Source organism: Schistocerca americana, chromosome 8 (assembly GCF_021461395.2).
Source record: "Schistocerca americana isolate TAMUIC-IGC-003095 chromosome 8, iqSchAmer2.1, whole genome shotgun sequence".
Taxonomy (NCBI): Eukaryota; Metazoa; Arthropoda; class Insecta; order Orthoptera; family Acrididae; genus Schistocerca; species Schistocerca americana.
In genome coordinates this window covers 467581239-467653327 of record NC_060126.1, presented here as the reverse complement: position 1 = coordinate 467653327, position 72089 = coordinate 467581239, and the positions used below count along the sequence as shown (strand labels likewise).

The window sequence follows — 72089 nt, the reverse complement described above, 5'->3', positions numbered from 1 at the left end:
TTGTTCTTCTTGACAAGAAGAAGGGACCGGTTGGTAGGACATGTTCTGAGGCATCAAGGGATCACAAATTTAGCATTGGAGGGCAGCGTGGAGGGTAAAAATCGTAGAGGGAGACCAAGAGATGAATACACCAAGCAGATTCAGAAGGATGTAGGTCGCAGTAAGAAGCATGCACATGATAGAGTAGCGTGGAGAGCTGCATCAAACCAGTCTCAGGACTGAAGACCACAACAACATAAGGCCTGTGTCTACTAGCAAGTAACCTCCGCAAAAAACTTCTGCAAGTACTTGCTGAGATGTTTATATTAGAACAAAAACTTGCACAAGTTGGTTCTTGCAATTTGCTTGGTCTTGCAGAAGTGTTTCCACTAGGATCGCATCGTGAGATAAGCAAGAGAAAGAATTTTACGGTGTCATGTCGTGACTGAAAACAGAACGGCCGCGACAGTTGTTGCAATATTGTTATTGAATAGAAACCATTAAGAAAAACGAAGTTAAGAAGACAAGAAACGTTAAGAAGAAAAGAAATGGATGCGGAGATACGTATTTACGTAATCAAGAAACACTACTGAATGAAATAAAATCAGAGGACTTCGCTCGGATAAACACGTGTCTGACAGTGTCGTATGCTGGTTCCGAAAATCTGTCGTCTGTTCTACAACCAAAGGTTCGAAAACAGGTAACAAAAATGCAGCAAGCTATGTCACCAAAAGATGGCCTTGTAATAACCCTTCGATTTTTTGCGTACAGTATTTTTCAATACAAATGTAATACACTTACGTTTATGCTACCACTAAAAAAAAATCAGCTAGCATTTAAAGTAGTCTGTACTGCCATTCTACTTTCCCTTCTGGTAAAACAGAAAAATCGGTAAATTCATTTCGCACTTCCTTGCCTGCAGTGTTTAGGGGTTGCAATGGCATGTTTGTTTCGACCCATTTGTCTTTGCACCATTCTTCTTTCCGACACTGACATCCTCGTACCGATAATGAACTCACAGAACTTCTGGAAGATATAGAAAAACTTGCAACAACTGGCAAGTTCGGTAAGTAGCTGCAGCAAGGTGCAAGAAACTGTTTTCATTAACTTGAGGAAGCCACTTCTGGACGCTGGCGTAACATGGAGAAGTTGACTTGCTATCAAAGAACTTGCAGAAGTAGCTTCTGCAAGCGACTTCCTAAGTTTACTTGCTGGTGGACACATCACACGCCTTTACATTGATTTTTAGTAACGCTAACATTAAGTATTATTGGTGGATGTCATACTTCTGGGCGCCAGTTTGATAAGGGGTTTCTCTGATCTGCCCGCATCCAACGACAGAGCAACCTGGCGCCAGAGCTTCTCCACACTCCAGGCACACGTGGGGTTGCCATACCTAGCTGGGACCTCGTCGGGACGATCTAAAATGGGAGTGTATAAGTGAAGTAAAAAATTTATTAAATACAATTACTTTTTATTTAGAGCGCAATTACATTGAACTTGTTGCGGCAGAAGTAGTTGGTACACCATATTTTTCGGAAGATTTCACCGTTTTCAGCAAGTATTTTTCGCTTTTATAAAACTCCATGCAAATCAGCTTGTGGTTAAACTGGCACTGTAACATTGTTACCATGGTTCCTGGCAGCAGACGAATTTCATCAGTCCACTGGGCCGACATCAACAAAAATACTCTTTCCACAGAGGCGTTGTGTATGGGAATAGAAAATAAATACTCGCACAATTTTAGCAGTTGGCATTTGCGTACAGGATTTTCGTTTTCCTTGAGAAAGTAAATCCTCATATCTTCCACGGAGTGTTCAGACTTCCATTCTTCCGAGTCACGCTTAATTCCTAAAAAGATCTTCAGATACATATATTCCTGAAAGCAAATGTCATCTGAAATCTTCACACGCCTTTTAGTCAGGTATGTTGTCAATCATCCCCCAATCTGGAATTTCAGATAACGTCAACCAATCAAATACGTGATATTTGTTAAAAGAAATAGCCCATTTCCCTAAGTAATCAAATGCTACGACGTGGGAAAACCATTGTCTCTTCCTCATATTTCGGAATGAAATTAATTATTTCTTGGCTAGGGTTCTCATTCTTTAATATGTTCAAATTCATATCAGTTTTCATGGCAATAAAATTGGCAGTCTTCCTTTCATTCACACATCTTTGAGTGCCGATTAATGTCTTCCTTATTTTAATTATCGAGACTTTATTCTTCTTCCCACTTTTTATATATTTTTTTCAAACAGAGCCAAGTTTGACTGCAGAAACATGAAGTAAATTTCACTAATCGCACTACTGAAAAAATCGGAAATTATTTTTGGTGGCCCGTATTCGGCCTAAAAATACAGGGTGTCCGAAAAGTCTTTCCCTGATTACATAAATTGATAACTCAGGCTAGAAGTAAGATACAAATATGAAACTGGTGTCTAATTGTTTACAAACTATCAAAGTTTTTCTTCACACATCAGTAAACTTCCGCATGAGGACCCTTGGTAGCACGTAGCACATCTAGGCGATATTCAATTTCCGTCCACACATTAGCCAACATCACTGGAGGGATCGATTCAACGACTGTGGTTATCCGTTGCCACAGGGTTTCAAGATCTGGTACACGTGTTCGGTAGACCTCGTCCTTGACATAACCCCATAAAAAGAAGTGTAATGGGGTTATGTCAGGAGCGCGCGGAGGCCAAACCGTTGGCCCATCACGACCAATCCATCGCCCAGGAAAGGTCATGTCGAGATAGGCACGGACGTCCAATCCCCAATGAGGCGGTGCACCGTCTTGTTGAAACAAGACTTCGGGGTGATACTGAAGCAGCTGAGGAACAGCATTCAGTTGCAACATGTCCAGATACACTGCAGATGTGATGGTAGCCTCAGCGAAGAAGAATGGCCCGATAATTCGATCGTGCAATAGCGCGCACCAAACATTCACCTTTGGACTGCCTCTGGTGCACTCCATGACCTCGCCAGGGGGTTGTGAAGCCCAAATGCGCACATTATGGCGATTCACTACTCCACGGACAAAAAAGGTCGCTTCGTCGGAAAAAGCAATTCGTCTGAGATAACCATCACCGTCCTCAATACGTGATTGCATTTTGACCGCAAAGTCATATCGACGTGTACTGTCATTGAGCAACAAGGCCTGAACGATTTGCACTCTGTATGCACGAAACAATAAACGTTTGTGTAAAATGTCATGGAGAGAGCTTTTTGGCATCTGTAATTCACGTGAGGCCCTGCGCACCGATTTCTTCGGACTTCGCAGAAAAGACTGCCTTACAGCTTCCACCCTGTCTGCTGAGGTTCTTGGTCGACCAGACCTCGGAAGGTCAGCAACCGAGCCTGTGTTCTTGAACTTCTCATACCAGGCTTTAATGCTCTTGACATCAGGTGGATTCCTTCCACATGTTGTTTGGAAATGTCTGTGCACTGTGGTTGATGATCGTGTCACATGGTACCACAGAACACACTGTGCCTTCTCCTGATTGGTTAACATGGCTTCTTGGGCACTGCACCTCATACACTACTTACGTACTACGAACCTAAAACAGAACAAAAACTTTGATAGTTGTAAACAATTCGACACAAGTTTCATATTTGTATCTTACTTCTAGCCTGAGTTATCAATTTATGTAATCAGGGAAAGTCTTTTCGGACACCCTGTATTGTTTTAATGGAATCTAAAGCTTAAGAATTCTTTCAACTGCGGGCATTAACGGTAGCTATCTTGTTTTTAAGTGAGACAGAAGAGTCTGATGATTGACATCACGAATAAGAGGAAATCTTTCAGCTTCTCTGCCTTTACCGTGTATTATGGAGAATGTGGGCAGGGCGTCCAATTCCTCCTACTTTTTTTCCTAGTTTGTCTTTAATTTGGTGAAACTCATTCCGCTGGCCGCGTCGATGAACCTTGGTATTGGTATTGTCTCTACAAAAAGCGATTAATTTGCTAATGGAATTTGCAGCTGTCTTAAAGTTCGTAGACAGAAATGTGCAATTATCTCCTGTTTTTCGTTAGTCAGCGAATCAAACCTCAACAGCGTCTGTTGGATTCCTTCAGGTGCACTGAAGTATTGAACAACTAATCTTGTCGGCCTTGTGATTCGAGGCGTCAGTGCCTGTGCCGAGAAATGAAACTTCTAGCAATTGTTTTATGTATTCGGACACGGAGTGTGGTGCGAGAATATTTTTAACAATCTCTGTAGCTTTGGTGCTGACTGTGGATTGCTTCGCGGCGACTTTGGAGTCAGGAAAAATTGCAGCGGAATTCAATTTTGCGGTGCAGTCAAGAGAACTGTAGGATGACGGATGCTTGACAACTTTGTAAGCTGTTGTTAGTTCTGCAGCAGCAACGAACAATTCTTCCTGGATATCTTCTTTAACTGTGAATGTAGAAATAGGCTTCGATGTCGAATCTCAGGGTGACGATTACTGTACTATATGAAGAAAAAAACCTAAATTAGTTACAAAGTGTGGCGTGCACACACTTTATTTAACATGTAAACGCCACTACAGACATTTGGATTTAGATTATGGGATGTTCGATATGTCGCCGACATTGCCGATGATGTGGCGCAGACGAATAGTGAAATTCTGGATGACCTGCTAAAGTGTCCGAACATCGATGCTGTCAATGTCCACCTGAATGGCTGTTTTCAGCTCAGCAATGGTTTTGGGGTTTTTGCTATACACGTTGTCTTTGATACAGCCCCACGAAAAGAAATCGCATGTGTTGAGATTCGGAGAATATGGCGGCCAATCGAGGCCCATGCCAGTGGCCTCTGGATACCCCAGAGCCAGAATGTGGTCCCCAAAGTGCTCCTCCAGGACATCACCCCCCTGCTTGGATGGGGCCGACCTCCGTCTTGCATGAACCACATCTTGTCGAAATCAGGGCCACTTTAGATAATCGGGATGAAATCATCTACCAAAACCTTCACGTACCGTTCGGTAGTCACCGTGTCACCAAGGCATATCGCACCGATCATCCTGTGACTGGACATTCCACACCAGAGTTACCCGGGAAATGCGGATTCTCAGTCCCCAAAATGCGCCAGTTTTGCTTATTCACGAACCCATCCCAAAGAAAGTGGGCTTCGTCGCTAAACCAAACCAAAGAGCGCATACTAATTCCCATCATGCCCCGCGGCCAACCGTGAACTTTGAACGTCCAAACGCAAACCGTTCAGAAGTTATAACGCTTTTATTTCATATAGTTAATTAGTGTCACCATGTATTCTTATGATTCTTCGTAGATATGTGATGCCTCACACCTGCCATACCTCCGTGAATTTCGCATACTAATTCCCATCATGCCCCGCGGCCAACCGTGAACTTTGAACGTCCAAACGCAAACCGTTCAGAAGTTATGACGCTTTTATTTCATATAGTTAATTAGTGTCACCCTGTATTCTTATGATTCTTCGTAGATATGTGATGCCTCACACCTGCCATACCTCCGTGAATTACTGAGATGAAACTGCTACCTCACACAACGCTTCCTGATCTATACATCACCCCAAAACGCAACATTTTCTCTTTCCATCGTGATGCATTTTTGTAAGCTATGATAAGTTTTTAGACGGTAAACAGTCGACAACAACACTTTAGTCAATGAAGTAGCGTCACTAACACTTCACGCCCCATGTACCCGCAGTACACACTCCAAACATTGCTAACGTGCACTCGTTGTTCGTATATTACGTTTAGAAAGAAACGTCTTATCAGATCGCTATTCAAATGGGAACCACCCGATTCTTCTCCGTGGCACTACTTAAATACACTACTGGCCTTTAAAATTGTTAGACCACGAAGATGTGCTACAGATGCGAAATTTAACCGACAGGAAGAAGATGCTTTGATATGAAAATGATTAGCTTTTCAGAGCATTCACACAAAGTTGGCGCCGGTGGCGACACCTACAAAGTGCTGACATGAGGAAAGTTTCCAACCGATTTCTCGTACACAAACAGTAGTTGACCGGCGTTGCCTGGTGAAACGTTGTTGCGATGCCTTGTGTAAGGGGGAGAAATGCGTACCATCACGTTTCCGACTTTGATAAAGGTCGGATTGTAGCCTATCGCGATTGCGGTTTGTCGTATCGCGACATTGCTGCTCGCGTTGGTCGAGATCCAATGACTGTTAGCAGAATATGGAATCGGTGGGTTCAGGAGGGTAATACGGAACGCTATGCTCGATCCCAACAGCCTCGTACCACTAGCAGTCGAGATGACAGGCATCTTATACGCATGGCACAAACGGATCGTGCAGCCATATCTCGATCCCTGAGTCAACAGATGGGGACGTTTGCAAGACAACAACCATCTGCACGAATGGTTCGACAACGTTTGCAGCAGCATTGACTATCAGCTCGGAGACCATGGCTGCGGTTACCCTTGACGCTGCATCACAGACAGGAGCGCCTGCGATGGTGTACTCAACGACGAACCTGGGTGCACGAATGGCAAAACGTAATTTTTTCGGACGAATCCAGGTTCTGTTTACAGTATCATGATGGTCGCATCCGTGTTTGGTGGCATCGCGATGAACGCACATTGGAAGCGTGTATTCGTCGTCGCCATACTGGCGTGTCACCCGGCGTGATGGTATGGGGTGCCATTGATTACACGTCTCTGTCACCTCTTGTTCGCACTGATGGCACTTTGAACATTGGACGTTACATTTCAGATGTGTTACGACCCGTGGCTCTTCCCTTCATTCTATCCCTGCGAAACCCGACATTTCAGCAGGATAATGCACGACCGCATGTTGCAGGTCTTGTATGGGCCTTTCTGGAGACAGAAAATGTTCGACTGCTGCCCTCTCACCAATTGAAAACGTCTGGTCAATGGTGGCCGAGCAACTGGCTCGTTACCATACGCCATTCACTACTCTTGATGAACTGTGGTATCGTGTTGAAGCTGCATGGGCAGCTGTACCTGTAGACGCAATCCAAGCTCTGTTTGACTGAATGTCCAGGCGTATCAAGGCCGTTATTACGGCCATAGGTGGTTGTTCTGGGTACTGATTTCTCAGGATCTGTGCACCCAAATTGCGTGACAATGCAATCAAATGTCAGTTCTAGTATAATATATCTGTCCAATGAATACCCGTTTATCATCTGCATTTCTTCATTGTGTAGCAATTTTAATGGCCAGTAGTGTAGTTCCAGCCCCGTACTACTGGAGAAAACTGGTATTTTCTCGGTTGACGGCGCACTTTGTGACACAAATAAAACTAACTGAGACTGCGTTTACACATTGCGCTAACAGGTGGCGTTAATTCAGTACTTGAGCCAAGTTCGTAACAGTATTTTTGCAAAATCGGGACAAAATTGGATCTTGTGGGGATGTCGGGAAAGAAGGCCCATAACGGGGACGGTTTGATATATCGGAACAGATGGCAACCCTAGGCCCACGTGCCGTGACCATCCGTCGTTTGTAGAGTGGGTGACCACTAACCAGTGTCTCTACCGGCTCACACAGCTACAGAAGCGAAAACATTTCTATACAGTACGAAGCAACATATCCCGCAATGTGGCACGAACGACACAACTTCCCATCAATATAAAAAAAAAACCATAATTTTAAATTTTTTCACTAAAGTAACCTTTGTCATCACAGTAATCCACGAATACAAGAAGAAATTGGCAAAAAGTAAACAGTAAATTGTTTCGAGGAGGCGGTTTAACTTTGTAACTACTGGGATATACCGTTTTCAACACCCAGCCCTCACGCGCTCCCATTATGTCATGAGATGTATTTGAAAGCACCACATCTTGAAACTTCCATGAACTTATAACCCTTAAAACAAATTACAGTCCTAAATAACATGCAAAAATGGGGCGAAAATTTAACTAATTCTGTACCAAAACCACATACTGCCCCAGTGGTTTCGTTTCGAAACCATTAATCAAAACAATACTACTACCTCAAATTTATGTTGCAGTAACTTTAGATGTACTTACTTTAATTGTCAACAATCTTCTCAATACGACCACTATAAAAAGAGCGACGAATGAAAATTTGTACAAAGGCCGGGATTCGAACACCGGTCCCTGCTCACTAGTCAGATGCGCTAACCGCTTCGCCATTCTGGAGTGGCGGCTTTGTATAACTGCGGGCTACCCTAGCACTCGTCCTTCCTCAATCCAAATTCCCATTCACACCTCAGTCTACTTGGTATTCCTCCTAAACTCGAACCGTTTGCAGAGGCTCAGCAACTGTATTGGAATAGCACCTCAACTTCGAACACAAAGGAGTGTCCTAACTGAAACCCAGACATAATTGCTTTAACCAAATGAAGCTATATGTTTCCAGAGACCTTTTCAAGTCCAAACATCTTTGATGTACACAGGATGATTCAAAAGTAACTGTGCACTCTTTGTGGGTGTAATGTACGGATCAAGATAAAAGTAATTTGTTAAATAAAGTTTTGTCTGAAACTGCTTTATCTCCGAGATATGCAGGAGAGTAGGGTTCACAAGTGCAGCACAAACAACATCACATTAGTCCTTCTCAGAAAGCAACGACACGAACGAACCCGAAATTCAACACAACTACGTACTGTACATTTATCTCGCAACATTTTCAAAAAGATGTCCGTGTAGACGAAGACAGTGACGTGTTCGACGTCTTACCACTCTCGGACTGTTTCAGGTTCTAGACATGTCATGCTGCACAGCTGCGCAGCCATTTTCAGCTTGCCGCTGTAATTGTGCTGCATTCTAAATTGCAGCACAGTACACGAGCTCCTTGAGATGGTCCCAAGGAAGAAGTCCAGGGGGTTAAGATCCGTTGATCTGGTGGACCAAGTAACTGGCCCAGGACGACCAGTCCGCTATTCGGGGTAAGTAACATTGAGATACTCTTTTGCCTCCCGACCGTCGTGAATAAACCATAAGCCGGTTCGAGTAGCGAGCGGGACACCACGAAGCAGACTACCAAATACATGTTCCAAGAACTGTCGATAAACACTTCCAGTCAGTGGAATAACTCGCGCTGCGAACAACTGATTGTCCACTATACCACATCAAATGTTCAAAACGATTGTGATATCCTCTTACCGAAGTTACGCGAGGATTCTTATACGTCCACAAGTGCATGTTATGAGCGTTCACAATACCCACGTGAGTAAAGAGGCTCTCACCGTAAACAGTATCCAACGGCCGAATAGTGGATCAGCAGCATGGCTCACGAGTAACCAGTGACAGAAATTCTGACGTCTAGGATAGTCTATAAGTGTTAGCTCCTGTATCTTCTGTAGGTGAAAAGGGTGGAATTGGTTTCTTCGTAGCAAAAATGGTTCGAATGGCTCTGAGCACTATGGGACTTAACTTCTGAGGTCATCAGTCCCCTAGAACTTAGAACTACTTAAACCTAATTAACCTAAGGACATCACACACACCCACGCCCGAGGCAGGATTCGAGCCTGCGACAGTAGCGGTCGCGCGGTTCCAGACTGTAGCGCCTAGAACCGCTCGGCCACCTCTGCCGGCTCTCTTCGTAGCAGGCGTCATACAGTTGATCGCGGAAGCCCTATAGTGGCACTTGTAAGAGGTGGAGGAGGGGCGTACCTAAGGTGGAATATTCGTCTACCATTTACAGAATGCTCTCATCGCCAAAGATGTAATGCCTACCACAAATGGCATATGCTTCATAACTCGAAAATAAAGCAACTTCAGACGAAACTTTATTTAACGTTTTAGTCTTAGTTCGATGCTTACATTACACCCTCGACGTGTGTACAGTTACTTTTGAATCACGCTGCATATGCAGACTGAAGTGAAAAATGAAAATCTGTAAGAAGACCAGGATTCTAATCCGGGTCTCCTGCTCAGTAGGCAGATGTGCTAACCACGACGCCACCCTGGCGCAGTGGCTTCATTCGTTGAGACTCGAAAAGGTCTTTGGAACCACACAGTTTCATTTGATTAAAGCAACTGTGGCTGGGTTTCAGGCAGGATCTCGCGTTCCATTCGATGCCGATTTTTTTTCCTTTATTGAATTTCGGCTCCCCCCGAAGGGGATGGACTGGCAGTAGCTTAGTACGCTGCTCTTCAGCCTACATAATTTTTAAAACATAAGAAGATAGGAAGCAATAAAAGCAGGCGATAAAACGGTGACGTAAATTGTAAAACGGCGGAATATTGTGGAAAGTTAGAACATAAAACAAAGGGTGGGCGAGGCTGATAAAATACACAGGAAGCAGACAGGTAAAACAGTAGACATACAATTGAAAAACACAGCGACAGTCTGGTTTCTGTTCGCAAGAGATATACACTCCTGGAAATTGAAATAAGAACACCGTGAATTCATTGTCCCAGGAAGGGGAAACTTTATTGACACATTCCTGGGGTCAGATACATCACATGATCACACTGACAGAACCACAGGCACATAGACACAGGCAACAGAGCATGCACAATGTCGGCACTAGTACAGTGTATATCCACCTTTCGCAGCAATGCAGGCTGCTATTCTCCCATGGAGACGATCGTAGAGATGCTGGATGTAGTCCTGTGGAACGGCTTGCCATGCCATTTCCACCTGGCGCCTCAGTTGGACCAGCGTTCGTGCTGGACGTGCAGACCGCGTGAGACGACGCTTCATCCAGTCCCAAACATGCTCAATGGGGGACAGATCCGGAGATCTTGCTGGCCAGGGTAGTTGACTTACACCTTCTAGAGCACGTTGGGTGGCACGGGATACATGCGGACGTGCATTGTCCTGTTGGAACAGCAAGTTCCCTTGCCGGTCTAGGAATGGTAGAACGATGGGTTCGATGACGGTTTGGATGTACCGTGCACTATTCAGTGTCCCCTCGACGATCACCAGTGGTGTACGGCCAGTGTAGGAGATCGCTCCCCACACCATGATGCCGGGTGTTGGCCCTGTGTGCCTCGGTCGTATGCAGTCCTGATTGTGGCGCTCACCTGCACGGCGCCAAACACGCATACGACCATCATTGGCACCAAGGCAGAAGCGACTCTCATCGCTGAAGACGACACATCTCCATTCGTCCCTCCATTCACGCCTGTCGCGACACCACTGGAGGCGGGCTGCACGATGTTGGGGCGTGAGCGGAAGACGGCCTAACGGTGTGCGGGACCGTAGCCCAGCTTCATGGAGACGGTTGCGAATGGTCCTCGCCGATACCCCAGGAGCAACAGTGTCCCTAATTTGCTGGGAAGTGGCGGTGCGGTCCCCTACGGCACTGCGTAGGATCCTACGGTCTTGGCGTGCATCCGTGCGTCGCTGCGGTCCGGTCCCAGGTCGACGGGCACGTGCACCTTCCGCCGACCACTGGCGACAACATCGATGTACTGTGGAGACCTCACGCCCCACGTGTTGAGCAATTCGGCGGTACGTCCACCCGGCCTCCCGCATGCCCACTATACGCCCTGGCTCAAAGTCCGTCAACTGCACATACGGTTCACGTCCACGCTGTCGCGGCATGCTACCAGTGTTAAAGACTGCGATGGAGCTCCGTATGCCACGGCAAACTGGCTGACACTGACGGCGGCGGTGCACAAATGCTGCGCAGCTAGCGCCATTCGACGGCCAACACCGCGGTTCCAGGTGTGTCCGCTGTGCCGTGCGTGTGATCATTGCTTGTACAGCCCTCTCGCAGTGTCCGGAGCAAGTATGGTGGGTCTGACACACCGGTGTCAATGTGTTCTTTTTTCCATTTCCAGGAGTGTAAAAATCACAGCCAGTGACAGTATGATGTCCGTTCGCAACACTTCGGAAAAGACGCAAAACACTTAACAATCACTGGAAACACTGCTCTAAAAGGTCGGCACGAAGATGACGCACCACAGCATGGGCAGACGGAGGGGGGGGAAGGGTTCGATGGTGACATGCTACTATTCCAATAGAGTTGGAGAGCCTCTGCAATTATGCTCGAGTTTAGGGGGAATAGCAAATGGGCTGAGGCCGGAATGGGAATTTGGATCGAGTGGGGAGACGTGCTATGGTAGTCCGTGCAGTTGTGCGAAGCCACTGTGCAACGGTGACGTGGCGATTGGCGCAACTACCAGTGAGCGGGAGACAGGTTCAGATCCCGGCCTTGGTGGCTGCTACAAAGCGCTACGTTCGTACAAGTACCTCAGCATCTAAAGCTCAACAGCATCAGCATTTTCATTGTAAAGGCACTCGAAGTTCAAATGAAAATTAATAAAGTGAATAAAATGGTGATTTGAGGCACAAACCACTGGTATTCAAAGAGTTAAAAGAGATCATTGCGGACTTTGGACTGCTACAGAAGGCGTTGAACTGACACCAGGCGGTCATGTAACGCTCCGCTGCTGACGTACGTCGTGGCAACGACATGATGTGGTGTTGCGTGCGTGTGTGTGTGTGTGTGCCATCAGCGCACTAGGATGGGTCGACGTGAAGACGCGACAGAATGACAGAAAGGAACTATCGTGTTCGTACGTGCCCATAACCACACCGTGAATGAAGCTCCCCTATTTGTTCGTCTGTCAACGCGGATTGTACAACGTTTACACGAGAAATGGTGCACCATTTGCAGCCACGTAAAACGGCATAAGAACGGTAGTCGTAAAAAGAGCCTAACCAACAAGGACGGAAGACGAGTATCATGCCTTGTCAATGGCAATCTCTTGCAAATACGACAGGAATTACTGCAATCAGTGAGCGAAGATCCTTCTGAACCAGGTTCCAAGCGACCGTTGCAAAGAGAAAACAGGCATTGAAGATCTGGAGTCGTGTACCTTGCAAAAGGCCGTTGTTCACTATACGTCATCAGTGGGCCACATAACACAGAAACCGTGCGGTCTGAGGCGTCTTGCCAGGATTCGCGCGGCCACCCCCGTCTGAGGTTCGAGTCCTCCCCCGGGCAGGGGTGTAAGTGTTGTACTTGGACTAAGTTAGTTTAAGTTAGATTAAGTAGTGTGTAAGCCTAGGGACCGATTACCGTAGCAGTTTGGTCTTACCACCACCACCACCTCTGACAGTTGTTGACTGGAAGGCGTGTAGTGCGGTGCCACAAGTTGCGATATGGATCTCTTAAAATGACGCAAGGCGTCGAGTCTAGCAATGGCCAAATGACGATGTACGAGCCGCAGTGAGCGGAGGGTGCAGTTCGGACTGGAAGTGGTTTTGAGTTGCTTTGATTGTGTCTTTCGTACCGTGATTTGGGTCCAAGGGCGACCATACGATAGCTTGTAGTTTGAAGGTGCGGGGGGGGGGGGGGGGGGGGGGGGGAGGGCGGGCAAGGGCAGGGGAGTGCGAGGCCTCAGGTTCAAAAATGGTTCAAAAGGCTCTGAGCACTATGGGACTTAACATCTGTGGTCATTAGTCCCCTAGAACTTAGAACTACTTAAACCTAACTAACCTAAGGACATCACACACATCCATGCCCGAGGCAGGATTCGAACCTGCGACCGTAGCAGTCGCGCAGTTCCGGACTGAGCGCCTAGTAGGCCTCAGGGTATGGACGTGTACCAAAGGGTATTTTGGAAGACGAATGGCGACTTGTAAGTAGGCATAAAAAGTTCCGGTTTCGACCCTGTTAAAAACCTGCTTAATACCGACATTTAAATCATTTTCTTGAAAGAAAAATATCTGACTTCAGTATATTTTTTCCTTTCCCTGCGAGCTAAAGAGCTAGGTTGGGGGGGGGGGGGGGGATAAATCCTGCCCTCCCCCCTCCCAACTGCTCCCAGACGTGGGCCCCAACACTTGGTCCACTCTTCAAAATCACCATGAACATGAACCAGGCTGTTTGTTTTAAAATTCTTGGTGACCAAGTGTAGCCCTGTCCTCTATATCTCAGTAGTGAATAAGCTGTGGATACTCCTTATCTTCCAAGATGACTATAAATGTGTTCAGTGGATGCATGCATAGTTTCGTGGTTTGATGAACACTCGGGCACACGAATGCTCATCGACTGGCCAGCTAAATCACACGATCTTAATCCCATAGAAATGTCAGAACTACTTGGAACATCGGGTGTTTGGTATCCCCACCAGACTCGCTTACATTAGACAAGGAGTTGTTTGCGATCAAGAGTCGGAGAGATCCTCGACTCCATCTTATGTGGCGTGACTGTCCCATACACTGAGACTCCAAACTCAGGCACATGCTAGCAAGAGCCGGCCGTTGTGACCGAGCGGTTCTAGGCGCTTCAGTCAGGAACCGCGCGACTGCTACGGTTGCAGGTTCGAATCCTGCCTTGGGCAAAGATGTGTGTGATGTCCTTAGGTTAGTTAGGTTTCAGTTCTAAGTTCTAGGGGACTGATGACCTTAGATGTTAAGTCCCATAGCGTTCAGAGCCATCTGAACCATTTTTGCTGGCAAGGACACAGATCTTGTTTAGTTGCCCATGCTAGCTTTGCATAAGTGTTAAATTCTTCGTGCTGTCGCACTCCTACAGTTTCCGTGTTTGTCCCTGACCATGCCTTCAGACACAGGCACTCTGCTAGCCGGATAGGTTGACAAATGGTGTTCTTTGTGGGTGACAGCACAGTGGCATTCCGTCCTGCTCCTGAGGGTTTTTCGTGGATGATACCATCTCGCTGCATGAGATATACAAGTTGAAACGTAGCAATCAACATCCCAACAATTTAATAGTTCTATGGGATCTAATCATCAGTTAGGGTCTTCAACTAGACTTGGCATAGAGTGGATCGGGGAAGACGATAACCAGGGTATGATGCCGTATTGCTCGAGTTACTTCACTTCAATGAAGCTCGCATGTTAGTGGTGCTTAACTTGGGTGTAGACTGTCTGGCTGCTGGTGGTGGAAGAATATTTCATCACTATTATTTGGCCAACAAGGGCAGGAGAGATGGTGGCGTATATTTCGTCATCATCAGACATTGTGGCTATATCTTAGGTTAAATTCCAAACCTCTCTGCACCTTTTCATGGAATGTTGATGGTCATCTGTCTGTCGCATGTTCCGCTGGTGCTGGATTCACCCACTCCCATCAGATCTTCCATAACAACACAAAGCGCTACACTGTATGAGCACTCCTCAGAGGCAACCACACATCACACATACACAAGTGACAGTTCATTACAGGGGGGAGAAAACCACCTCCACTAGGACCTTGTTCAGAACAGTAATGCGGGATTCTCTGATCTGCCCCAAATGCTTATAACCTGAGTATTAGATTGCACTGATTTATTGTCTAAATGGGATCACGTTGCAACTACACATCATCCATTATTGTTTCTGATTCTCCTAATATTGTCTCATATTCCCTAGATGGCACTTTTTTCTTCTTTCCATATTGTTATTGTTATAGTTTTCAGTCTGAAGATTGGTATGATGCAGCTCTCCGCACCATTGTATTCTTTCCAACTCTCTTCACCTCCGTATAGGTATTGCACTACATCCGTTTGGGTCTGCTTACTCGCTATTATCAAACTGACAGTTCTTTGATCCTTCAGGCTGTTCCCTGGAATATCCAGATTTAATCCAAATACATTATATTATCCTTGCTTGTCCTTTTGTCTTTTCAAAACAGTGCCCAATCTGGTCAGCTGCTCTTTCAAGTCCTTTGCCAACTCTGAGAGAATTACAATGTCATCGGCAAATGTCAGAGTTTTTATTTCCTCTCTTGAAATACAATTGCTTTTCCCAATTTCTACTTGGTTTCCTTTATTGCCTGCTGAATAACTTCGGGGATAGGCTACAACCCTGCCTCGCTTCCTTCTCAATCACTACTTCACTTTCATATCCTTTGACTCGGCTCTGTAGTACGATTTCTCAAGGAGTTGTGAATAGTCTTTCGCAGTCTCATTTCAGCCATGCTACCACAAGAATCTTAAAGTGTGTAGTCCAATCAACATTGTCAAAAGCTTACTCTAAATCTACAAATGTAGGTCTGCCTTTCCTTAACATTTCTCTGAAGTCATGTAGTTGTTACTGCCTTGAGTACCCATACTGCTTCTTGGTTTCTCTACCTCCATCTACATCAACATCTATACTCTGCAAACCACTGTGCAGTGGATGGTCGGGGGTACAGCCCAATGTACCAGTCATAAGGATTTTTCTTCGGTACCATTCACTATGGAACACGGGGAGAATGACTGTTTAAATGTCTCTGTGCATGCTGCAATTAATCTTATTTTGTCCTCACAACCCCTATGGGAACGATGTGTTGGGGGTTGTAGGATAGTCCTACAGTCGCCATCTAAAGACAATTTGTAGAACTTTGATAGTAGGCTTTCTCGGAATAGTTTATGTCTGTCTTCAAGTGTGTGCCAGTTCAGCTTCTTCAACATCTGTGTGACACTTTCCCAAAGGTCAAGAAAACCTGTGACAATTCGTGATGCCCTTCTCCATCTACATTCCATATACCCTGTTAGTCCAATTTTGTAGGGGTCCTACATACTTGGGACGAACGAAGGATTTGTACGCCGTCTCCTTTGTATGATTGCATTTCCTCGGTTTCTAGCAATAAACCAAAGTCAGTTGCCTGCTTTGCACACGACCGAGCCTATGTGATTGTTCCATTTCATGTCCCTTCTAAGTGTAACACTCAGGTATTTGTATGAGTTTACCGATTCAAACTGTAGCTCACTGATATTACATTGATAGGATACTATGCTTTTTTCAATTTGTGAAGTGCACAGCTTTATACTTCCGAACTTTTAAAGGAAGTTGCTAATCTCTGTACCATTTTGATAGCTTATCAAGGTCTGACTGAAGACTGGTGTAGCTTCGTTCAGACTGTACTTCATTGTGGGTAACTGCATCATCTGCAAAAAGTCTGAGGTCGATAATACACAACATGAACAGCAGAGCCCCGACACAGTTCCATGCGGTATACACGAAGCTAGCCAACTTCTACACCTGTCCACAACTCTCCATCCAAGACAAAATGCTGTATCCTCCCTACCAAGAAATCCTCAATCCTGTCACGAATTTCGCCTGATACCCCATACGATCGTTCCTTTGATAATATCTTAGATGAACTGAATCAAGTGCTTATGGTATGTGAAGTCCAGTCAATACTGGCAAAAGTTTTCTCTAAATCTACAAATGTTGCAAATGTAGGTCTGCCTTTCTTTAAAGTATCTTCTAAGTCATACAGTCAGCATTGCATCGCGTGTCCATATTGCTTCTGTTTTCTTGATTTCTCTACCTCGGAATCGTTCCGTCTTAAGAACACTATTATTATTGCTATCCATTGCAGCTATCTGTTAACTTGCCAATCTGAAGTTTTATGTTTTTAATACACTACTGGCCATTAAAATTGCTACACCACGAAGATGACGTGCTAAAGACGCGAAATTTAACCGACAGGAAGAAGATGCTGTGATTTGCAAATTATTAGCTTTTCAGAACATTCAACCAAGGTTGGTGACGGTGGCGACACCTACAACGTGCTGACATGAGGAAAGTTTCCAACGGATTTGTCATACACAAACAACATTTGATCGGCGTTGCCTGGTGAAACGTTGTTGTGATGCCTCGTGTAAGGAGGAGAAATGGGTTCCATCACATTTCCGACTTTGATAAAGGTCGGATTGTAGCCAATGGCGATTGCGGTTTATCGTATCGCGACATCGCTGCTCGCGTTGGTCGAGATCCAATGACTGTTAGCAGAATATGGAATCGGTGTATTCAGAAGGGTAATACGGAACGCCGTGCTGGATCCCAACGGCCTCGTATCACTAGCAGTCGAGATGACAGGCATCTTATCCGCATGGCTGTAACGGATCGTGCAGCCGCGTCTCGATCCCTGAGTCAACAGCTGGGGACGTTTGCAAGACAACAACCATCTGCAGGAACAGCTCGACGACGTTTGCACCAGCATGGACTATCAGCTCGGAGACCATGGTTGCGGTTACCGTTGACGCTGCATCACAGACAGGAGCGCCTGCGATGGTGAACTCACCGACGTACCTGGGTGCACGAATGGCAAAACGTCATTTTTTCGCATGAATCTAGGTTCTGTTTACAGCATCATAATGGTCGCATCCGTGTTTGGCGACATCGCGGTGAACGCACATTGGAAGCGCGTATTGGTCATCGCCATACTGGCGTATCACCCGGCGTGATGGTATGGGGTGCCATTGGTTACACGTCTCGGTCACCTCTTGTTCGCATTGGCGGCACTTTGAACAGTGAACGTTACATTTCAGATGTGGTGATGATACTGGCGTATCACTCGGCGTGATGGCATGGGGTGCCATTGGTTACACGTCTCAGTCACCTCTTGTTCTCATTGGCGGCATTTTGAACAGTAGGCATTACATTTCAGATGTGTTAGGACCCGTGGCTCTACCCTTCATTCGATCCCTGCGAAACCCTACATCTCAGCAGGATAATGAACGACCGCATGTTGCAGGTCCTGTACGGGCCTTTCTGGATACGGAAAATGTTCGACTGCTGCCCTGGCCAGCACATTCTCCAGATCTCTCACCAATTTAAAATGTCTGGTCAATGGTGGCCGAGCAACTGGCTCGTCACAATACGCCAGTCACTACTCTTGATGAACTGTGGTATCGTGTTGAAGCTGCATGGGCAGCTGTACCTGTACACGCTATCCAAGCTCAGTTTGACTCAATGCCCAGGCGTATCAAGGCCGTTATTACGGCCATAGGTGGTTGTTCTGGGTACTGATTTCTCAGGATCTATGCACCCAAATTGTGTGAAAATGTAATCACTTGTCAGTTCTAGTATAATATATCTGTCCAATGAATACCCGTTTATCATCTGCATTTCTTTTGGTGCAGCAATTTTAATGGCCAGTAGTGTAGTAAAAGACTTAATAGTAAAATATTTTCCGTAATTTTTTGCAGCAACTAAATGCGAAGTATCAATATCGTTCTTATATGCTCTTTGACGAGAAAATTCTAACAGCATGTAGGATTCAGCGCTGAATAGGCCTGCAATGGATGTGAGTGGACGTTTATTTTTCTGACTACTCGCTACAGTGTGTCAGTGCCCGCCGGCCCTGTGTTCACTTCTGGTATCCTCGTCCGTGCGGCCGTCGCATACGCCGTGAGGTGTGACGGCGCTTCGTGCTGCATGTCCTCTCGACGGACGTGTGGCGAAGTGTTAAGGTCACGGGGCCTTTTTCACCACTGTTTATTTTGCTTGTCCCGGTGGTTATGTGTTGATTTAATGGGCAGTTAACTGACGCAGGCCCAGAAACGGACGCACCCTGTTGTCACGCATCCGCTCTCGAGAACGTTCCGGACCGGCGTCATGGCTCAGCTAACAGTCTGGAATTTTTTTGGAACTGGCAAGCTGGGAACCTTCTGCCGTCGGTGATTTACTTCTCGTGGATCCCTCTCTCTTAGTATCCAAAGACTGCTTCGGAACAAAATCTCTTTGGTTTTCTAGCATAAATGTACATAAATTGAAATTTATCTCAGGTGTATAAATAAACGTGCACTTTCGACAGCGACACAACTTAGCCTGAAATTTGATGTCTCTTTTCATACCAAACATTTCACACGTACACAGCGTACCGTAAATTAAAATCGAAAACTAGTTCGGGTGGAAGTACACGACAAGAGAAGCAAAATTTTTCCCGTAATCATGGATTCGAAAAACGAGCCATTTAGGAGATAACTGCTTTTGACTTCGGGGTGAGATGTTGTCCTATTTAGTACAAATACATTCCAAATATGTTCAAATGTGTGTGAAATCTTATGGGACTTAACTGCTAAGGTCATCAGTCCCTAAGCTAACACACTACTTAACCTAAATTATCCTGAGGACAAACATACACAACCATGCCCGAGGGAGGACTCGAACCTCCGCCGGGACCAGCCGCACAGTCCATGACTGCAGCGCCTTAGACCAAATACATTCCACATACTGTGGTATGTAAGTAGTGTGTAAGCTTAGGGACTGATGACCTTAGCAGTTAAGTCCCATAAGATTTCACACACATTTTGAACAACATTCCATATATAAACATTTTGGTTCAGTCCCCGTCTAATTAGGCACAAATTTCAGTATGGGCTGCCTCAACAACAAGACGAAGGTACTTCGACATGTTGCCAGTTACGAATTGGTGTCCTGCCTTTGACGCCCCTTTTAAAGGCGTTCCATGAGTCGTCCTCGCATCTGGAAGCAATACTCCACTCGTCTCTGTAGTGAGTTACGAATTCTTCCAAACACACTCGGACCATCTCGTAAAGTTTGACAAGAAAGTACAATGCGCTGCTGAAGTTCTTCAGTCGAATCCGTGCGAATGCTCTACACTTCGTTTTTCATGTGACCCCATAGAAAAATCCAGTGGGCTCAGACCAGCTGATCTTGCTGGCTTGGTCGACAAACCTTGTTGCTTCATATTGACTAGTTAGATGTCGTCTGCATCAGCAGCACAATGTGACGGTGCGATATAATACATTTATGAGGAGGCTCGATAAGGAATGCAACACTTCTTTTCTGAAATCAGATTGGGTTTATTCAATAATCCGATGCATCATATTATTTTCCACTCTTTTGGCTGCAAAACCCTATTTTTCAACATAATCTCCGTTCAATGCGATGGCCTTATGCCACCTTATTGCTAGGACTTGTACGCATGGTACCACTCTACTGGTCGATGTCGGAGCCAATGTCTTCCTGCATCAGTAACCTCCCCAGCATCCGCGTACTGTTTCCCGCAGAGTGCACACTTCATTGGTCCAAACAGAAGGAAGTCGGAAGGTGCGAGACCTGGGCTATAGGGTGGATGAGGAAGAGCAGTCCTATGAAGTTTTGCGAGTCCCTCACGAGGGCGCAGACTTGTGCAAGGCCTTGCGTTGTCATGGAGAAAGAGAGGGTTGTTCGCATTTTGTGGTGACGAACACGCTGAAGTCGTTTCTTCAGTTTCTTAAGGGTAGCACAATACACTTCAGAAATGCTCGTTGCACCTTGAAGGAAGATGTCAAAAAAAAAAAAAAAAAAAAGAACCCTTCAGAGTCCCAGAAGACTGTCACTATGACTTTACCTCACAACTTTTTCTTCGGAGGAGAGGCGATGTGGTGCCTCTCCACAGATTGCCATTTGTTTCCAGTTCGAAGTGATGAACCCATGTTTCATCGCCTGTGACGATGTTTAACAAAAAATTGTCACCATCAGCCTTGTAATGCACAACAAATTCTGCAAAGATGGGCTTTCATTGCTCTTTGTGGTCTTTTGGTTGGCATTGAAGAACCCAGTGGGAACACACCTTTGAGTACCGCATCGGGTGGCCGGATGTGTCGGCACTACCGACAGAGATGTCCAGTTGTGCAGTCAGGTGTTTGGTTGTGATCCGTCGATCACCTCAAATGAATTTCATTCCAGGAGTCACGGCTGTGTGCAGCCAGCAAGCACGCAGGAGATGGGACAGGTTTGGGCGACCTCGTTGCAATGATGAAAGACTCACCGTGGTTTTGATCACTGCCAGGTCTCCGTAGACATTCTGCAAGCGCCTATAAATATCTACGATCCTGTGGTTTTCCGCCAAAAGAAACGCAATGACAGCTCTCTGCTTGGAACGCACCTTTGTTAAAGATGCCATTTTGAAGGCTATGTATAGAGCTGCCACCTATCGGAACTTCAGGAAACCATGGAGGCTGAAGCAAGAATGTTCCACAATGTCCCACAGCAAATTCCGCGTTTTTTCTTTCAGTCAAAACTGGCCGTGTATTGCGTTGCATACAACATTAAACGCTCCTTGTACCATATCCCGCAATGTTATGCAGAGGATTATTTGGAAGCAATCTTTGTCCATCAAGTTTCCTTGGTAGAAAACCAAATGCTCATAGTACCCTTAACCACACGTTCAACGAGGAAAGTTACTGACGCGATGACCATGAACAGCGTGCGGATTATGTCAAATTTAAGCCTAATGCGATGCGGAATTAACCGAAAAGTTTACTCTTTAATTACCTTTGTACTAACTAGAATCGTATTTCGTACTGAAGTAAGAAGCGGCTAATCATACATTTGCAATTATTTCGCAAACGGCTCTTTTGTGGAACCTCTTCATTACAGTGACTTCGGAGGCTCAGCGAGGCTTTTCCCGGATGGTGCTGCAGTACATAGAGAAGTCGCAAGCCTAGAAAATTGTACAGAAATGCAGCAAGGCCTGTGGAGGATAGGCGCGTGGTGTAGGAAGTGGCAGCTGACCCTCACCGTAAACAAATGTAACGTAGTACGAACCCTAGACAGAAAGACCCTTACTGAATGACTACACTATTGCAGAACAGCCATAAGATACACTATGTGAACAAAAAGTATCAGGACACACCCAAAAACATACGTTTTTCATATTGGGAGCATTGTGCTGTCACCTACTGCCAGGTACTCCACATCAGAGACCTCAGTAGTCATTAGACATCGTGAGAGGACAGAATGGGGCGCTCTGAGGAACTCACGGTCTTCGAATGTGGTCAGGTGATTGGGTGTCACTTGTGTTATACGTCTGTACGCGAGATTACCACACTCATAAACATCCCTAGGTCCACTGTTCCCGATGTGATAATGAGTGGAAACGTGAAGGGACACGTACAGCATAAAAGCGTACAGGCCGACCTCGTCTGTTGACTGACAGATACCGCCGACATGTGAAGAGGGTCGTAATGTGTAATAGGCAGACATCTACCCAGACCATCACACAGGAATTCAGGAATTCCAAACTCCATCAGGATCCACTGCAGTTACTATGACAATTAGGCGGGAGGTGAGAAAATTTGGATTTCATGGTCGAGAGGCTGCTCATAAGCCATACATCACGCCAGTAAATGCCAAACAACGCCTCGCTTGGTGTAAAGAGCATAAACCTTGGACAATTGAACAGTGTAAAAACGTTGTGTGGAGTGACGAATCACGGTACACAATGTGGTGATCCGATGGCAGGGTGTGGGAATGGAGAATGCCGGGTGAATATCGTCTGCCAGCATGTGTAGTGCCATCAGTAAAATTCGGAGGCGATGGTCTTATGGTGTGGTTCAAAAATGGTTCAAATGGCTCTGAGCACTATGGGACTTAACAGCTGTGGTCATCAGTCCCCTAGAACTTAGAACTACGTAAACCTAACTAACCTAAGGACATCACACACATCCATGCCTGAGGCAGGATTCGAACCTGCGACCGTAGCAGTCGCACGGTTCCGGACTGCGCGCCTAGAACCGCGAGAACACCGAGGCCGGCTGTTATGGTGTGGTCATGTTTTTCATGGAGGGGGCTTGCACTCCTTGTTGTTTTACGTGGCACTATCACAACACAGGCCTACATTGATGTTTTAAACACCTTCTTATTTCCCACTGTTGTAGAGCAATTCGGGGATAGCGATTGCATCTTTCAACACGATCGAGCACCTGTTCATAATGCACGGCGTGTGGCGGAGTGATTACACGACAATAACATCCCTGTAATGGACTGGCCTGCACAGAGTCCTGACCTGAATCTTATGGAGCACCTTTGGGATGTTTTGGAACACCGACTTCGTGCTAAGCCTCACCGACCGACATCGATACCTCTCCTCAGTGCAGCACTCCATGAAGAATGGGCTGCCATTCCCCAAGAAACCTTCCAGCACCTGATTGACCGTATGCCTGCGAGAGTGGAAGCTGTCATTGAGGCTAAGGGTGGGCCAACACCATACTGAATTCCAGCATTACCCATGGAGGTCGCCATGAACTTGTAAGTCATTTTTAGCCAGGTGTCAGGATACTTTTGATCACATAGTGTATCTAGGAGCGATTTGAAGTGGAGCGGCCGGCCGGAGTGGCCGTGCGGTTCTAGGCGCTACAGTCTGGAGCCGAGCGACCGCTACGGTCGCAGGTTCGAATCCTGCCTCGGACATGGATGTGTGTGATGTCCTTAGGTTAGTTAGGTTTAATTAGTTCTAAGTTCTAGGCGACTGATGACCTCAGAAGTTAAGTCGCATAGTGCTCAGAGCCATTTTGAAGTGGAGCAATGACACAAAATTAATCGCGGGTAAGGCAGATACCAGAGTGAGATTCATTGGAAAGCTCCCCAGGAAATGTAATCCATCAATAAAGCAAGCAGCTTGCAAAACACTCCTTCGACCAATGATCGTCAGTCTGGGATCCATTCCTGACAGGATTGATGGAAGAAATAGAGTAATTCCAAAGAAGAGCAGCACCTTACGTTACAGGTTCATTTGATAAGTGCGAAAGTCTCACGCAGATGCTTAGTCAACTTCAGTGGCACATGCTGCAAGTGAGGCATTCTGCATCGCGGTGTGGTTTACTGTTAAAGTTCCGAGAGTGTTCGTTCCCAGAAAAGTCAACCAATATATTGCTTCCTCCTACGTATATCTCGCGAAAAAACCGTGAAAATAAACTTCCGCCACACACCATAAAGTGGCTTGCAGATTAAAGATGTAGATGTAAATGTATTCTTGCTTCTACTGAGCGGGGTGGTGCAGTGGTTAGCACACTGGACTCGCATTCGGAAGGCAACAGTTCAAGCCCGCGTCCGGCCATCTTGATTTAGGTTTTTCGTGATTTCTCTAAATCGTTTCAAGTATATGCCAGGGTGGTTCCTTTGAAAGGGTGCGACCAATTTCCTTCTGCGTCCATCCCTAATCTGAACTCGTGCTTAGCCTCTAATGGCCTCGTTGTCGACGGCACGTTAAACTCCCCTCCTTCTCCCATTATTGCGTCTATTATCGTATACTTTCATCCATGTCAGTTTTTGCTATTGATTATGGTTCACTCTCAATTTACTCAATCGGACTTCCATATAAATGTAATGTTCTCAAGTTTGATTTCCTAATTAGAAATTGTGCCATGCATTTCTAACATTTACTGGCAGTCGGTACCATCTACCTCCGTAGCTGAGTTCTCAGCCGTGCAGCGGGTCCGTGTTCGATTCCTGGCCAGGTCGGAGGTTTTCTCCGCTCGGGGACTTAGTGTTGTGTTGTTCTCATCATCAATACGCCACTATCGACATGCAAGTCGCCCAATGTGGTATCAACTGAAAAGACTTGCAACTCGGAGACCGAACTGTCCCATATGGGGATTCCTGGCCATCAATGACGCAGTACTTGGTTTTATACCGTTTTTAAAAACATTTTTTTAAATAATTAATCAATTTCAAAATACAGCTCGATTCATACTCCTAGTTCCCCACATAAGACAATGTTTTAATTATTGTGAATGGAAAAATCAAGTGGAGGAGGATATGCAACGAAGAAATTTGAAAGGAGGGTAATGTAAGGATCAGGAGGCTTGGATACAATGTTACGTGAAACGGCATCAAACAAGTAGCATAATACATATTCACCGTCCGGTCAAATTAATGTGACCACCGCCTATGTTCGACGTCAACGAGTAATAACCATTCACAGATGGCATGTGGCAGCATTGGCAGTGGAGGGTATGTAAGTCATTGCCGTAATGCAGAAACAAAGATTTATGTTCGCGTGCCAACATGGCTAAAGTATACCGTGCACGGTAAAATGGTGCTATCCGGGGCTGGCTCCGAGGCAACTGCGGCGCACCGTGGGCCAGCGATGGCAGGGGTGAATGATGGCTGCGGAGATGTGTATGGGCAAATGGCTGTGCAACTATTGTGCAGCTGACTGCCCAGACGAACCAAGGGACTACCAACAGTCTCCCCAATGACTGTTCAGCAAACGTTGCTGCATATGGGCCTCCATAGTGGGCACCTGGTTAATGCACCCATGCTGACTGCTGTTCATCAACGACAAAGGCTAGAATTTATACAGTGCCGCTACAGGACGTCCGCCAAGAGGTGAGAGGTGGCCTTTTCTGACGAATCACGTTTCGTGCTCCGAGAGACAGAGGGCCATTGCCGTGCAAGCGTGAAAAATCTGGAAGCAAACACTCTGCAACAATAGTCGAGAGGGTCCAGGCCGGAGAAGGGAGCATTATGATTCGGGGATTGTTTTCGTGGCATTGCCCAGACGATCTCGTCATTCTGGATCAACACAAGTATGCATCTGTTGTTGGGGACCATGTCCACACCTATATGCAATTTGTTTTACCTCGGCACGATGGCATCTACTAACAGGACAATGCAGCGTATCACAAAGCTCGCAGTGTACGTGCGTGGTTCGAAGAGCAACAGGATGAGTATACCGTAGACCCCTGACCAATAAACTTTCCAGATTTAAGGGGAATTGGAATGCCGTATTCCAACAATGTTAAATTTAGTGACTTGGCTTCCCTGTATTTCAGGAACCACTGTAGCCATTGACATGAAACTTTTACAGGACATTAAACTGAATGTTCTGAGTCTAATGAACGACAATAGCAGCATTTCAGCTACTGCTTTCGGAAATACAATTTTTTAATTACACGGTTAAAATTTTGTGTACTTTTTTGTGCATTATCCCAAACAATTTTAATTATAGATAACATTATGTTCTTCTTTTAGTCCAGTAGACTCAGGATATGTGAGTTATTACTCCCTGAAAATTTGAATACTCTACTTGAAGTGGTGTCCAGTAGACTCAGGATATGTAAGTTATTACTCCCTGAAAATTTGAATACTCTACTTGAAATGGTGTCTGAGATTTAGGGAAAAATGCAACAGAAAATGTAAATTTTCAGGAACAGTTTCTAGAGTTTCAGAAGACTGTAACTCACTTAATATATGCTTAATTTTTTATTTTTAGTAGCTCAGAAGCACCCTGAGCTGTACTCTATATCATCCTCTTGATCTTTTTTCAAGTTTTTTCTTCTTTCTGGACTCCTTAGTGGTCAACTGTGCTCCATACTCTGCTTTATCAATGTGAATCTTGTCCATTCGTTCAAATTTCTCTGATGCAGTTTGCTCCAGGATTAATTTCCATATGCTTTAGCACTTTCACCCTACCAATGTTGCTATCATTAAAAGCAATAACTGCACCACTGACCCCACACTTTAATGTCTTCATTCCAGCAAAAACATTTTTTGGTACGCGAGTCCATATAAGATTATTGAACGACTCATTGGGATTTTGAGTCTGACTGTGCAGACACTTCTTCAGTAATTCAGGATTTTCCAGGTCTCTGTAAATAGGTTTTATAATATCCGTGACTACTGCTGGGATGGAATGTTTCTGGCTGTGTGAACTGTTTGAGTACTGGGCATTGCGGTAACTGCACCATGAATCAGGTAAATGCACGTTCAGAATTTAAAAGGATGCATAGTGAACTATACTACATTGTAGGATTTTCACATAATCTACCTGCAGAGAGAGAGAGAAAAAAGAATTTACTAACAACCCTCTAATGATACAGTAGAGCCCCTTCTGAGCAGTCAAGGATAACAAAAAACTCTGAATGCTACCTGACAATCAAGCCTCACCTGAAATTCTTTGTTAACCAATATAAATCCTTTTCTCAAAGAAGGATACTGTGAAAAAGGCAATATGAAAAATGATATTGGTTGTAGTCAGAAACTGGTCCAAGATGCCAGGAGTTAAATTAACAATACAGAGAGAAAATGACAGCCACAGTAACACTGATGAATTACTGCAAAGGTCTCATATAGCCAGGTCCCTGTTGTCACCCGATGTGACGGGTGGAAATTGGAACATGAAGTTAGCTCCCAAGTATATGGTCGTGTTGTATGCTAGTGTGTAGTCCCTTTTGAGTTAAATCCTTTTGGTTGCACCTTTTTCTGAGCATGGAGCAAGTTTTTTAGGACATGAGTTTATGTTGATAATGCATTAATAACTACTACCATCTGATATGATCACTGTATATATCGAATAATGTCCTGATTGTCATGCAAAGTGTTAAGAGAAAACGGTATGACAAGAAGGCAAATAACACAATCTTAAAAGCCATTTATCCAGCATTCATTAAACCTACAGATAATAAAACTATTACAGTAGAGAACAAGAGAAATTTTTCCATGTCAATCATGGTCCAGTCTGGCAGAAAGCTCTCACAATCCTAGTGCATATAAACTGGTGTATCCCAAGCCCCAAAACCCTTCTGGGTTGAGAAGTATAGTAAACTTGAGACCATATTTACATGAAACACATCACTAATCCAACAATATATATACTGGCAAAGCAATTGGCTGCTGAAGCAACTGTCAGGAGAAAACAAACTGGGCTACCAGTAGCATCCAATGTAAATGAGTGTATTGTTACAAGAGAGAGATTTAGCCCATTGTACAATATAAGAGGAGGAGGAAATTAAGTGTTTAATGTCTCGTCAACAATGAGGTCATTAGAGACGGAGCACAAGCCTGAATTAGGGAAGGATGGAGGAGGAGAGAAGCATTTACCTTAAGCGATTTAGGGAAATTATGGAAAACCCAAATCAGGATGGCCAAACGTGGGTTTGAACCGTTGTCCTCCAGAATGTGAGTCCAGTGTGCTAACCACTGCGCTACACTCGGTACATTATAAGAAATGAGCTATAGTGAGCACCAGTAGAAATAAAATGATAAACTGTGTTTTTAAGGCTTTTTCAGTACAAAGAGTAAAAACTTAGATTTCTCAGTAGTTGGCCGCTTGGGGATAATTTAAGAGCTTTAATTGAAGATATCAGTATTACGGAAGCAACAAATAATTACCTTGTAAAGCTACTTTTGGCGAGAGATTATTAAATTTACTACTGTGTCAAAAAGTAAAGTCTATGGTGCTCAACCTGTGAATGGGCTTCTAGCCTGATTGCAGGTGGAGTGCAGCCTTTTGTTCATCATAGCTCTATCCCTGGTATTCAGTTTGAGAGGAGGCTGACAGGTTGTAGTAACATCCTGGAGGGACTGTAATGAGGACAGATCCCCACCTCTGCCCCAGGACTGAACCTAGGACCTCCACAGCAGAAGTCTACTGCTCTAACCACTTGATCACCACGACTGCTACTACCATGTTAGAGGATTGTATTTATTAAGTACAACCATAAGAGTGGAACTAAAATTTCAAGCATGTGTAATATGGTAGTAGGTATACGAGGATGTCAGTAAAAATTAATAAACTCATGAAAGTTATGTTGATTTTTGTACAGTGCACCTAAGCCAAAATCAAACAAAAGGAAAACTGTTTTTCTTCAAAAGCTTTGCATTCTAAGAATAAAAAATGAATCAAATATTACTAAAAAAATAACTCATAAAGTCTCCACATCTTCTGTGATTTGCCATCCTTCCTTCCATTTCCTAGAAATTTCTGTTAAAATCAGGAATACTTAGCACAAATCTGAATCCCAGATGTTTATAGAGAAATATTATCTTGTCAAGTAAATCAAGAGGAAAAAGTTAAGAGACTGTTGCCTGTAATTCCTGCCAGCAGCTTGTAGACAAAATGTGGCACTAGCAATGGGAAGCATAGCCCTGCCTATCTGTTTTTGCTCAATTATTGTCCTTACGGTCTGGCACCCACATCCTCTCCCCCCCTGCCCTCCACTTATAAAAGTTGGGGACCACCTGATGTCGGGTCATTAACCTCAAACTTCCCTGTGCAATACTGACACCACTTCCATTATCAATGGAGAGCTACTGTCATTTGTGATGAAATCCTACAGAGTTGGGACTATATTTTCATTGTATTCCCTTTCAACGCATAATCAAAAAAGTATTTAAATTTTCTTTATTCTACAATGCAACAGCAAGTAGTATAATAGCGGGTTCTTTAGTATAAGATAAAAATACCAGGAACCAACATTTAGAGCTACTGCACTTTAAACTTCTGAAGATACTGTTTTTAAAATGTTCATTAGTTTTGAAAATTGATAACACTGAAGAAACTAAGGGGATGTAACATGGCTATGTAAATAGTACCCACATTCTTCAAAGAAGTGATCTGTGTAGCTGATAACTCTCACTATGTTTCAGTTTAATACTGAATGCCAGTTATTGAATGATAATATAAGTCAGTTCCTCCAACTGACATTAATTAATTTAACCATTGTCAAATTCACTAAAACACCAGTAGATGATGGTGGTAGATTTTATATGTTGTTTGTTTCACTATAAGTACTGAAGAAACATAATGCAACGTTTCTTACCACAAATTGCAGTGCAGAGCTGTTTGGAGTGACAAGAGAACTGTGGTGTGGCAGCTTCTAGAATGCTCTAATGGAGGGTACATCTGCCAAGATGAAGGCACTACATAGAAAATGTGAGGAACACCCCTCTTGAAAAACAGATTTGACCAAAACAGCAGTCCAGGGGTGGATAAGAAAATAGTGGGTTCCTGCAAAATGTATCTTAAAAAGCTTGTTTTCACAAGAGCCTTGGCTACATATATTCTATCAATTTTGCTCTCCATAGAATCAATAGGCAGCCACGTAAAATGTTCATAAGAAAAATTACAGTGTTAAAGGACAAGATGATCTTGCAGTAGGAGTGCCATTGTGGCCTCCTGACTTCTTGTTGGGCAGTGACTTTATAGTGCTATTCATCATTCCACTAACTTCCTGTGGAAGTATGGGCATCATCTGTCCAGATACAGTAAGCACCTCTGGAGCATGGTGCAAACATTCTTAGTTTCAATGTCATCTCTGCTATGCACTTGTGTAATCCACAGTGACACAATATTTGCATCTAGTAACTCACAACAGCTGAAAAAGATCCTGAGACCAACTAGCTATGATCAGTTAATCCTATGCTGGTAAATTATAAATGAGAAACTGCATTTATCTAAGTCCCATGTGGTAACAGCAGCAGCATCAACACAAAATCAGGTATATTTTACCACGAGTGGTTAGTCTGACGATGCAAACCTAATTCTTGTACATTTTGTGGCTATAAGGATGATGTGTAGGGGTGTGTAAGAAAGAAGACAGCATTCTGATGTCATTGTTGATTATAACTACCTTGTAATGATGCCAGCCACAATGTACGAGAATTATTGTCAATACATTAATAGTAAGAAAACAAGAAATAAATAAGCTCTGCTATAATTGTCAAAGTAATTCCAAGGGTAAACATCACCATCCCTTTCGAACAAATGCATTTCTTTTGAATATATTATGCTCGAAGGAAACTCACTTCAAGGTTTTATGTGCATTGACAGTAGAACAGATAAGTAAACAGGAGCAACAGTCAATTGATCTTAGGTAACCTATAAATCAAGTTAACTGCTCCTGTACGTATGAGGTGGTGGTGATGCTTGATGTGTTGGGCTTAACAGCACAGTTCATCAGCATCCTTATGATGTGTCACCATGCCATTCTTGCAGAGAGGGGGAGGGGGAAAGGCTGTCCTCCAACATCCAACCATCAATTATTACGCACTGTTGTCATGATACACTAAACTATGACACTGAAAATTGATTAATAAAAATGCTTAATTGCCTGGAAAAGCAATCTATTCCAAGGACAATGATCTTCCCTCTCCAGCACTTTAGGGATGAGACCTGACAGTTCACAAAATTTCAAAACCCATTACACTGGTGTTGGCATTGATGAAGATTGTAGTCAGATCTCCAGCCAAACTGAGGATTACCCTTATGTCACTAAATAAAATACATGCAGCCAAAACATGCCGAACTGAAAGTGGCACACCACAAACTTCACAGAGTGGAGGAAACCTTGTGTTAATGAGCAATGTCATATCTTCAGTCTGGTGAGCAGCACTTTTTCCGCTAGTGTGGTTGACACAAAGTCTGCCATGCCTGCGTGATCGACTTGAGTGACCGCACTTTGTTGTGTGCTGCTTCCAGCCATTTGGTTCCCCAATTATGCATGATTCTTCTGTCAAACAGTAAGATGAAAAACGTAAATTTGTGGTAAGATCTTATGGGACCAAACTGCTATGGTCATTGGTCCCTGAGCTCACACACTATTAATCTAACTTAAACTAACTTAAGCTATGGACAACACACACACACCCAGGCCCGAGGGAGGACTCGAACCTGCGACAGGGGGGAGCCAGTAAGATGATTGCGAGTAAAGTGGCAGCATATCGATACACATCGTGCCAACATACTTCTTTGACTGCTTTGTCAGCTGTATCATCTCCCTGTATTCTGATGGGTCCAGGTACACAGCAAACGGCTGCCTCCTTGTCTCGGTGTTGGATCCACTGTCAGGTGTCAAAAATGATCTCACTCAACTGGTCTACCAGACACATTTGGTTGACCACTTGTAGCGCATTGAGTGAGTCAGAACAGATGAGAAATTTTGTACTGGGATGTCTTTGAATCCACTCCAGTGCCATCATAATGTGATATAACTCCACACAACAATTCATAAATTGCTCTAGAAGTTATACTTGGAAAGCCCAATCAGGGAAAACTGCTGACCAACTGAGTGCATGCCCTTGCTGAGATCCATCTGTATAAACAGTAATTAAACTGTAGTATGTACTTAAAAATCAAAGAAAACATATTTGCAAAAAATGTACTCAGGGGTGCATGTTTTCTTGTACTGCATCAAGCTTAAAATCACTTTGGGCCACAGAAGATGCCAAGGTGGCAATTTGTTTCATCTCTGTGTACTTATTCAAAGGTCTGATACATCCACGTACATGAGACAGTTGGTAATGCAGATCCCAAAAGGCTTAGATGCACGGGGCCAATTCTACAACAGCAACTCAAAGTTGGAGTGGACTGCCACAGTAAATGCTTAAGTCTGAGGCAGGGCCTATCGTGCCAGAAGGAAGTACAGCTGAACCTGGAGTGGTGGTACACCACACTCTGCATACGGACTCTGAACTGGGCTGGTCCAAAAGGCTTCAGTTGATACCCGATTGCCCTCAGGGTGGACAGCATCTAACATCTTGAGGTAGAAAGCACATGCTGATCTATTAACCACACCACATTTAATGATGACCTGACAAATGTCCTATAAAACTGCCGGAAGCAGAACCTGTCAGCTTTCCATGCCTTTCTGATGAGCCATTTCAAAATATTCAATGATTTCATGCTCTTTCTTTGCAAGTCTTTTGGGTGTGGGATGCACATTAATTGTGTGTCAAATAGTAGATTCAAAAGGCTCACATCATTCTTAAAATTTAAAATATTGTCCCCACTGTGCTCTGCTCGGTTAAAACGTCGACGAGCATAGTTAAGACTGACACCAGTACAGTTACGACTGACACAAGTAGTTTTTGCTACTGAGAACCTAAAACCAGTCACTGTTGGTGGAAATCCCATGGGGTGGGGGGGCACCATCCCTTCCCAGAGTTTATGGGACACTTTCGTGAGACCCCTCTGCTGAGACCTGTCTGGCTTCAGAGGCTCTGTCAGTAACTATAAAACGGCCGGCATAGCCCCCAGTGTCACAAGTGCACATACCCTCCTGCCCGGCCCAACACTGAAGGCACGTACAATACGACTGTATCCCCTAGGAGATAAGTTTGTGTGTGATAGCAATGCTCCTCCCTATTGTTTAGGCACCAACAAAGCAGTGATAGTTTCCTTTGAGGTGGTGAATGTTCCTGTTAGTTCAAAATCTATAAAAATAATTATGATGGTAGAACTCCAGCTTGCCCTTAATGAATAATTAATGTATTAAAAATTGGTAAATAACATTCTACTACAGGCACATTCCCTATTCTCTCTGGTGCCTTCTATTTTATCTTGTCTCCATTTGCCCTCACAATGACATGTCCCTTCGCCAGTCTATCCCTGTCTCCTCCCTAAGGGTGAAATTAATGGTTCTCAAAGCTAGAAAATCTATTTCTATTTTTACATGCATCAGTCAACAGCTTTTAGAAACTTGCCATCTGAAGGGAAAGTACTGGGCAGCCATTCTCTCCCTTGTAATTTTACGGCTTTCTGAACTAAATTTTCCTTTGTCAGAGTTACATAATGTTTGATTCACTCACATTTTCCAGGGACACAGAATTATTTGACTGTCCTAAATCTGCATAAATGTTCCAGAAGCAGTTTTGCATTATACATGCTAAAAGTTTAATGCTTAAATCAAGATTGATCAAGAAATGATACATCTTTGTGACCATTTCACAGGACTGAGGAAAATTTCCTATTTCTTTATGCTCTAAAGATTTTTTAAAAAAATCATACAACACAAAATAAAAGAGGGGTTACATTTTATTAACCCTCAAATTTTTAGGCTTTTGTAGACACTCTACAAGCATTATAAGATAATAACTACTGTTTATGTTTGACTTTTATATTACCTAGTTTTATGTTATATATTGAGGTAGGATCATTACTTAACTTTCACCAGTCTTTAAAATTGTATTTTACTGGTCATTTCTTAGGGCTTTACAAGCATTCACTTTACAGAGACTGTGCATTTTATTTCAACATGCATCACTATAACATAACTAAACTCTTGAACAATGTTTAGAAGACAATAATATAATATTACAAAATTAGAACATTTTTTTGTAAACTAAACCTAATCAGTCTTATATATCAGGTCATATTTTGTTAAGATACTCATCATTATAAGAGTGCATTACATCATGCAGGATAAATGATATGTCTTCATTACCAATACACAATTTCTACACACCTATTAATTAATAAATTGTAGGCCATCATTTTGAACACAAAACATTCTCCTTTGAATGGACTAGGAAAAAAAAAGGTTGAGTGACACTTCCTTATTAAAAAGGAAAGTTTCATAGTACAAGTGTTTCCTATATGCACGAATTTGGCTGAACTTCCCTTTATGTGCACATAAAACCATGTAACAAATTAATAGCACACAGTAGGAAGATCATAAAATATGGAATAACAACAACAAATAATATGAAAGACCATATCGTGCTTTCTGGTCAAATCCCCATAGTAAGGAAAACCAAAGCCCTGATCTCTGTTGCTCAAAAATGTATACTGTTGTTTATGATTCAAATTGTAAATAATTGAACATTCTCTGGTCAACAACAAACAGTTAATCAAGCTGATGTTTTTTTTTTTACCGAAAATAGAGTGGCAGCAATATTTGAATACAGTAGTAAGATGACCACGGAAAATTCATTAGCCAGTAGGTTTTAAGTCTCACAGTTGAATGTGTTTCCTGTGAGTTGGTCTAAGTGTTACTTAAGATATTTTAAACCTGCATTGTGTGTACAGACAATCGTACAAAGTCAGTTTTAATGACAACATATAAATACTGTGTAATTACATGAAAAATTGATTTACCAATAGAATACTGTGACAAGAACTAACATTTAGAAGTTTCTATGATACCTTTACAGACATCTACCTTAAATATCTCTTATGTGTAAGCACTGCTCACGCAGTACTAACACTTCTGATTAAAGCATAGACTGTTGTACTCATTCACTGAAGGGGCAAGAGTCATCATTCAGATTTTATGCTTGAAAGTTGTAACTTTTATGGCCAGTGTTACAACACACACAAAAACTGACTGGTACAGCAGAAACATTAATCAAAATTCATCATGAGATCTAATTTACAAAGTTGTTTCTCTAACAGACACGATAAGAAAATCTTCCAGATGGCTCTGTAAAAATATTAGCAAAGATATGTTTCCATCAATAACATAACCAAACAAGCTTAGGCTAGTTCCTCAGATAAACAGCATTACAAAAGTATTAGATCTTTCTCTATAACTAAGTGAACATCGAAAATCAATATTACATGTTATGAACCTAACAGATCCTGTAGAACATTATCTAGAAAATTTAAACGCTTGGAACAAGAGGTGTTACAATCTTCTAAAACAAAATCAATAGGTTCCTTCTTGGCATCAAGGTCTAACTGCAGATCCTTCATCCCCAAAGAAAGTTTCTTTTTCTGAAACATAATGAAAACAATTTAACTAAAAGTTTGGAACCACAAAGTCATCTGTATGTAATTTATGAGGTAACTGAGCTGCTCCACAATATTTTCTTTTGTTATTGAAAATATATGTGTAGGCTGAGTGTTTAATTCCTAAACTTCAAAGAGAAATCTTCTTCCATCTCTCTGAAAATTAATCTACTTCTTTTGCGGTTAAACTGGTTCTTTCCATTTAACACTTCAAGATCAAAAGACATATTCTTATGAAGTCAGTAAAATTTTTTATCTTTATCTTTAAAAATTGCATGTCCTCCATCACATGACCTATTGAGAAATCACAGTTAAACTATCATATAACAACTTTCACATCTGTTTCTGGAGAGCCCATAAAACTTCCTCTATACCTAATATATAAAAATGAATATTTGTTTATTTGTTTGTTTTCTGTGCATTGCTATAATGTTTATCCAAATGCAATGAAACTTTGGCAAGATGTTGTGTCTACACATGGGAAGATTTGGTTATAACCACACACCTCCCATAGGGGTGGGGTTGGAAAAGGGATGACATGGCAGCATAACTCAGGAACATCTGGAACAATTTCAACCAAAATGTGCGTGAATGTGTGTGTGTGTGTGTGTGTGTGTGTGTGTGTGTGTGTGTAAACTCATTATTTATATAAAAATACTGAGAGGGTACTATACACCTACAATCCCTCATGGGCATGTGTGAGAGTGAAAAACCATGACATGTAAAAATATATTTGATGATGACTGTTATTAGTACCAAACACATAGTCTTTGGGGTCACTCAACTCATAGATTACAGTCCTAGTAAATATACACCCCTTGGAGGTGGAGTGTGTGGAGTGGAGAGTGCAAAGTCAGTGCCATATCAGCATCTCTCTGTAATGAATGAAGCAATTTCTAATAAACTTGATAGACAGAGGGGTCCAACAAAATTTATCCACTGTGTGGAGTGGAGAGTGCAAAGTCAGTGCCATATCAGCATCTCTCTGTAATGAATGAAGCAATTTCTAATAAACTTGATAGACAGAGGGGTCCAACAAAATTTATCCACTGTTTAAAGGTCCATAACTTGCAAACTAATTGACAAAGTTGTCTCATTTTTGGTGAAAGTGTAGCTTAAAGCTCAACTTAATGATATCACTGTAGGTGTTCGAAATGGTCACCATTAACATCTACACACAAACGATGCTTCCGAACTGCAGCATGAACTACTGACTGCGATGTTTTCAGTTGGATATTTGTACATGAATGTATGATGGATTCTCGAAGTTCATCCAAGGTGCGTGGCTTTTATCGATAAACGACGTCCTTTAGTTTTCCCCAGAGGAGATAGGTCTGGGGAACGTGGTGGATACTCCACAGCACCTCTACAGCCTATCCATCTTCCTGGTAGATTTTCGTCGAGATACACCCTGACACGATTTTGGTAGTGGGCTGGGGCACCACCTTGTTGAAAGTAAACTCTTCTGTCGCCATACAAGTCTTGGATGGTAGGTAAAATGGATGTCTGAAGCTTCTGAAGGTACACCTCACCGGTAACTGCGCAGTCAAAGAAGAATGGCCCAATCATGCCCCGGTAAGACAACCCACAACTCACATTTACTCCTGGCAAATTCATGGCTTTGTCTACATGGACGTTCGGATTTTCGGCGGCCCAGTAGATGCAATTGTGGCGATTTACTGTACCACTGAGTTTGAACTGTGCCTCATCAGACCACACAATCATCTCTACACACTCTTCATCGTTGTGCACCATGTTAGTAAACCACTCGCAGTACTCTATTCTACAATCTGGGTCGTCCTCGTTCATTGTGTGTAGCAATTGTGGGATGTAGCGCTTCCACTTTGCTGTCTTTAAAATTCGCTGAACACTTGAGCGACTCACTCCAGTTTCACAGGCACACTGTCTCACAGACTTCTGTGGTGAGCGAATGAATTGTTGTAACACACAACGGGAGTTAACTGGACTTGTTACTGTTACAGGTTGTCCAGATTGTTGTTTGTGTACATCTTTAACACAGCCTTCAGCTTCAAATTTGTCTCGAATGCGATGAATCGTTAAACGTGTTGGTGGCTCTGTTTGATACTCATTTCGCCATTGCCGTTGAACCTCATTAATGTTTTCGTACTTAAAGTACCACTTCAAAACTGACTTCCTTTCATCGATTGTAAGCCTTGTGCCAGCCATGTTTACTCGAGTAACTAGGTGCAACTAAGAACAAAACACTGACTATCTGGTGACTGTCATCTAACAAAACAAAACAACACAACGCTTTTGTGGCGATTGCCGGAACTACAAACTATTACACTACCAAAGATGAGACAATGCCATCAACTAGTTTGCCAGTTATGGACTTTTAAACAGTGGATACACGTTTTTGGACCCCTCTGTATGTATCACTGGAAAAAAATACTATGATAGTAAGACATACCTAAGCATCCCTATGGCTGATGGTAAGGATGGAAAGAGGTGTCATAAAAGCATAACTCACAAGTGTCTGGAGTACTTTCAACCAACTTTGGTATATACATGACTTACATACATGACTCGTTATTTGTATAAAAATAGTGTAGGGGAAAGCTGCTCAAGATTGATCCTACTTTCATTTGTGACAGTGAAACTGTTGTTCCTCCTTGTGCCATTATATAACGAGGAAGCTACAGGAGATTACTAGCACGGTTGGACGATAATAGTGATGGAAACTGGTCACATCTTGTGCATGATCTTTATCTGGCAAAAACAATATTGTCCCCTAGGTATATCTTAAACATAGCACTGCAAGGGTAAAAGGAATTATTGTAAAGATATTCAGCATCAATATTAACATATGTCTTCCACTGATCAAGATGGAGCAGTGCTCAGGTCGCTGGACTTGCATTTGGAATACGTGAGATTCAAGTATCAGCTCAGCCATCCACATTTAGCTCTTTCTTGGTGTCCATAAGCCACTGAAGGTGGGATAGCTCCTTTGTAAAGAACATTCACTATTGCCGTTTCCATTCTTTGCCATCAAAACTTCAGCTCTGTCTCCAATGAATCCATTATCAATAAGAAGTCAAGCCCTAATCTTCCTTATTTGCATCATTTATTAACAGTAGGCTTGCTTCCATTTACCTACAATGAAGACTCTCTGCATCACTCTATCATACCATTTAAACTGTTATTTGTTTATACATTTATAAATGTCTTGGCTACCTGAACTATGCATTTACAAACAGAATACAGGAAAAGCATAAATCTGCATAGAGCTTCATAAAAGCAATAATTTCTTGAATGCAGTCTTATTTCATAAGCTAGCAATGAAACAGGCCAAATTTTTAATACCCATTTTGTATGGATAAAGCAAATTCAGCTTCAAAAGGCAAAGATAAACAGCTCCTCAACTGAAATGTTGTTCAGTTTGTTCATTTTTGCCCCACCTCTGTTGAGGTCACCCTGACATGAACATATTGACAAATGCACAAAGAAAGGGATATGTTAGACCAAAAAAGAGCGACAGCACCAAAATAAAGTAGTCCTCCACAATTGTAAGATAAGTTATGTGTATACTTGACATGTATCTGTCTATAATTTGGCATGATATATTCACTAGAGATCAGTGGAAATCCCTGGATGAAAGATAATGACTTTCTTGCAACAAATAGGTGCATAGGTTTAGGAAATCATACAATGCAAAGTTAAAAATTATTCTACTACTATCATCATAAATATTTCTTAGAGATCATAGAGAAAGAGTAACATAATTATGGCACACACATAGGTATGCATAGCGCCATCTTCTCCTTCATTACTTGTAAATTGCATATGAAAGAAAATATATAATAATAACACTAACAACTCAATGCCAAATGTTGCACAGTGGTGCCAAATGTTGCACAGTGGCTAACAAAGTTTATCTTGATTTGATGCAGGAAAATGTACTGGGTAATATTACGAAAAGGAAAGATTGCTACCGGCCATAGAGAGGAGTTATCGGGTGGCAGGCAGACACAACAAAAAGACTGCCATACATGTTGAGCTTTTGGGAAAAAGGCCTTCTCCTCAAATAGAAAACACACGCATTCACGCAAGCACAACTCACACACATGACCGCTGTCTCTGACTACTGAGGCCAGCCTCAGTAATCAGAGAAAGTGGTCTTGTGTGCGAGTTGTGTTTGCATGAATATGTGTGTGTGTGTGTGTGTGTGTGTGTGTGTGTGTGTGTGTGTGTGTGCTGTCTACTTTAGAGAAAGGCATTTTGGCTGAAAGCTCAACATGTATGGTAGTCTTTTTGTGTGTTTGTCTGCAACTCAACATTTTCTTGATATAGTGAGTAGCAATACTGCTCTTACTCCATGCTGGATTTTCCATTGTTTGAAAATGTACTGGACAGTAGACCTAAGTTGTTCCAATCACTTAACATCAGCACAATCCTGAATGCTAATATTCAATGCATTAAAGCTACTCCAAAAACCATGTTAACACGAATATGGAAATAATGAAGCTCACATGTAACATGACTTTCTTCAGAGTGGTGAGAGGTGTGTAGGAAATGCAATTAACATTCATTGAGACACACACAAAAAAGTATTTTCTAATAGCTTTAGTCTCAATCCCAACTGCCAGACAGATTCTGGTAGCCTAACAGTGTGTATCAAAAATACTTGGACTTATCTAGGGGCCATATGTGCATGAAAAATGTCTTACCACTGCATCATCTCACATGATTACATGTGCCAGGTAATAAGAACAAACTATACGGTATCTTCACGATAAGACTTGATCACATTTCCAGTGGATTCTTTGACATGTAAAGGCTGGTATCTAAAATGACAGGTGCAAAAGAGCAGTTTCATTGCCTGCAAATTAATGAGCCTCAAACCTTTGTAATTTTATCCCTGGGGATCCCTAAAGAGAATTCATTTATGTAATGAGAACCCAAACACAGCCCCACTATCAACAAGTCATGGAAATGGTTGAGCGTAGCTGATAAAGTTCATCGATTTCTGAGGGTGCGATGGCACGTGATATTACAATATAACAGTTTTTCAGATAGGCAGAAGTGAAGACAGGGATGTAACAGAGGCCTGGCAGTATGGTCATAGTCATGGTCCTGAAGCTATTTACAAGTGTATATGATGTGTGCAGTGATTTAGCAGGTTGGAATTTCGTGCTCTGTTCAAGAATCTTAATTTAGATTTCCCATGATTTTCCTAAATCATTTCATGCAAATGCAGAGATAGGTTTTGATGATACAGTATTTATTATGTATGCTACATCAGACATTATCTTTTCCACCACACAATACATGGCACAGTAAATAGTGACAAGTATTAAAAGCATTATTATAATTCTTCATGTATTTTCCCATTAATACATCATACTAAGGATGTATGTTTTGGTTTGTTCTGACTGTTTTATGTTTATCGTGGGACTGGCAGATGCGGAACCACAAGTCTTCATGTGAAACGGCAAATAGCATCACTAGACACCAGTGTTGCTGAGTTGACAGCTGTCAGGACAGAAGACAGCTCAATGCAACAAATCAGCCACTACAATGACAATGAAGACAAGTGAAGAAATACTGTACGAAAATGAAAGGATGAATGCTGGAATTATGTTCTGTATTCAGTTCATGTCTAGCTTATTTGGTTACACAACAATTTCAATTAACTTTAATGTCTTTATATGTGGCAGTGTTGTGTATAATGATAATATGCAAAAAATATTTGTGAACTCTTCAACAATATTCAGTGGATATTTGATTTATATTTGAAGATTTATTTTTCTGAAAAACTGAAAATTACCTAATGGGAAAAGATTTCTTTGATTAATAAAATGTTCCAGGCTATTATGATGTGGTTGAATGGATTTCACATTAAAACCAAATGTTTCACCCCCATTTGCAGAGGACACTTTCAATGGGGGTCGTAGCTTAGAGTATCCGATTCACACACTGGATCATTACTGACAGCATCAAAATTCGTTTATGCATGTTCCCGCACAGTGGTGTGATGTCACATGGTTTGAATACCCAAGTACAAATGGCTATAGCCGGTTGTCGTCATCTGCTGTTGCTATCACCCCATCTTCTTCAGCACCGGGATCCAGATGTCATTCAATTTTATGCCCTCCTCCTTCCTATTGAAATTCCTGCGGTGTTTAACAATCTTTATGTCCACTCTGTACAGTCTTTCATGGTATCTGCTTGTGCCTACCAGTACTTGAGTCCTATCAAATGAATGAAGTGGTCTCCTGGCTGCACAGCATGTTCCACAACAGATGATCTGTCAATCTCTCCCCTTCTACAGTTGCTTTGTGCTCTGATGGTCTTTTTTTATCACTGTTTTTGTGGTACTTCTGTACATTTCCCAACAAGTGCCCAGAATCCTATAAATTCCTGCTTTTTGCAGCAGTTTGTGAGCACTCTTCGTCAGTTTTAGGTGAACGTGTATCTTCCAGGTGGGTTCGTAGATTACCACAATGTTATGTTTTGTCAAGATTTTTCCTGTTTGTTCAGTAATGTTCTTAACAAAAGCCAAGAAACCTCCAATTCACAGGCACTTGGGCATCACTAAGATTTTTGTATGGTGGTCTTAAATGTTCGTTTTACCTTAGTGGCCGAATAACCATTCTTAAGGAATGCTTGGCGAGGTGTTCTAATTCTGTGTCAAGCAGCTCTGGTTCACAAATGTTCCTCGCTCTATATGTCAATGTTTTTATGATGCCTTGCTTTTGTTATGGATCGTGGTTCGAGTCCTGTTGTAGGTAACAGCCTGTGTGCATGGGTTTTCAGTAAAATGTGTGGCCTAAGATACCACATTATTTCTTGAAAGCCAGCACATCAAGAAAATTTAATCTTCTCTCTGCCTGCCTCCTCCTCTTCCTCCTACTCCTCCTCCACGGTAAACTGTATCTTCGAATTAATTCCATTGAGATGCTTGTGAAAACAACTTAGTTCCTCCCTCCCATGACTACACAAAACAAACGTATCCTCTATGTACCAGAACCAAATATTCAGTTTTTTGTTGGCAGTTTCCAATACCTTCTCCTCGAATTTTTCTGTAAAGGAATTCGCTATAACTGGGCTTATGGGGTTCCCCATTGGGGTATATTTTTGCTTCTTTCCCTGCTACTGCTTATTTTGTATGATTTGTGGTGGGTCTTGTACCAGCACTAGCGGGAAGCTGTGTCCCTGGCCGATATAACAGATCAATATTTTGCCGACCCCAATACACCGCCAGACTCTTCTCAGAGTCCGGAACATTTTGTGCCACCTCAAAGTTTGTGAGATATTAAATAATGTGTGTTTAGTTAAAGAGATCAGTGAGACTGACTTTACAAGAGATATGACTGTGAACTCTTCAACAATATTCAGTGGATATTTGATTTATATTTGAAGATTTATTTTTCTGGAAAACTGAAATTTACCTAATGGGAAAAGATTTCTTCAATTAATAAAATGTTCCAGATAATCCATGGAGAAGTATAATGTGAAGTGAAAATATTAAATACAGTGAAAATAACAATTTAGTGTATCAGAGATCGTCTCTAGTTGTGATGAAGTAGTCCACTACTATCCCTGAACTGCTACAGCAACAGATCAACAGCTACTTATAAATCTGAAATATAAGGTTGTTGGCTGCTAATAAATCAATAACTATTAAGCCTTCTACTATCAATCAGCAAACATAACCTGCAGCCTCAATATAAATTTATACTTCGGACAGCTGTAGCAGTACACACATAGCCTGCAATTAATTAATAAAGAAGTTGAAGCATGTAACTACCACCAATGCATATATGCTACAGGTCCCACCAGCAAGGCCACAGTCATCCAGCCATCCCACCCTCATTGACACAAATGCACATAAATATATACATCTATACATGACGCAAACCTGTTGCTCCCTCCAAGATTCTAGTGACCCATCCCCAATCACACTTCCTGCCTCCTACCTCCCACCCCCTCTACTCACTGAACACTAGGCCACCAGCCAAAATCCAGTCCTGGCATTGTTCTTGTGTGTGTGTGTTTTTTGCTGACTCAACACACTACCTATTTGGTGAGTGGTCTCCTTTACTTGTGAATTATTTACATTCTGTCACAAATTTACCATGCATTTATTTGTTTTATTTATTGATTTATATATTTATTCCTCCATGGATCACCTTACAATGATAAAGGGTTTGTGAAAATAAATAGCTCAAAAACATAGACTTACACAGAAGCAATAAGTACGTTTCTTTTGAAGATAGGACAGGTGATAGGTCGTGCCTTGATGAAGGAACAATCCTGGTATTGGCTTCAAATGATTCAGGAAAACCTGAATGAAGTTGGCCAGACTGAGCAAACTCCATCCTCACAAATATGAGGTCAGCGTCTTAACAAATGCACTACCCAGTTCAGTTGGTCTTTATTGTAGAATGTTACTGATTTACACACACAATGTGCTCCATATACCTTATAACCATATACCTTATAATATAAACACAGTTTTGATTTTGATCACTGCGCAAATTGAGGACACCCACTGGCAGCTCCTAAACCATGAACATGCTGCTATGCTGCTATGCTCCTCGCACTAACTCTGGTCTGTTCAGAAAACAGACTCCAGGTCCATAAAAATGCCACTCTTCCACATGTAGGTTCACGTCCTCCCCTCAGGCTACCTGAAAAACTGAATCAGCATCCCCCCCCCCCCCCCCCCTCCCGTGGTGAAAGAAATGTGGACCTCAGAAGAGTGAAGACATTACTATCAACTCCTATTAGATCTTGGCGCATGATTTTCTCACAAAAGCATTGTGCTTGACAAGTTGTTGTTCTTTTCCCCTTTCGTTATTAACCTTTTACTACTCTGAATCCTCTAAGCAAACTTTGATTGTGTAGTTTGGATTACTTATGGAAATCATTTTAGCTGCATTTTAAACATTTGTATTTTAGTAATCTCTTCATCTCCCTGGGCAATTTATTGTACAATCTTACTCCTTGATACAAAAATGCTATTTTGAGCTTTTGTTTGTTTTTCTTTGTTAAATGTAAGCCTGAAATGTCTTTCGTTCCATAATTATGTATGAAACTGGTATTGATTTAGTAATGTTTTTCCTGATGTGCACAACACAGTGGTGAAGGATGGATACCCAGTTTATTAAACAGCTTTTTACAACGAGCCCAACTATTACTTCTGGTTATTATTCATACTGCCTTTTCTGCAGTATAAGAATGGAGTCCATGTTTTGTGCCTTCAATCCCCAGAAAAGAATCCTATAACTAGGAACTGAGTGCACTTGGGAAGAGCATGTCATCACAAGACACTGGCTGTTATGAACTGATGGTAGAGCCCTAGGAGCAAAACATGCTGGTGAAATTCTTCTTAGCGGCACCTTTGCGTGTTCATTCCATGTTAACTGACAATCAATATTCATCCCTAGATACTTTGTGTTTGTCACACAGTCTATACCAGATGTAGAAGCATGAAACCACAATTTGGTTGCAATAACTGAAAATCTGTTGTTTGAAACTGATAAACAATATTTTATTCAAAATTATCTCCATTACTATTTATACTTTTCTCCCACCTATTTGGCAGGCTAAGAATGCAAAAAAGCCAGTTCTTCTTTTGAAGCGAACAAGTCAGTGAGCCATTCTCGTACATTTTCATATCAATTGAAGTGTTGTTCAGTGAGAGCATGTCCTGGTGATGCAAATAGATGATAATTGGACAGAACCAAGTCAGGAGAATAAACCACATGCCCTGGTATTTCCCAACTGAATGCCTCGATTGTTTCCCTGACCCATTTTGTTGTGTGTGATGGGGCAATATGACTTTGTGTTGCCGTTTTCTATATTCCGGTCCTTTTTTATGTAACGCTTGATTTAAATCGATTGTTTGCTCTCGGTAGCGATCAGTGTTAATGGTTTCACCAGGTTTTAACAACTAATAATAGATGACACCCTTCTGATCCCATCAAACACAGAGCATTGTCTTCTTTCCAAAGCGATTTGATCTTTCAGTAGATGTTGATGGTATGCCTGGATTCACCAATGATTTAAAGTGCTTAGGATTCTCAAAATATATCCATTTTTCATCACCTGTCACTATTCGATGGAGAAGTAATTTTCTTTTGTATCTGGTGAGCAGCATTTCACAAGTGGTCCTTCAATCTGCTTGCTGACTTTCATTCAGTTTATTCGGAACGCATTTTCCCACTTTCTGCACCTTTCCCATATCTGTCCGCCTCCATAGCAATCGTCAAATAAAAAAGACTTGCAATACAGCGGCTGAACCCCAAAGGAGATATCCCGGTTAATAAATGCCATACGATCATTTCATTATTTCCCCATAGCTTTCAACCAAAGAGAAATGGCTTTTTGCATCACAATCAATTGTTCAGCGAGTTCCTGTTGAGTTTGAGTATCATCATCATCATCCAATAAGGCTTGCAATTCGTTGCCTCTGAACTTTTTAGGTGGTTTCCCATGCTTGTCATCTCTCACATCAAAATCCCCATTTCTGAATTTTTTGAACCACTCAAAATACTGTGTTTTCTCAAGAGCATACTCGTCAAAAGCTTCGACAAGCATTCGATGTGATTATGCTGCAGTTTTCTTCAAATGATAACAGAAAACCAACGCTGTCCGCAAATAGCAGTTTGCAGGCACAAAATTCGACATGTTAACGAGTTTGAAACAGATATCAATGTATGGAACTCGAGCTACTGTGTACCGACATTTGTCATCTGCCATTACAAGAAGCACCTATAGAGTAATTCCAGTTTCATACTTCTACACCTGGTAGATTTGTCATGTGCACTTACTGTTACAGAATTGTGTCCCTCTTTGTGCTGATGTGCACACTATTCATTTTCTTTATGTTCAATGCTGATTTATTACATTCTCTCCAATTGTAAACACCACTGATACGCTTTCTCTACTAGGAGTTTTGGTATTTTATCAGTGACTATGATGTTGCTGTCATAAGCAAAAATAAATTTTTCTCCATATCTTGTATTGTCTGGAAAGTCATTGATACATTAAGAACAGAATTTTGGGCCCAATAACTACCCTGAGGAACACCTATGTTTATGGGTTTCTCGTCTGACAATTATTTTATTAAAAATTTATCATCAGCAAATGTGTGAACCACCTCTACCTTTTTGTACTCTGTTTGCTAGGTAAGACTGGAACCACTCATTTGTTATTCCTTTTACACATAGTGCTTCTAGCTTGTTTGTAGCTTGAGTCACGAAAGATGGCAGTTGAGTTTAGATTTGTTTTGTGCACCTATGTCACATGTTCTCTGACAGCCAGTGAGCATTCATTAGTGTTCTGAATGCTCTGCTGTGAATGTTGCAGCCAATGCAAGCATTAAACTTGATTTTAGTAAGTTATTTAGTAAATTTTTATTCCATTCACTGTTACTTTTCATCGCTGATAGTGATGAAAGCAACAAATTCTACTTAACTACCGTATTTACTCGAATCTAAGCCGCACCTGAAAAATGAGACTCGAAATCAAGGAAAAAAAATTTTCCCGAATCTAAGCCGCACTTGAAATTTGAGACTCGAAATTCAAGGGGAGAGAAAAGTGTTAGGCCGCACCTCCAAATCGAAACCAAGTTTGTCCATTGTAATATGAGACACAATTTAGGTCGAATGAATGACGATACAGCTACAGTAGTTTGGTTCGAATCGTAAGCTTAGCAGTTCAGCTTTACCAGGTAGCCATTGCTATGCGTCAGGCGCTCCGTCCGTATTTATACGGGTGCCCTTCCTTTTTCACGTGGCTTCGTCTGGTTTGAATTGATTGCGTATTTTTCTTTGATCTGATAAGTGCCACTCTCTTTGTTATAGGTGTTTACGTCACTCTAAGCTGAAAATGCATTACTATACTGTGTCGTGCATTGTTTGTCGCATTCTGATAATGAGTGTTTGCGGCCTATCGCCGCTCGCGGCATGGCTTGCTTTTGTGCGTGCTACTGCCGCTTACAAGTAAAAAAAAGAGAGAGAGAACAATCGTCTCATTAGCGAAACAATGGCAAGAGACTGCTATTTGTTGTTACTTACACTGCTGCTTTCTTTGATAATGATCAACAAGAACCAAATAATAGACTGTGTATGATAGAAGATGCTCTGAACGAGAGTTTAGCGAAAATTTTTCTCCATTTGAAAATCTTTGCAGATGCCTCTTTAGTACATTACATTCTGCACAAAAATTAGAGTCATCTTAGATTTAAAAATCTAGTCAACTGCCGTGCTTCATTTCTGACTATATCACTATTAGGCATAAGAATAATATGAATATAAACATGACATGATATGTATATTCTTTCGCGTTTGCTGTTCTCTCACTCTAGTTTCGTAGTTTATTAGGCAGACAGGATTTAAATGAGATAGCAGCAAACATGAAAGAATACATGGCAAAATGTTTATATTTGTATTAATCTTATGGTGAAGAGAATACTGCATGTGATTTACAATTCATAAAAGTACCTATTAACAACCATCTCTTTTCACAGGTAGGAAAAAATTCAGAACGCAGAGTTGGCCGTACTGACAAACATCCCAAACAGTCTTGCCAGTCGGATTTTCATAGTACATTGAAATTCTGCTACATTCGAAGATGAACAATACGGAATTTGTATTTACTTCATTGGGTAATGTATGAAAATGTAGTGGTCGAAACTCGGGGCGGAGAAAAAAGCTCGTCTTCCACCTTTTTTTTTAAATTTATTTACTGACACAGAGGTTTTGGCGCCAGTATTTATCTTTGTGCCTGCGTGCTACATATATTCGATGGCAGAAGTCAGGTGTGGCAGCACCTACCAATATTTTTCAGAACTTCTGCTTACTTTGCACTTGATTCTAAGCCGCAGGCGGTTTTTTGGATTACAAAAACCAGAAAAAAATTGCGGCTTAGTTTCAACTAAATACGGTAAATGGGAGGCACAATTTCCAAGGTGCACGCTTTCTTCAAGCAAAAATCATATATAAGCGTGTCCCACAACTGTCGCTTGGAGCCAACAAAAACAAAATCATAGTCTGCACCTCGACCTGTGTGTACTGCCATCGTTCGTGAATCTGATTGCAGTAGCATTTTATGGTCAACAGAGTTAAAGATCTGGGACAAGCCTAAGAGTATGCCTATAACAGAGTCATCCTCCTCAAGAGCTTCAAGTACCACATGTAATGGCCGATGTTGTACTTCTCCCACTTCAGAAACCAAACATGTAAATTCATATATCATTGTAAAAGTCATCTCTGGATGAAGACATTACTACGCTGCACTAATCTTATGCAAATATATCAAAAGCATGAAATTTTATTTTTCTAGGAGCTAATACCACAGTGAACAGTTCATATCAATTGAAAATTGCAATGTACCAATGTACAAAGCTTTCTCAATAATACCTAAGAACTGCAGCAATATAGAAATAACAGATAGCTATTCACCAGATAGGTGGCATCGAGTTGCAAACAAACATGATGAAAATGAATGCTAGAAATATCTCAGCTTTTGGATGCAGTCCTACTTCATAAGCGGAAAACCCACACACACACACACACACACACACACACACACACACACACACACAGCCATGTTCTCCAGGCATCAAGCCTCAAGCATTAACTCTGAGAAAGAGTAGTCATGTATGTGGGAGTTCTTGTGTGAATAAGTGTGAGTTTTCTACTTCTGACCTAGGACATTGTCCAAAAGCTGAACTATTTCTAGCATTCTTTTTGACTGTGCCTGTCTGTGACTCAAGTCTCCTCCATGTGATGAATAGCAATATGTCTTACGTTACTGTCATGATCATCTATGGAAAGTGGTTGAAGAATGGTGATACCTAAAACAGGCAGCAAGGTATCTGATGTCCACGCCTCATCATGGAAAGTGGAGGTTGGAAGCTTCGAACATTATAAGCAGGATAGGCAGTGATCTGTCACAGATTTGATGATACAGTATAAAGCTGGTGCAAGCATAAGTGTTACAAAATACACAGTTCAGTGCACATTACTGAACATGGGGTGTCACAGGAGACAACATCTACATGTTCCCATGTTGACCTAACACTATCACAACTACAACTGCAGTGGACATGGGATCATCGAGATAAATCTCATTTCTTGTTACATCAGGTCGACGGTCGCATCTGGGTATGCCATTATCCAGGGGAATGCGTACTCGAAAGATGCAGCGCGCAATTAATGCAAGATGGTGACGTCAGTGTTATGCTATCGGAATGTTCACCTACGCTTCCACTGAACTGTGACAGGTGTGGACTATGTGAAAATTATTGTGTTCCACCTACATCCATTTATGCTTGATGTCTTCCCCGATGATGACTGCATCTTCCAAAAGGATAACTGTCTGTGTCACAAGGCCAGATTTGTGCTACAATGACTTGAGGAGCCTGACAATGAACTCTGCCTATAAACCTCCAGCCGATAATTTACGGCAACTGCATGAGCTGTGCAAAGACATCTGGCACCACATACCTCCAGAAACCAACCAACGTCCTGGTGGGGCCATGCTACTCCAAGTGACTGCTATATTTCATTCCAAAGGTGGACCGACACACTATTAACCAGGTCATAGTAATTTTTGGCTCATCTGTATATTTTATCCCTTCATTTAGTTTGAAAACCCCAACCTTAAGTTTGTATAAGCACCTTTGACTGATCGTATAATATGAACTATTTTGTAGATCACACATTTATTATTTTACTTCACTTCCGCAGCAACAAAAGGGCTAATTTATCACAAATAAATATACTGTGTCCATTTTTCCGTAACAACTGAAAAGAATGAGAAAGCAACATTCTTGAAATAAATCAAAGTCACATCTTTCTCACTGAAACGAGAGTGCTGCATTCAAGTTATACTTCAACTGACTATGTAGCGCCCTATGAGTGCCCAAGTCCTACGTTCACTTTTCATGGACTCCAGCATTTCTTGTGATTATTTTGCACGCACTAACAAAGAATGCCTAAATGAAAAATGGTGTGTATGCAACTTTCATAAGATCAAAGAATTGTGTGCTGACTGCAAAATAGCCTTTTCCTAAATTTCCCCTTCTATTAAGAAAATAAGGGAGAAAGGGTTCTTGGCAAAAGAGTGACTTTTTCCTTCCTTCCTTCCTTCCTTTTTTTTCCAACCTATGAACCTCATCCTTGATAAATAATAACATCTACTTCTTTCTGTTTGGTATTATTGTAGAACAATGAAAAAACTAATTTATAGTACACTCCTGTGAGGCAACATGATAGCATGAAGTATCAGAAAAAAATGGAACTTACTGGTAACAGACTAGAGAATCCATAAGAAAGTTCTGATAGTCGAGAGGAGATCATAACGAGAGAACGTTTAAGCTGAAGATTTTGCTCTACTAGATCATGGAGCCTATCTTCCATTGGCTCTGGTGTTTTTGCCAGCGGCTGTCTTGCAGATGGACGTGAAGGAGTACGTAACTTTGCATCTGTCTCCCTGCGCCATGTATCACGAGCTGCTTGCTGCTGTTGCTCCTGCAACTGTCGCAGAAGTCGGCGAACCTATAAAACACAGATGTGTGCTGAAAGTCAGCGTAGATGTTTTCTCAAGGACTACATGGACATGAAACAAGAGAAAGCCACATCTTACTTGTGTACACAGTACTATTTCTGATTAGTCAAACATAACAAAAAAGCCATGGCTAATTTAAACGGCAGTCAAGCCAAAAATGAGGATCTGCCCTAATAATCAACTAAAAATGTATCTATAAGCATATCAATTTTGCACATAATAATTCAAATACCCATTTAACATCCTCAGTCCTTATGTAGCATATGTGCTACATCCAGCTTTTATTTATTTATTTTTTAGTTTAGGGAATAAACTTAACTCTCTATGTCTGACTGTAGCGTATACATTACATCATGCGGCTTTTGTGCACCATTGGCATTCATTTCCGCATATTCCCAGTAGGTGGCAGTATCTAATTTACGAAAGCTGTTTATCACAGTGTCTGGATGCTTCAGGAAATAAAGGTAATTTCTGTTGGTTTTTAGTATTTTTGAACTAGAGTATTTGTAGAATATACAGCAATATGCTATTATTTTACTGCAATATTAATGCACGTGGGTGAGAGGGCACTTCGGTTGGTTTATAATGACTTTTATCATGATATTTAATGAGGACAAGTTTACTGTAACGTCACTATATGTTTCCTTTAACAGCCATAGGAGCCCAAGTGCAATAACATTGTGGTTGGGTAATAATATAGCCTGCACTATAGAATAAGTGACTGTTTATTTCATAACAACAATATATCAATATATTTTTTCCCATGCAGAAGTTGCTTTACATTTGGCAACAAGCTACTGTTTCACATTATAAAGGCATTGTTTTCATAATGTTTATGTTTTATACTGAGTTTTATGAATATTGCATATATTTCAGTTAATTTCTAACATAAATAGCACTCATCTGGAACAAATTCCAAAATTTTGATGAGGGATGTCAATATTTTAAAATTTAGTACTTTCTTATTTACACATTCGAAGCCACTTGTAGGTATAAAACACGATCAGAAATTGTGCTAAATGCTTTCTCAGAAAATTAATATGAATTATTATGAGCTATTAGTTCAGAAGCCCACTCATAGTGTAAATGGTTGCGAAAATGTGCTTGACCTCTTAGTAAGAAATAATCCTGAGGAATTAGGAAGCACGATGACCAATACAGGAATTTGTGACCACAAGGTTCCTGTAGCGAGACTGAATACCATAATATCCAAGTCTACCAAAAACAAGCACAAAATATTTATGTTTAAAAATACAGACAAAAAATCGATTGATGTCTTCTTAAGAGACTATCTTCTTCCCTTCCCAACTGACTATGTAAGCAAGAACCATATGTGGCTTAAGTTCGGTGAAATCCAATGAGATTTATACCAAATGAATTAATAAGAGACAGAACTGATGGTACACAAAACAGCTTAGAACACTGCTGCAGAAGCAAAGAAAAATTCATGCCACATTTAAAAGTGTGTAAAATCTCCAAGATTGGCAAAGTTTTACAGAAGCTTGAAATTCAGTGTGAATTTCAATGTGAGATGCACTTAATAGTTTCCACAATGAAACACGGTCTTGAAATCTGTCAGGAAATTCAGAGATTCTGATCATATGTAAAGTACAATCCATACCTCCGTTGTGGAACAGTGATGAGAATGTTAACAATGACAGTGTCACTAAAGCAGATGTGCTGAAGTAAATTTTCCAGAAATTGAAATAAGAACTGCAGAAAACATGAGTAATTTAAAAGTAAATATCTTCACTGTAGAGAAGCAGCTCAAATTAGTTAGTAAAGGAAGTCTTCTGGTCCAGATTCCACACCAATTAGATTCCTTTAGGAGTACACTGATGTAGTAGCTCCATGTTGTTGTTGTTGTTGTTGTTGTTGTTGTTGTTGTCTTCAGTCCTGACACTGGTTTGATGCAGCTCTCCATGCTACTCTATCCTGTGCAAGCTTCTTCATCTCCCAATACGTACTGCAGCCTACATCCTTCTGAATCTGTTTAGTGTATTCATCTCTTGGTCTCCCTCTACGATCTTTACCCTCTACACTGCCCTCCAATACTAAATTGGTGATCCCTTGATGCCTCAGAACATGTCCTACCTACCAATCCCTTCTTCTTGTCAAGTTGTGCCACAAACTCCTCTTCTCCCCAATCCTATTCAATACTTCCTCATTAGTTATGTGATCTACCCATCTAATCTTCAGCATTCTTCTGTAGCACCTCATTTCAAAGGCTTCTATTCTCTTCTTGTCCAAACTATTTATCGTCCATGTTTCACTTCCATACATGGCTACACTCCATACAAATACTTTCAGAAACGACTTCCTGACATTTAAATCTATACTTGATGTTAACGAATTTCTCTTCTTCAGAAACGCTTTCCTTGCCATTGCCAGTCTACATTTTATATCCTCTCTACTTCGACCATCATCAGTTACTTTGCTCCCCAAATAGCAAAACTCTTTTACTACTTTAAGTGTCTCATTTCCTAATCTAATTCCCTCAACATCGCCCGAATTAATTCGACTACATTCCATTATCCTTGTTTTGCTTTTGTTGATGTTCATCTTATATCCTCCCTTCAAGACACTGTCCATTCCATAGTAGCTCCATATGTAGCTCGCTTAGCAAAAGATCTGTACCTGAAGAGTGGAAAGTTGCACAAGTTACACCAGCACTTCAAGAAAGGTAATCGGAGTAACCTATAGAGTTACAAAGCCATAACAATGAAATCAATATGCAGTACGATTTTGGAACAAACTGTGTTTAATTGTTATGAATTATCTCACACTAAATGATCCATTGGCACATGAAGTGGAATCAACAGAGGGTCTCAAATTGATTCCATATTTCTAGGTTCCCAGAGGGATTTTGATACCATTTCTCACAAGAGACTTCTAATCAAATTGTGAATCCATGAAGTATCATCTCCGTAGTGCGACTGGATTCATAATTTCCTGTCAGAAAGGTCACAGTTTGTAGTAACTGATGGAGAGTCATTGAGGAAAATAGAAGTGATATCTGGCATTCTCCAAGGAAACGTTACGGGCCATCTGCTGTTCCTAATCTAAATAAATGATTTAGGAAACAATCTGAGCAGTTTGCAGATGATGCCACCATTTACGGTCTACTGAAGTCATCATATACTCAAATCCAGTTGCAAAATGATTTAGACAAAATATTTGTGTGGTTTGAAAAATGTTAACTGGCTCTAAACAAAGAAAAGTGTGAAGTCGTTCACACGAGTACTAAACGGAATCCATTAAATTTTGGTTACACATCAAATCAGACATAGCTAAAGGCTGTAAATTCAAGGAATTACAATTACAAACAAGTTAAACTGGAACAATCACATAGATGATGTTCACTGGCAGAACACTTAGTAGATGCAACAGGTCTACTAAAGAGACTGCCTACACTACACTCGCCTGTCCTCTTCTCGAATACTGTTGCACGGTGTGGGATCTGTGCCAAATAGGGTTGACAGTGGACATCGAAAAAGTTCAAAGGACAGTTAAGAAAAATCAGAGCTTGCACGGAAAGATTTAAATATGGTATCGCAGTGCCTGTATTATCATGAATTTCAATGCAAAGTTGCTTCAGACATGCATGCAGTTGCAAATATGGACAACCATAAGCTGTATAATGCAATGATGACAATGAAAATTTGTGCCGGACCAGGAATCATTTGCAAAAACAACATTAATTTGGTCACTAGACTGTACATACATATTATGTATCACATGTCTAACTATATAGTTTATTTTGAAAAGATCAAAATGGCCATTAGAGTACAGGGTGTCTCAGAAGATATGCTGCAACTTTAATGTGTTATAGTAACCAAACTAATTACGATATTTACTCCATGTGACTGACAAAAATCATATAGTTTTGTTTGTTTGTGTTTCAGGTTGTTGTGAGTCAAGCATAATGATAATGGTCAAGAAAATTCTCAGTGTGTGGAATGGTTTACTCAGACATGCAGATTAAAATAAACTTCCAAACACATCACAGGAAGCAACCAACCTTGTAGACGTCTATACATTGGTGGTACAGGACTTTTATATGTATAAAGAACCAAATTGTTGCTGACACTGCCATAGCTGATGTGCCTAGAGTGGACAGAACTAGACTGGATGTTTTATGTGCCACAAAAGTTGCATATGTTGAAATTGACTGAATGACATAAAAACTTCGTGAGACAGCGTGTAACACAAGCCAAACATGTTGTGAATACCTTAATTATTTTGGATGCTTTTACACGTTGAAGTATTAGCACGCTTTTGAGACACCCTGTATACCTACACATAGGAAAAGAAATTAAAAATTTGTTTTTGCTTAAAAGATGAGGCTCATTTTTTGCAGCTAAATCTTTGTAATGTTTTAAAGATGGCAACTGGACAGTGTCACTTTCATCTTCCTGTTCTAACTATACCATAGCTGTCTCGGTGCAGTGAAAAGTGTCCTAAAAAGATGATCCTTTTTCAGCACAGCCATCGTCCCTACACTCATCCAAGTTGTTGCAATGGTCTTGCCCATTGATGACAATGGCAATTATTCAATCAGTCAATGCTTGTTAGCCAGGGTCAACAACATCACATTTGAGTCAGTCATGGATATTTTCCTGACTGCTTCCTTTAAATTCTGAAGGTACTCTTATTAGCCCAGCTAGTTAGGCTACAAAAGGAGCTCATTCCAAGCTTTGTGCAATGTCTAAATCCTGATTTCCTGCCATTCTCAACCTTTTTCTGTGCAAACATCTATGCTCACAGTCAAATACACTTATAAATTTTGTAATAGTGTCACTGTTCTTTTTAATGTTCTGTACTGATGCACTTCCAAATCCGTATTCCTGAGCTAAGTGTTTATCATCTAGTGCCTGTGTTCCACTAGTCTATTTATGCTTTATGTTTGATAGCCACAGTGAATGTCACAACAGCACAATCTGTCACAAGTAAAGCTTTGGACGTCAGTACCCGAATAGCAACAATGACAGTTGGTAGAGAGAAAGAAACCACCAAAATGACCAGCCCAGAGTCACCAGAATTTCTATTTGGTGTGTGCACGAGCACCTTCAATTTGCAAACTGAAATGCTTTTAGTTAATCAATATTTTGGTTTATCTTTAGTGGGTGATCAGTGCTATACTGTAAAAATTTTTGGTCAAAAAACAGTCTTAATAAAAAGTCTTTAGTATTTGCAACTGATTTTGATTTAATTAAATAATATTCAGATGTGGTTACAAAAAACCTCTATCAGTGCTGCATCTGTATAAAATAATAATGTGCTAACAGCACATGACTTTTGATGTGATGTTACTGAACAATTCCAAGTGGTCCCAAAACGTATCTAGCATGTCCACTTGTGATTGTCAGATTGTCACAATGGCAATCATTGTTAAACACTTAGATATAGCGAAGTCCTTTATGATGACACTATATACAGATATGTACTTGCGCTGAATTAGTTGACAATTTCATTATCTCACTGTTGTTGTATGATACACAATAACAGAGGCACAGACACACAACACCTCTATAGTACACTGTTAAAAAATTATTGTTTGTCAAGTAACTATTTCAAAGTGTGTTTTTTTAAAGACATGAATTATTGTATTATAAAATTACAATCATTAAAGGACTTCCTCTTATATTTTATCCAGTGCCTGGTGTAATAACTGTATGAAAAATTTTTGGTGCAAGGCATATTTGGTATTCTAAGACAACATTACCTTTGCAAGCAAAACATGGCAGTTATCACAAAAACATACATGTGTTCCTCATTATATAATAGGGCAGCAAAAACCTTCTGGACTGGGATTGGCTAACAAAAATTTACTACAATAAATAAAGAGAAAGATAACAGTTATTGCCATCAGAAGCATTACTTTTAGTAACAGCTCTCTCTCTCTCTCTCCCTCTCTCTCTCTCTCTCTCTCTCCCTCTTTCTTCTCTCCAGCTGGCCATGTAAACCACAACTGATCAAACTCAAAAAGAGTGACAAAGTCAAGATAACCATAGTTTGCCTACATGCACTGTAACCTTATTGTGTACATATAAGAAACTTAACAGATACGTAAGTTGTGCAGCAGGTAAACTGTTCTGTTTGAGAGCCGTAATTCTGGATACTCCAATGTTCTAATAGCTCTGAAAGGTCACTAACTGAATAAGTTAGTCTATAATACAAATCCTTCATTGTATGAAAATAAAAATACACTTCAGAAGAAGTCAGTTAACATCAAGTAGAAAAAAAAACACCTGTATGAGGGAGAGTGACAATACCGACACATGGTCCCTGCTGACCTGTCAACTGGTCATGTTGATTCAAGGCTCTGATATTTAGAAGCACTCAAGCCTAGACTGTGTTTTGCTTCCATTAAGGACCTATAGACGAAGCACTATGTGGTCTCAGATATTGTAGAAATAAGAAAGAAAAATTATTTGGTCATCATTTATATGACCTTGCCAAGGCCTTCAACATAGATTATACCATTTTACTAAAGAAAATAAGAGGGAATCATATCTCAACAACAACATAAACTGGATCATATTAATTATAGCGTTTCCCAGTGTATGGTACTTGGTCCATGCCTGTTCTTCACCTACATTCTCAGTTTAATAAACGCACCAGAGTACTTTACAAAAACTGTGATGTTTGCTGGGGTTAAAAGTATACTGAAAAAGAACCCAAACAAATCCAAACTTAGTTAGTTTCATGTTCCATGGATCATCTGCATGATACGTCATAATGACGATGTGGAACTAGTCATTTTACATTCATAACGCAAATTAATTCCTAAAAATGACTACCTGCTGAAGATTTATTGTTATTGTTATTATTATTATTATTATTATTATTATTATCAAATACACAGGTGTGGATTAGTAATGTCTATCCAATAGCTTTTACAGATTAAAACAGAAATCTTTCTACAGAATAGAAGACGTTGTCCAGCAGAAACTTTCGTTTTCAAATTTTACTTTGCTGACTGTAAAACATTTTGTATCACTGGGCAAGTTATCAAAAATTTTAGTTACTGCACTGTACACCCGTTTTTGGACTCAAGACACCCTCAATGTGGAATAATAAATGTCATTTTTCCAGGTCAACGGAAGTGTCTGATTCCACCCATCTGCTCTCTCTCTCTCTCTCTCTCTCTCTCTCTCTCTCTGTGTGTGTGTGTGTGTGTGTGTTTGTGTGTGTGTGTGTGTGTGTGTGTGTGTGTGTGTGTGTGTGTGTGTGTGTGTTTTTGGGATGGCCGACCTACTTTGCAGTGCTGACATTTGTTGGTGGTAAGTAATTGTTCTTTTGGGTCTATTTTTCTCGAGTTGTAATGTTTTGTGTATTTATTGTGTATTGAATGTGCTTTAATTTATGTAGTGATGTTTGACTTTTGAATTCTTGAGGTGTTGTGGTTTTGGTTTAGTTTTTCATAGTTGTAGGTGGTGGTTTTTTTCGTATCAACCTATGTAGGTAAAGGGAAATGATTGATTCCAATTTTTGTAGTTTTCTATGTAGGTATTGGTGTTTTGGTATCATCAGTTGTGGTCAAGAGAGATGTCTGATTCCAATTTTTATAGTTTTTACTGTAGGCGTTGGGTGTTTTGGTATTGTCAGCTGAAGTTGACCTATATAGGTCAATGGGAAGTGTCCGATTCCTGTAGATTTTAGTAATTTTTTTTTTGTTTGTTCCTCATTTTATGTGTTTTGAGGTTGTGGTGTGTCTTTCTTTTACTGTTATATTTAAGTTGTCCCCTCCCTAAAACTCTCAATTTCCCACGTATGCACTGTTAGTTTGATTGTATTTTTGGAGGGAGATATTATTGTATTATTTATAAGTATTTTTTTGTTTGTTGCCATGTGTATGTAGTAGCATCATAGGCGCCATATTCGAGACGCTTAGAATAGCCATTTCCGCTATACTGATGATGTCCTGGGTCAAATCAGACGGATGGAATCGGACACTTCCGTAATCTCATTTTTCCTTCTGATATTGTAATTATGCACATCACAAGAAACAGATTAATATACATGTAATTCCAGACAAATGACCTATGGCTACAAGCAGCAGAGATGATGCCACACGGCATGAAACTCTATGGGTTGCATTGTCAGCCATCCAAACAGATAACAAACTGAAGTGGCACCAATATGTGGATGATTTACCAATAAGCTCCGGATGAGTTACCAAGAAGGTTAGTTCTGTTTGCTTTGTGCATAGAAACCCCTCTCATTGCATTGATGGGATGACTAGTGAATGTTGCATACTTTGAATTAGTATAGTCATCTAGCATTAACTTCTTACAGCTTCCTAATCCCACACAGATAGACCTGAAAATCTGTGCTTGTGAACTTTTTAATAGTTACGAGACTACTTGTAAAGTATAAAATGAATAGCGTGAGGCCCACGCAACAGGTAATATTAAAACTGTTGTTGAGAAAAATTGTACAACAGTTCATATCATTTGCAGAGCAATAAAATTATTAGTCATTAAGATGAACTATTCATGCATCAATTATTATCTATTGCATGCACCCCTGTTTTTCATTTTAAATTTTACAAGTAATGTCATAGCTATTAAAAATTCATAAGCACAAATTTTCAGCATTATATGCATGGAGCTATAAGATATTACTTTACACTCTAAGTTCTTTTTAAAAATGTGTAATATCAAACAGTTTTCTAAAAAATTTTTTGATTTAAGTGTGATCATGTGTACATACGACATAGAATAGGAAAAGATTTTTTTTTTGAAAAATAGAAAGAAAGAAACATAATCAGACAGGGAGTCAAAAAGTAGATTTGTTTAAGAACAGAGATGCACTGTAAACAATATGGTAACTCTAACACAATATGGTAACTCTAACATGATGTTACTGTTTTTTTTTCTTCCCCCCCCTTGGGTTAAGCTACAGATGACTCTCTCACAACAACCAGAGTTTCTTAGTACCACATTCATTGGCTTTGCTAACTCACAACCAAACTGTGAATATATGCACTGAAAGGTAGCGTGACAGCAGCCATTAACATTACATCACTGGACAAAGCTGATGACTCTTATGGAACATTGCCCTTGACCTGTGGTGATGCACTGATGGGTTGCATATGCTGAAGGCTCAGTCAGCTTGGAAGGTAGCAGTAAGATTGTGGTTTAGCAAAAGCAATGAAAGTGTTATGACAATCCTTTTTGTATACTTTTGGCATTCTGTAGTTATATGTACATTCCATTTTGATCTGGTATCTTCTAGTTTTTTTATTATGTTTGCAGGCTTTAAAATGGAGCATCCCAACCCAAAATTCCCATGGATGTCCGGAAACTTTGATAGTTAAAATATCTAACTGTACAGCGCCATAATTGCCATTGTAACATCACAGGTGAGAGCTGAAATGTTGTTTACTACTGGTAACAACCTCTGAATGGCGTACCACATTAACTTAAGCAAAAAGTAGAGTACCTTAGAAAATGAAGGTTATGAGAAAGATAGTTACTTTACAAATGCGCTTGAGCAAACAGCAAACCGTGTTGCAGGTATTAAGATGGCAACAGAAAAGAAAATTTCAAATGAACTAAACAACAATTGAAGACAAGGCCAGAGTTTTTAAAGCACACAATACTAGGAATAAGTTAGAATATGATGAATTAAACAAAACAAGGCATGGAAATAGTTCTGAATGAATATAAGAAGATAGAAAGAAAATTTGGTACAATAGACATTTGAAAGAAAAGGTTGACATCACAGATGGCACAGTAACTAACAACAGAGGGGAAACTATAAAAGCATTTATTTGAAAATTTCTTTAAATTATTGTAGATTTCAAGACATGAATGTGAAACACAAATAATGAATAATGAAAATTATATTCTGGAAGCATTGCCAGATGAAGTGTTTGAAAGCATTCCAGGTAAAAAGAAAGGAAAGACTGCTGAAGATAAAGCAAAATACAAATCAATACAAAAGGAACTTACAAGATTATTTACAGACTGTCTACAGAGGTAGACAGCACCCAAAATATCGAGGACAGAGATATGCATGTTGAGAGTTTCTAGGAAAGAAAACAGAGAGAGAAATGGATTATGGGAACAAATTATAATAATTAAAATGAAATGCATGTTGTGTGACAAACAAGTAAGTGGGTGTCAGATGGATCAAGGAAGTTCTTGGCTGAATTCCAAGAGATAAGAACACACCAAGAGAGTAATCTAATGAAGGAGCATTGACTACATAAAAAAATAAAATAAAAAAATACAGAAATGACAAACATGTACATTGCTGAAAACTGTAATGAATAGAAAAGTCATTAGACGGTCTTTATCCAACATTAGATGTGAAATCCCTGATAATAGTAGTGAGTATGACATAGTGCCAGCCTTAAAGGTAAATTTTGACTACCCTACGCACTTACTTCATTCTGTTCCTTTTTGAGTTCACGTGAAAGCTCTTCATTTTTTGTATGTAGCTTTCGTTCTGCCTCTGCAGATATGTGCAGAAGATTATCTTTCTTCAGTATAATTTCCTTTAGATGATTTACTTTTGCCTGAAATAAAAGTAAACTTGGATTAATAAAATTCACTCTTATTTCTAACATTGCAACAGTTTTTGTTCATAAGCAGATTATTTATCTCACATTCTCTGCCAAACAAATTTACTGTAAGTAAGGATAAGCTGAAAGTCCCTTACTGTTCTTGATATACGGGGTAATTATAATTAAAGTTATAACTTTCAAAACACTGTAGAAATAACACCACTGGCCACAATGACATCAAATTGCAATGGATTATTGGGGAAGGGGGAAACTGTATGGGAAAAAAGTGTGAAAAGTAATCAATAGAAATAGATGGCACTGTGTGTGTCAGAATACCTAAATGAAAACACCTGCCATGCGCACGGCCCCTTGAAGTTGGTACAAACATGCCAGGTACACGGCTTTTCCTCCTTTCGCATCTGTGATGTTTGCCACGACTGTCTCAATGCAGAATCACGCTCTGCTTCTAAAGCTGTATTACAAAAATAATGACTGTGCACACATCGCTCTGCATATGTTCCGGACACTGAAGGGTTTGAAAAAAAGGTATTGGTCCAATGACTGCATGGGTCTGGAGAAAATGATTCAGAAATTGCAAAACACGAGTTCTTTTGGCGTGCAACCTGGTAGGGGGAGAAAACAATTTGATTTGATGTCAATGGAAGCAGTGGCCACAGTAATCCAGGAGGCGGCGAGTGGTAGTGTGCAAACGTGTAGTGCACATTGGACATACCCATGAGCACGGTTCATAAAATCCTACAAACCATCCTTCTTTGCTGTCCATCCAAAATTACCCATGTACGCGAGTTGCTTCCTGTCGACCTGCCGGCATAAGAGAGACCTTTGCTTTAGACTGTCTTGCTCACATGGAAGTGGACAGTGACTGGCAGTGGAAGATTTTGTGGACAGACAAAGCCCACATCCATCTGACAGGATATGTCAATACACAGAATTGTTGGATATGGGCAATGGAAAATCCACACGCAAATCAACCAGTACCACTTCATCCTGAAAAGGTCACTCTGTGGTGTGGGTTTACAGCATCATTTATCCCAGGGCCATATTTTTTCGAAGAGACAGGTGCTTCCGGTCCTGTTACCTGTACCATCACTGGTAAGCGCTTTTGTGCAACCCCGCCATTCCAGCTCTCCAAAAGTGTGGATGGGACATTTTGTATGCAAAATGGCGCACCTCTGCACACGGCAAATCCAGTTAAGCAGCTGCTGAAGCACCATTTCAGAAATGCTAGAATTATCAGCCCCCACTCCCCTACAGCCTGGCCATCCCAATCACCTGATCTTATTCCGTATGACTTCCGGCTGTGGGGCTATCTGAAAGATTTTGTGTTCAGTGTTCCGACTGCAAACTTAGCTGCACTGAAGACACACATTGCGTGACACATTCTGAATGTGGGCCCAGAAACACTTCGTTCAGTTGTGGAACACGCTGTTTCTCAATTTCAGCTTGTTGCAGAAAACAGTGGACAGCTCGCTGAACATGTTTTGTGTCAGTCACACAGAAATTAATAACCCGGGTCAGTCACACAGAAATTAATAACCCAATTTGATTTGGATTGATGTTTTTATGTGATTTTTGGCCTCAGGACAATTAAAAACCAATTTTTCCCATCCAGTGTGATATGACCTTGCCACAGTGGTTGGGCTTACATAACCAACAGTATCACACCTGTACACCCATGCACACTGAGTAGTAAAATTTGTTTAATGTCCGATGTACACCTTAGGCATTGTTGCACAATTCATTTGTCATTTGTAGTCGACCACTATTAAATTATGATGCTTACAGCACCATCTACTGCTACATTTTGTAACTATTTATTTTTCTTCTGCCATATGTTTTCCCCCTTCTCTGAATATTCCGCTGCAATTTCATGTCATTCTGACCAGTGGTGTTATCTCTACAGTGATTTGAAAGTTTAACTTTAGTTATAACAACCCTATATCTTAATGATTTGCCACTCTGCACTTATGAAGATGCTAGTTCTTTTTGCTGATGATGCAAGTGTAATCACACCCAAGAAACAAGAATTAGCTGAAGAAATTGTGTAAATAATGTCCTTCAGAAAATCATTAAGTGGTTCTCAGCAACTGGACTCTCACTAAATTTTGAGAAAATGTGGTATATACAGTTCAGTAGAATAAATGGTATAAGACCACTGATAAATACAGACTTTGAACAGAAGTCTTTGGTTAAGGCAGAATATTCAAAATTTCTGGGTGTGTGCACTGATGAGAAATTGTGTGCTTTGATGAGAAATTTATGTGGAAGAAACACACTGATGATCTACTGAAACATTTGAGTTTAGGTACTTACGCTGTAAGGATTATTGCAAAATTTTGGTGAGAAACGTATCAGTAAATTAGCCTACTATGTCTATTTTCATCTATTGCTTTCATGTGGCATCATACTTTAGGGTAATCAATCATACAGAGAGAAAGTATTCACTGCACAAAAGCATGTAATCAGAATTATAGCTGGGGCCTACCGATGATAATCTTGCAAACATTTATTAAGGAACTAGGGGTATTCACAATACATGTATTCACTTAGGAAATTTGCTGTCAATAACTCACACCAAATGAAAAATAAAAGCAAAGTGCATAGCTACAACACTAGAAGAAAGGATGAACTTCGTTACTCTGGGTGGATTATGCTGCCACAAAAGTCTGCTCATTTAACAAAAAGCAATAAAAGTCTGACATATAGCCAACCAGCATTTAAAAACTAATTAAAAGAATTTCTGAATTACAATTCCTTCTACTCAACAGATGAATTTTTAAACATGAACTAGTAATTGTGTCAAAAATAAATAAAATAAAATAATAATAATAACATTAACTATATAACATAAAAAATTATGTTAAACTGACACCATCCATATCATTACAAAATGCCCTATCTATCAAACAAGTATTAACATAATGTAATGTAGATGCTAATGGTATTTCTGATACACGAGGATTGTCTCCTCACTAGATCCTAAAAGAAGAATAACTAGAGCATAGCTGACACACACATTGAAATACACAATAAAATTAGAAATTTCCTGAAATTATTTTATCATAACACATAAAATGTAACTTGTGAGACAAGGAATACTAGTACACTCATATTTGACTTTCAGAATCATCTTAAGCGGTAGTTTCAGTCACTTCCACTAAATTCCTGTGGGTCTACTCTGTCTAGTTCCTGATTCCCTATATTCTTGTGTAGACAGGTGTACCACAAAAACTTCAAGAGTTCCACACTGAAATGTAAAAATAAAACACAGTGACTAATGCCTGCTATAATAACAGAAGACCTGACTGGACCACACAGAAATGGCTGTTGAGAATCATTGTGCACCTAAGTTTTGTATTCCGAGGCTTTGGAGGGAAGCTTGAATTGTTGCATTGCTTAAGCCTTATAAGAAGCCAAATGACTTTAAAAGCTTTTGTCCAATACCATTCTTATGTCACTGTGTCCAGATCAATGAACATCTTATTCTTAACTGAATTAACAGTATAATTGATGGAAAGTTCATTCCTCAACAAGCTCGTTTTCGATGTGGAAATCGGGCTGCAGTCAGATATTTAACCTCGCTCAACACATTTAGGATAGTTTCAGACAGGATAAGATAACTTGAGTCACCTTTGTCAACTTAAAAGCTGCCTCTGACACTATCAATCACAGAAAGTTGCTGCATAAAATTTACTACCTCACCAGTGATTACCAACCAACATCCCCCAGAGGCACTCTCCTGAGTAAAGAGAGCAGATGGTGCATACAACAGAATAGCCTATTTCAAGGCAGTGGGCTTACACCTATGCTCTTTCATAAATAAAATAAATTATGCTAATGATTAGCCCATTACAGAACACTCGAGACATTTCATCTCAAGATAAGTTGACTTTATTACTGGATCTGCTTGGCATTTGATATGTCAATCATTTAAGCCCAAATCTGACCAGAACTCAGGTGTGTGCATTTCCTCACAGAATAGAGAAGCTCAGTTACAATTCGACATCGTATGGCGACACAAATGACTTCAACACTGCCCAACACCTGCATATCTGCGCGTTAGTGTTGACTGTACACTGTCCTTGAAGAAACATTGCTGTTAGACCAGGTTGAAGTTCAGTGCAAGGAACAGTATTTTGAGAAAGCACGTAGTCACCACCTGGGGAGCTTGTCCTCATGTCCTGATAACTTCTGCTTTTGCTTTGTGTGTATTGGCTGTGGAGTATGCCTCTCACCTGTGTGAAGTCCGCACCCGGAAGCTGAGTGGTCAGAGCGACAGAAGTTAATTCTAAGGGCCCAGGTTCGATTCCAAGCTGGGTTGGAGATTTTCTCCACTCAAGGACTGGGTGTTGTGTTGTCCTAATCATCATCAATTCATCCCCATCGATGTGCAAGCCACCAAAGTGGCATCAAATCGAAAGACTTGCACCGGCGAAGGGTCTACCCGACAGGAGGCCCTAGTCACACGACATTTACATTTACCTGTGTGAAGTATACTGCTCACCCCAAGCATTGAATGAACTACTCAAATCTTTTCGGGATGTATGAAGCCAATGCCATTGACAAACTAAATTGTTGGAATAGCTCCCTCCACTGTGCCGTTGCTGCCAATGCGAAGAGGTTGAAGCAGAACAGTAATCCCTGCAATCCACTGCACGATCATCAAACTGTTGTCTGTCAATTGAAATCTACAAAAAGCTTCACCATTAGGACTCGGCCGCTGGAGGGAACACTAGAATCTAACAGCATCACCAAATGGAAGAGGGAGATGCCTCTGGACATTCTTGGAGAGGAAGAGCCCCAAAAAATGTTTTACCCTATGCTGTTGGATATCATTCAGCCATTTTAGAGTGGGTGTCGCTCACTGCAAGATCAACTTGCACAAATGGGGTCATCCTTCCAACTCATGGAGACGTGCTGTGAGTGTGAAACAATACAGTGTCTGGACAATGCTATTAGTACAACCTTGCAAAACACAGGACTCACTGAAGGCAGATATCAAGACCATTGCAGTTGTGTTCTGGAAATGCTGAGCAAACATGGTAATGAATTAATGAGAAGAACAGAGGGAGAAGGTTTCTCAATACATGGTCAATAATACATAGCATCTTACATACATTTTTTCACAATGCAGGTGTCAAAACATGTTTGGCATCCACTAGCACAGATGGAGTTCTGTAAAAATGTAGAGAACTATAACAGGTCTGTATAGATATTACAAGTTATTTCAGCTATCTGCAGGTGACCAATAAGTTTTGGTTTTATTATAGAATATCTTCCTATTACCCATCAGTTTTTTTTTCAATTTTTTGCTTTATTCTTGGGAGTTTAGCTTTATTAAAATTAATTTGACTACAGTTCAAGTACTTTACCTGCAGAAATAGACTGTATGGCGAGCAGTTTATCTACTCTAGTCTTTCGATTCGGTTCTGGACTGTGTCTCACATGAGCATAATCCTTACTTTTCGTTCCATGAAAGATTAAATATTCTAAGCTAAAACCTTCTGTATGTAGGCCTTTGAATATTTCGCGGTACAGAAAACATGAAGATGCAATCCCACAATACGAAATCAGTTTACTTTCGATCAACCACACGCTTCATATGAATGCGCACGACTGTCAAAACCATATTAATAAGCAAACAGCCAATGGCCAATAATAGAATGTAAATAACATTTTTTCAGGAAAAGTGTTAACCTTTCATACACTGCATAAGTATTGTTTTAGCGCTTACTCTCAGTATTTTGCAGTCATCCTTTAACCGATAGATGGCTTCATCAGGACGATGCAGTTCTTGTATTTTTGAATGATGAAGCTGAAGTAGATTCCAGGCAGCTTGTAAAACGGAGTCTAACATCTTATCTTTTTCATCTGCGTTGCTATACTTTGTCAGTGATATTCCCATGCACTCCAACTCCTTGATGAGACAAATCAAGCATGACAGAAATGTCAGTACGAGAAAAATGTCAACATTTTAGGTTATGGTGTGCGACAATCAATTAGTATTAACGTACATCGGATAGGTTATTTACAGAGCTGACTACGTCATCTTCATCACTACCAGAAGATAAATATTCTTCTTCGACTGAGTCTTCGGAAGCTGTTGACATTATTTACTACTAGATTGGTCGTCAACAATATCTGCTCATAGCAACACACTTTGTTTACGGACGACGATTAGTAATTTGAAAGATGACTGTTCTCCGCAGTGTTGCCAACACGTAATTATTTTTTCCGTCAAACCAACGCCCAAGAATTCGTCAAAATGAAATATATCCATATTTTCTGGCAAAAATAAAGAAAAAATAAAATTTATTTTGAAACTTTACACTCATTACTTTGTTTACACATCGAGCAAGCATTTGAAAATCCGTCAAAATCAGATATCTCCGTATTAAAATTTATTTTAAACTTTATAATTGTTGTACATAGTCTACGAAACGGACAAACAATTAAAAATCCGCCGAACTCGGCCAAAATATAAAATATGTATTATTATATAATTACATCACATTTTAATGGAACAGTAACAAGCAAATTTAAATATGCTCCCTAAAATTTCGAGCATGCAGTCGCACACATTCAGCTTCTACCTCTAAACATTCCGGCTGCATAACGTCCAGTCATTTATTTATTTACATTTTCTTTGCTTGGAGCCATCATAATGATGGCTTTAGCAAACATCAGACTTAATACTATGTGCTATATTTACACTTAAAAATACACTATATTCTGTAGCTGTTGCTTCTTATGTCTATTTTTTACATTTATCACATTACAACTGATATGCTAATTCCTCATGTTACAATCACTATCTTATAATTCGTTGAAAGAATATAAACATTTTTCTATTAGAAAAGATTTTAATTTTGTTTTAAAAACATTTCCCGTGTACCTTCTTAGAGCGTTTGGTAGCTTGTTATACCAAATCAAACCACTGGCTAATTCCTCATGTTGCAATCACTATCTTATAATTCGTTGAAAGAATATAAACATTTTTCTATTAGAAAAGATTTTAATTTTGCTTAAAAACATTTCCCGTGTACCTTCTTAGAGCGTTTGGTAGCTTGTTATACCAAATCAAACCACTGATATATGGAATTCTATCAGTCATTTTTAACGTTGTTCTGTTACGGAATTAGTTACACTTTGTTCTAGTGTTGTGATCATGTACATCACTGCCCTTGAAAGCTTCTATTGGTTGATTTTTAAAAGTATAACTATTTTGAAGATGTACAGAGAATATATTGTCAGATATTTGTGCTGCACAAACACTTCACGACATGAATCTCTATGTCCCAACCTATGTATATGTCTTATTGCTCTTTTCTGTAGTAGTTGTATTCTTTTTAAATGTACATCGGCTGCACAGCCCCATAGTTCAATTCCGTAATTGAGAAAGGGGTAAAGTGTTCCATAATACACTAATTTCAGTGCTTGGCTAGGAACTATCTATGCGAGCTGGCTGAGGTGATACATGGCACTACTGACTTTTCCGCATACGAAATTAATGTGTTATGACCACCGCAAATTATCATCAACATACGCACCCAACAATTTACAGTTACCATTTTCTGTTGCAGCGATATTACGCATACTATTCACATTGTTGTGGTGAGAACTGCCTGTTTTAAATGTCAGTAGTTGAGATTTGGTGACATTCACCTTGAGTCCCTGACCATTGAAGTATTTTGTTACTTCTGTTACACCACTAGTAGCAAGGGATTCTAGTTAATTAGATTCACTCCCATAGAATAAAATTGACTTGTCATCTGCATAGCTTACAATATGGGAGTTAATGGGTTGTGCAATGTCGTTAATATATAATGTATATAAGGAAGAGTACAGGTGCAAGGATTGAGCCTTGTGGTACACCTTGTAATACAGGTTCACTGGTGGACTGGGAGTTTATGATTTTATTATCTAGTTTGTATGACAATTTAGTGCTTTGCTTACGATTCAGCATGTATGTGGTTAGAAGATTCATGGCTTGATCCCCAATACTATAAGAATTTAGCTTTTTAATAAATACCCTATTGTTTTCCGTATCAAATGCTCTTGTCAGGTCCAAAAATATACCTGCAGTCTGCATCTTCTAGTCCAACAGACAGTAAACTTCACGGATGAACTGTGTAACTGCTGTGGTTGTACTTAACTCTTTTCTGAAGCCATGCTGCGAATCTACAAGCAGTTTATGTTTTGTGAAAAAGGCGCTTAGCTGAGAAAGGATAATGCTTTCGAATATCTTACTAAAAGTGGGAATTAATGATACTGGTCTATAGTTGGAGACATCTTCCTTACTTCCCTTTTTATACACTGGTTTTACTACACTCAGTTTTAGAACCGTCAGACACATGTTTTCTCTAATGCTGCAACTAATGAGGTGATTAAGAGTTTTAGAAATTTCTTTTAAGCACACTTTAGTAATAGCACTGGATACGCCATCTCATCCAGATGAAAAATTTTTCTTTAGCATGTATATTGCCCTGAGAACCTCATGCTCATTCACTTCCAAAAACTCAAATTCGGTACACTGGGTGAGATGTCATCGGGTCTCTCTCTACCTATGAATCTATAATATGGGTTGATTGTTTGCCAGAAATGAAGTAGTTATTAAAAATATTATATATAGTATCCGGGTTTTTTTATAATGTTACCATCATGTCTTGTGCTGAGTGGTTCCGTGTTCATCATGTTGGGACCTTTTCGGAATTTGTCAATCAGCTTACAAGATGCTTTGCTTATGTTGTCAGACTGTTCTATTTTTTTGCTGTAATCTGCTTTCTTAGGTTAACAATTTCAGTTTTAAAAGTTTGCTTGGCCCTATTCTATTTTACCTTGAAAATCTGCATAGTAGTAGCTTTATAAAGCTGGTTTAGATAATGTACTTGCTGCCTGAGCCTAATGAGATTTGGTGGAAGTTTTAGTCTAGGTCCTAGGATTACTTCCATTTTGACAGTGTTTAACTGCCTTCTGGATTTCTCTGTCTGGACAACTATATTCAGTAGGGTTGAGTAGAATTCATTCCATTTCTCATCCGACCCTTTTACCTGGTAAACTGAATCCCATTTCCCATTCGCTAGTTTGTCTTTAAGAGCACTAGTATTTGAGGTATTCAGCATTCGTTTCTGTAGCACAATTTTTGTTATTTTAGGCATAATTGAATTTATGTATTGAATCACCTGACAGAAGTTGTCAGAATAAAGAAAATCTACGTTACTGTAATTTACCTTATCTATAACATCTTTGTTGATAATAGCATAATCTATTCTAGTGGAACATGTGTCCATCACTCTGGTGTCAGAGATCACTATATTTACAAGATTGTATGAGGTCAGTACATCACTGAATTTCAAGTTTCCTATACTATTTGAGTTTGCATCTATATTAAAGTCACCTAATATAGTAAGGTCATTAAAACCTGCCTGACCACCAACACTACTAAGTTTATCCACAAACAGCATTACACCAGCATATGGTGGCCTATATACTCCACTTCATGCAATGGTAATTTAAGATCATTACTGTGGAGTACAATACCTGTCATTTCAATTGATCGTTTTTTGGTGTGGTGTTCAATAAAGGAAAGTTTTTTAGCTTCTATATCCTTATTAACATAAACAGCCACACCACCACCTTTATGGTTTTGCCTACAATAACAGTTTGCTAGTATGTAACCTTCTAATCTATAATATATTATTTCACTGCATTTTAGCCCATATACCGTTATTACCTGTACATGTGACAAGTGTTCCTCTATGAATATTTGTAGTATGTCTAGAATGTTTCTGAGATATTGCACATTTAAGTGCATTAACTTAAAGGTTGTTATCCCTTCTTGTTTATTTACCATCTTGCACGAATCAAAGTTGTTTGAGTTACACTTTTTAACACATTTTGCATCCACTGGTTTTTTAGAACTGCCCTGCAATGTCTGATCACTTATTTCACAGCCTGGCTTTTCTTTGCGTGAATGGGACTCAGTCATATCCGAAATACATCCCTGAAAACTATTTTTATGGTCCTTTATTCTAAAAAAAAGTCTCGTGGTCATAGCCCAGAGCAATTGGAGCTTTCTCCACGCTGTCGTTCTCGCACAGTTTGCTTATGTGGGAAGCTAGCTTGGCCTTCCCTTTCCTGTTTAAGTGGAATCCGTGTTTTGTGTGTTCATCACGACTCATCTTACTTAAGTAGTAGTAGTAGTAGTAGTAGTTTATTCATCCAGAGACAATTTACATTGCATGGATTTCGTCAAAAAATACATAGTATATATATACACACATATAGGGTGAACAATACTATACAAAATACAGATGTGCATAGTGGACTACATAACATCAGACCACATTGAAATAGCATGTACAACTTTGATTATTTACATTGATGTATGAGAAAGACTTTTTACATG

At 40.6% G+C, this 72089-nt stretch overlaps 1 protein-coding gene across 1 annotated transcript; it reads right to left on the bottom strand.

Annotated features, from left to right (window-relative positions):
• Positions 1-34042: 34042 nt before the first annotated feature.
• Positions 34043-66576, bottom strand: LOC124545924. Its single transcript, XM_047124884.1, has 4 exons — positions 66547-66576; positions 61541-61672; positions 50880-51131; positions 34043-35583 (listed from the first exon to the last, which is right to left on the bottom strand). The coding sequence occupies exons 1-4, from the start codon at positions 66574-66576 to the stop codon at positions 35431-35433; spliced, it is 567 nt and encodes a 188-aa protein (XP_046980840.1). The 3' UTR covers positions 34043-35430.
• Between the last annotated feature and the right edge of the window lie 5513 nt (positions 66577-72089).

Excerpts from the sequence above, each read along its gene's own strand:
- LOC124545924 (XM_047124884.1), bottom strand. The coding sequence starts at position 66,576 with ATGACCCCATTTGTGCAAGTTGATCTTGCA. Across the intron at positions 61,673-66,546 it reads TTGTGCAAGTTGATCTTGCA|GCAAAAGTAAATCATCTAAA; the intron begins GTGAGCGACACC and ends CTTTTATTTCAG. Across the intron at positions 35,584-50,879 it reads GATTCTCTAGTCTGTTACCA|AAAAAGAAACTTTCTTTGGG; the intron begins GTAAGTTCCATT and ends ATTATGTTTCAG.